We start from the raw sequence: 72,089 nt of genomic DNA on the forward strand, positions 1-72,089 counted from the left end.
GATAGGTCGGTGGTGTGTCCCACACCCGGCATCTATAAAGGGCCATACAAGTGCTTGCAGCATATAGGCGTGAGATCCACTTCATCCATTCATCAGGTCGGTCCAACCTTTTAGATTTTTTTCTAAAAATAAATCTAATCCACTCACTACATGAGCTCCAATATTGGAAACAGTTGGATTGGTTTGAAAACTTCAGCCAAATTTTCATAACTATACATTTGTTTTTATGCACTGTAGTCCATCTGGCCATTGGATCAATCTGATTCTTGAAATAATTCACCAAAATGGTGTTATCTTTCTAATGGATGGATGAGATCTTGGATCCATCATAAGATGCTGCAATATATATGGGGCGTGTACATAAGCCTTTTTGCACGCGAACCCGTCAAATGTATTTATTACTGACTTAAAAAAGTTGACCACATATATCTTCATGTTACTTGTAAATTAATTTTGAAGTTTCACTCGAAATATAATTGAAAAAATCTAGCAAAAAATAAAAAATAAAAATCATTACCATGTATTAATATATACTTTTAGAATTTAAATATATAAATATATAATTAATTATTTAAAATAAAATTTTAGAATTTTATACGAATTCTTGATAATTTAGCTAAAATTTTGTGAAAATTTTAAAACTGCCGATATTTTCAAAATCTCACATTACTATCGTGATAACACGGTTTTGCTTGTTTCTTGCGATATTATCGCCGATATTTTCTAGGCGATATTTACTGCGTTGATTAGGATTATATCCATTGATTTTGGAACAACAGCTGTTAGTATTACGGATCACCTAATAATAGTGGCTGCCAGAAAAATGGACCAGAATCCTCTGTACCACGGTTTGTATGAAGCGTGTGAAAACAGCTGAGATCTTTGGGGCCACCATGTTTTATGTGTTAAATCCACTCCGTTCATCTAGTGAGACTTCTAATCCTCACCGTACATCACAAAAATCAGCTGGATCTGAAGCTCAGGTAGGCCACCCCATGGAAAAACAATGTATAAACCTCTGAATTCAAGCTGTATGTCATGCCTGAGATTTTTTATTTGGTTGATTTCTGAAGAGGCTATAATTAATCCTAGAGATCGGCACCTGAAAAATGGTTTGCATGGAATATACATGCCATGGTGGTCCCTACAAACAGTCCTCTGGTTGGCATCCCCTCCCAATTGTTCCTTGGAGTATGGCTCATATGAGTTGTGGATCATGCTAATTTTTCGCCCCATGATCTAAATTTGATGGATTTGCCTGATGGATGGAGCAGATGCTAGACACACAACCCAGTAGTGGACCTAGGGTTTGTGTCCCTTCACAAATTTCTACATGGGAAGATCCTAAGCTTTCAATAACTATCCATAAGTTGATAATAAAGTAAAATAATTAAATGATTAAAGGTCAAATTATATCAATAAAAAATTAATCCCATTGTGGTTTCTTAGAATAAAGGGGAATTTACTATTATGAGACGCGTTTTGTACTTTAGCCTTTGGGCTTGGATCATTAAAAAATGATCCAAGCCGTTCACATGATAGGTCTCACCTTAGATTGAGTGACCCAAAAATGAAATTTTACCTCTCATTGAAATATTTCAACAAGTTGATCATTTGACTCTTTTTCTTTACGGATTTTCTCCTTTAACTTTTGAGTAATTAAATGGTTGAAATATTTCAATCTAGAAGTATTTTTGAACATCCTGTCTAAGGTGAATCACGTTGTCTAAATGATTTGGGTTATCATAACGGACCCTAGTCCTACAGCTAGAATACTAATGTATCCTATTGCAATCCGTCTTGATGTATTGTAGGAAAACTCTTATCTTTATCAATGGTCAAGTGCATCTCATACAATAGTACAGTATTTAGGGTGTGTTTTTGTAACCAGATGCACCCTTGAATATTGTTAGATGAACGCAATGTCTTTCATATTTTGAATAGGTTTTATCTTTGTAAAAGATAACAACTAGTATTCAATTACTTTGTCTACAGGGCTTGTGAAAACATATGATAACTCATGAAAGTGATACCATCACACTTTTCATATTCAATTCACCTGTCAAAAATTATTTAACGTCATTAGAGCACTCGGTGGAAGAAATTTTTGATCATGTGAGAGTTTTTCTTCTCTTTCTGCAGAATTTTTGCTACATTCCTTCGCTTTCATTCCTCATTAGATTTGTGGTCCCCCACACACATTTTTTCTCAAACCGGTGGGTTTCCCTTTCAGACTTGTGCATAAATCCAAATGAGAGAAATTTTCAATGTGGCACATCTCATTGTTGCTTGCTGGCTCTTCCATCACCCAATATCTTCTCCTTTTTTGGTCGAGTAGAGAAAAGTGTATTTGGGGTTGTGCCTTCAAAAATTAATGTTTATATTCTTTAAAAAATTCTGTTAAATTATATATTCATTCTTTAGTTTCATTAACGTATTTGGAACATTAACAAAATCATGTCATGTGAATGAGTTAAAGAGAGCATTTTTTTTTTTTTTTTTTTTCTAATTATCTTTGAGAACTTGAAATTGAACACAACAAACATTGGCTAAGGAAAGTTGTGGGCCATGGATCTTTGTATCTTGTTTGACTATGGCCACTTAGCAAGTTGTAAGCCAGACATGTGGTTATACTTATTTTTGTTATTTTATGTGAAGGGGAAAATGATGAGTCAGGATAGAATATCTCTGCCATTTGATATGAGGATGAATAAGTGTTTTTATTTTACTCTACATGAGAGTGTAAGTATTCAATATATATAGGCTCTTGGTATTATGTACATTTGTTGGATATTTACATTAGTGGGCCGCGCTTGAAGTCTTTAGACGAGGAGATCCATCATGCCTAGACTAGATTGACTTGTGAATATACTAGCTTTGACTCAAATTTTTATAGTTGAGGGTGTGTGAGGAGTTCAAGGTCTAAAAGATCCCACTGAATCGAATTTACTTCATGAATTTAAGAAATAGTTAGAATTCTTAATCTCTCTCAATTTGAAGATCCAAGATTTGAGTTGATGTTGTTTCATTGATTCCTCCTAAAGATTTCATTTCAATTGGAATTTGGTTATTCTTGATGTACAACAACATGCACTTTAGCTCGTTTTAAGAGATCATTATGATGGTTAGCATGCAGGTGTAGCTAGGCATACACATCAAAGTCTAGTTGAGGCTCATATAATTTAACAAGTAATTTATTTAGTTACTATGGACATTAGCATTGGAATGATTTTATGGATTGGACTATTGTTTTAAAGGCTAACAGTGTATTAAAGGTTTTTTTATTGGCTAATAAAAAAATTAACTGTTAACTTTTAGTTTTAACTGTTAATTTATTTTAATCGACCTTGATAAACATCTAATGGTTGTGATTTGATGATCCATACCTTAGACATATATCAGTTGTTGTCAAGGGATGGTGGCCATATAATAAGTGAAGAAATTTGATCAATTTAGGCGCATGGTTAAGGCATGATCATTTTAAATGAAGCAGAACATAAAAAGTTTGTTAAGTAATGGAGTACTATAATTGGTCTCCCCTTTAACTTTAACACTCTTTTAAATAGATCATTTGCTAGAGAAAAGAGCCTTAGACATCCCAAGCCCTCTTTGAGGTTACCTTGAGAGAGAGAGAGAGAGAGAGTTTCTTCTCTCCCATTCTGCTCTTCCATTCATACATTTCACGTGGAGTTCACCTTGAAATGGCTAGCGTGCATCTTCTTAGCCCTTGTCTGGGTCCTTCTTTACTTGAGATAAATTAGGAGAAGACTTTTGGCTTGAAGGTTTAATATGGACGTTTTCAGTTCGCAATAACATCAATCAAGATAATCCTTGCAGTAGGATTTATATTTTTGATTTTAAGAGCTTGTTGATTTCTAAATGAGAACCCTAAGGTTAATTAAGCTAAATTTGAATTTTTTTATAACTTCAACATTCAACTAGGTTTCAAAAAATAAATGACAATTTTTTTCCTCTCTCCTAACTTCCACATCAGGCCCCAACACATCACATTTCCTATACGGTTAGCCTTAATTTCATCCATCTTAAGTCCAAAAACTATCTTCTTGGGCGATGTCAATTTTTACCAATTCGTGTCAATCGTGTTACATTGATGGCTGTACTCTAATCTCGAATGTACCATAGTTTATTGATTGTAGTATTTAAATAATAATAAATAGTTTTTTTTTTAAGAAAAAAAAAAAAAAAGAGTGCAAACCATTCATGAATAACATTGCTTGGATGTAAATTGATCATTACTTCCTAGCTTAATCAACGTAACTCTCACAAAAGAGGTTCTTACTCACAATATTGTTCAACCAATCCCGTATCAAATCGGGAATCTCTCAATTTCCTTTTTTCTCAACATTAAATGCTAGATTCTTAAGATTAACTTCGTTCATCTCCAATTATTAAAAATTTATCTCAATTTTGAGTAATTTTTTCACAAAATTTGAAGTGACTATTGTGTCATGCATAAGATTCTTTCCCTTGCTATATAATAACATAGATATAATTAAACTTCATAGAATTTTATATTTAAATATTACTAGTAAAAATCATTATTAAATTATTATACCTTTTCTTTTCTCTTCTTTCTCTTTCTTTTTTCTCCCACATGGCTAAAATGTTACAGTGAAAATGATAAATAAGCGCCAATACTTGACTAAGATCAAATTAAATAGGGCCCACCGTGTGAACGGTTTAATTAAAATGACTTATGATGCAATTGTATGACTTCATTGTGCCTGTTTATCACCTTTCTCAGTGTCAAGACTGTCCGCGTACCACACGTGTGTATACGCAGTATACTGTGCAGTAAACCACGTCAGCTGTTCGTCGTGTATGAGTCCATGCTTACTCGCGCGAATACTTTTTAACCAATGATTTACGCAAATATCCTTATAAGAAATTGAATTTTGATGTAGCCGTCGCGTTATTTCGGTAATTTCCGTGATTTGGTGGGCTGCTAAGCTATGCGGGAGGCGCGTTCTACGAATCTCACATGCGTTGCACATTCAGATGCCTTGCTAGCTTTTAGCACCGTTGTGCTCTGTGACATATGCATGATGACGTATGCTAAAACCTTCCTCTACAGGGAAACGGATTGGCTACTCCCCCTGCCGCCAGCCAATGGCTGTTGGTCGGTGCTCCGTGGGCCCCACTATGATGTATGTGTTTCATACATGCTGTCCATATATTTTCTAGATCATTTTAATGTATGAGATCAAAACGAAGATATATACCAGTCTCATGTGGACCATATTACAGGAAACATTGTTGAATGAACGTTGATCATTAAAAACTTTTTGAGGCTGTAAAAGTTTTGGATCAAGCTGGTATTTTATTTTTCCTTTTATCTAGGTCTATATGAGATAATCAACAGAGTGAATGTCAAATAAACAGTACAGTGGGCCTTAGGAGGATTTTAATGGTGGATATCCAATTGCTATTGTTTTCCTATGGTATGGTCCACCTGATATATATATATATATATATATCCTTCAAATTTTTTGTATCAAGCTCTAAAATAATCTTTAAAAATGGATGAACAGCATGGATGAAACACATACATTATGGTGGGGCCCACAGAACACGGACCACCAGCCACAGAGTTAGTGGGAGGGGGAGTAGCCAATCTGTTTCCTTTATACATGGTATGGATTCCAGAGCGGTGGGTCCCAGTTTTCATTAGGTTGCCGCCCATCACCTAATTCATCAACGGTCGCAAGAAGCGGCAACTCGGACCGACTCATCTGGTGCTGAGTCAAATCTTAACTCGCCCAATTCAGCCGTGAATCAGCCTAACCAAGTCGTGAGTGAATCGAAGGTCACGTAATGTGTGAATGTCATCAAAACCGTCCATTAGATGCACCTCGAAATATGTTAGGCTTAAATTCCAGATCCACCATGACCCAAGTTTGGTGGGCCACACCAAAAGAAACAATAAGCAGTGCTCTGGAGGATGCACTTGACCGGGATGAAGGGAATCACAGAAAATCAGGCCATTCCAAAATTCGGAAACGGATTGGCTACTCCCCTTGCCACCAGCCTGTGGCTAGTGGTCGGTGCTCCGTGGGACCCACCATGATGTATGTGTTTCATCCATTCTGTTAATCCATTTTTACATATCATTTTATGGCTTGATCCTAAAAATCATGATGTATGTGTTTCACCCATTCTATTAATCCATTTTTACAGATCATTTTATGGCTTGATCCTAAAAATCAGGGTTATATAAATTTCATGTGGAACACACCCGGGGAAAACAATAGTGATTGGATATCCACCACTAAAATCCTCCTAATGCCCACTGTACTATTTATTTGACATCCAATATATTGATTAGGTTATAAAGACCCAGATGAAGGGAACGAACAAAGATCAGCTTGATCCAAAACTTTTATGGCCCCCAAAAGGTTTTTAATGGTCCAAGCTCATTTAACATTGTTTCCTATAATGTGATCTACTTGAGATTTGGATATACCTCATTTTTGGCCTCATACCATAAAATGATCTGAAAAAATAGATGGACGGAATGGATGAAACGCATACATCATGGTGGGCCCCCATAGCACCCACCACCGTCCACGGGGGTGGAGTAGCCAATCCGTTTCCCCAAAATTCAGGTGAGGCAGGACATGTGGATGATCTTTATCGTCCTTCATGAGTTTTCCACGAGGACGCAAACATGGGTCGGTGTCACAAAGCTCGAATGCATGGCCAGTCAAAACAAGTGAATGATCGTCGAAAGCGTATATCATATTTCTTGATTTTAAGGTAATACATTTATGTGGTGGGCCTAGCTGTGGACGGCCGATGCACCAATGTCCAGGGGCGCGAATTAAGTACTACCCCTGCCTGTTCCGAGCTCCGGACAGGTGGAGGCCCAACGGGCCACTGAGGGGCCACCATGATGTATGACTCCTATCCACACCGTCCATCCATTTTTCCATATCATTTTATAATTCTGTACCAAAAATAAAGCACATTCAAGTTTCAAATGGACCACATAGTGGAGATTAAATTCCTACCGTTGAAAAATTCTCGGGGCTACGGAAGTTATGGATCATGATGATATTTATTTTTTCACTTCATCCAGATGCATATAACCATATCAATAGGTTGGATGGAAAATAAATGACATAGTAGACCCTAAGAAGGTTTCAATGGTGGGTGTCCTTAGCACTGCTACTTCTTATGGTGTGGTCCACTTGAAACTTTTATCAGCCTTATTTTTTATCTGGTATTTTAAAATGATATGAAAAAATGAATGGACAGTGTGGATAGGAGTCATACATCATGGTGGCCCCTCAGTGGCCCGTGGGGCCTTCGCCTGTCCCGGGCTTGGAGCAGGTCGGGGTAGTACCTAATTCGCACCCAATGTCCAGCTGTGAAACACGTGAGGCTTTTAGTGGTTGAATGTGAGCCTCCGCTTTTTTCCATTAATTGTCCATATGTTGGTCCCCATTGGAATGTTATGAATCTTCTAGATAGGAGGAGATTTTTCATTTTCTTTCTTTTATTATTATTTTTTTATTTTATTTGAAATGGGTTATCTTTTATGGCTAAATAGACTTCGTCCTGCCCCTGCTTGGACTATATTATGTCTCTGTGGGGCCACCATGATGTATTAGTTTTGTCTGCACCATTCATCCATTTTTCCAAATCATTTTTAAGATATCAACCTAGAAATGAGGTAAATCTAAGGTTTGAGTGGACCACACAATGGGAGATTGAATGCTCACCATTGAAAACTTCTTGGGATCCAGAAGCTTTGGATCAAGCTGAAAACACCCTTCATCCAAGTCTATAAAGTTGAACCCCATAAGTGTTGGATCAAGTTGAAATTCATATTTTCCCTTTGTTTAGATTTATATAACCTTATGAATATGTTGGATGGTAAATAAACATCATAGTAGACCTTTGGAAGGTTTCAACAGTGGGTGTTGTTGATGCACAAATCTGGTTCACCTTCTCCGAGCTCCGAGCACTCGTGGCGAGCCCTGTAAGCCTGCACAGAAGACGGACAAAGGAGACCCTGATTAGAGCTGGAGATCCTTCGATGTCAAAGTCAGGCTAGGAATCTGGGTCTAAGTATTGTAGATGAGTTTCAGGTGAGAGATTTTGTGTACCTGTTCCTTTAGATGAACCTCATATTTATACCTTCTGATTGAATTGAACATGTCCATCATTCTCGGCATGATATTTGCCATTAACCGCAAACAGTGCTGATGTTGGCAGTTAGCATGAGATTGTGTGCCGGATGTTATTCCATACATGCGTTACTGGAGTTGATCTTTGAGCATGATTGTAGGTCACATCTTCATTCGAGCCGACCCTGTAGTTTGGGTCTTGTCTATGATAGTCCAAGCCTATTAGTGGGCCGAGCATGGTCGCTTATCGACGTGGGTCTGGTCAGAGCCAACGGATGAGGTGTGTAAGGGCTTCTTCTGGGTTTCAGGCTGATGTGAAAGCTCTACAAAAGAACTTGGTAGCTGGATACTAATCATTGGGCCTTAGTCAGAGTAGACGAGCTAATATTGTGCCACAGTCGACTTTTCTAGCTCTGTCGTTCGTCCTGCCTTGGCGAGGCCGCTCAACTAGCCAAGCCAAGCTTACCTCAATTGGGATCGGCTCAAATTTTTCCATAACGGGTGTCATTATTGTCATTGCTTCATGTGGTGTAGTCCACTTGAGCTTTCGATCTACTTCATTTTTTATTTGGAAAAATCGATGGATGGCGTGAATAAAACCCATACATCATGGTGGACCCATAGAGCCTATGGCTGGATGAATTATCATTTAGGTGTGTGCAGTCCACACTCCGCTTCCCTTTTAGGGAGCCCATGGTGCAAACTTCTCAAATCACAAAAACATGACTTGGCTCGGCTCGGCATGGCACAAAGGAAGTCACTAGCATAGATGAGTTTACCTTTCATATGGGGAGTTACATAGACCGAGCAGAGTAAGCAAGTGAAAAGTTAGGCATGTCCAGTGAATGGGTTGGCCACATGAAAATTGGGATGAATTGACCTAGCAATGTCATATTTAGTAAAATGACACATAGCATAAATGGTACAGGAAATCTTCCACTTTGATTTGTTCTTGATCATTAAAAATATGGTAAAATATTCAGTAAAAAAGAAACTTAAAAAATAAAAATAAAAATGAGAAGTTCGGATTTAATAGGTTAAAAAAGAAGGCACTTTAAGTGTGTGTGTTTGTGTGTGTGTGTGTAAGTGGAGTTAAAATAATAAATTTTAATTAAAATAACTATAATTTTTATATGTGTGAACAATAATATATATAAATAATTGAATGTTGTTCTTTGTTTCTTAGAAATTCTTCCTTTTCAAGGAAGTGAGCCGTGGGTTGGAACCCATGTGGTGTTTATGTGAGTGTGTGGGAAAAAAATCTCCATGTAAATCAAATTTCTTGTACTAAAAGCTTTAACGCACTCAATTTTATCAACGGGTGGTGACCATTAATTTATTTTTTATTTTTTTAAAAGAACTTATATATTTATATATATTCGATAAAATGTGTTTAATTTATATTAAGAAAGCAAGGGAAAGGCACGAAAGAATGTAAACAAAGGGAATAAGAAAATACTCGATAACTTATGGTCTAATTGAATATCTAGACCTTAAGATAGTGAAAAGGCATTGTCGGATTCATGTAGCTGACCTTAAATAATTAGAACAAGGCTTAGACTATGATGATTTCAGTTTGCCCGATAGAGGGTACTTTAGCCTATCTTCTAAATTATATTAAGTTTTAAATGTTTTACTGAATTATATGAGTTTCTTTTTTAAAAAAGAAACAGTTTTAAATGGAGTTTTGATAACTATTATCTTACTTGATTAGTGACTAACCTGATTCTTGGATTGAGCTGCATTTGTGGTGGGGCTTGAATGATGAAGATGCTAGATCCTACACATGCGTGATAGCTGACATTTGCATGTGTACTCATGTATCTGTTGGAAAGATGTAATGTAGTGGACAACAAAGGAGAAGAATTTGATGACAAAAATGTCATATCTTGTTAGCGGTTTTTTTTTTTTTAAAAATAAAAAAAATTTAACACAAGCACCCAACACACACACCCATGCACGCTGTGGTGGGATTTCACTACCTATGGGCATCAAACCCAAGACCTCGTGTTGAAACTCCTCAAAAGTCTAACATAGTGAAATCCCACTAGTCAATATTTCAAGAAAAAATTGTTGTCTTTTTTAAAGATCCTAGTAACTAGTCTATATATGAATGACAAATTGTCTTCAGGATACAACGAACTCACATATATATCCAAAATTTAACATGAAAATTTACACCTTTAAATATTTAACAGGTCTCTAATTTTAACACTAATGTCTCTAAAACGTTCTAAGAAAATAGGGCATATTTAAGAACTGTTGAGATGTGAAGTCACATCTAGGCAGCACCACTCGACCAGTCGAGTGGGCTGCTTGACTGGTCGAGGGGCCCACTCGACTGGTTGAGGGCTGGCTCGACTCAAAGTCCAGCGAGCTATGATTTTTTGGGTCCGCGGTGCTCAACCAGTTGAGCAATCTGCTCGATCAGTCGAGGTTACGCAAATTCGTTTTCGAATTTTACACGGACTGCCGATTTTTTAGACTGTTTCACAAGAGGTGCGAGAGGGAAGTTACCTAAACTATAAATAGGGGTCCCTAGGGCTTTTTTAAGGTTATGGGAAGTATTCTAAAGTGTGGGCAAAGGGCTTTCTCTATACATCTAAAGGGAAAAGTTAATATATTGCTTGTAATCTTCATTTTTCTTCATAGTGAAAGTTTTGCACCATACTTTTTTTACCCTTGTTGGGGTTTTTCCACGTGTATCTTATCTTGTGGTTTATTTGAAATGTTTTTATTCTTATTCTAGATTATATTTCTTTCTGTTTATCGTTTGTGGGTGAGACCGGAGATTGGATATCGATTCACTAGCATTGTTGGCATGCTGCGCAACAACTGGTATCAAAACTATTGGTTTAGTTCTATTGGGAGCGATAACAGAAGAAAAGAATACTAGAATTAAGAAGTTTGATAGTTCAAACTTTGCCTTTTGGAAGATGCAGATGGATGATTATTTATATCAGAAAGACCCCTATGTTCCTCTAGGAGGAAAAGAGAAGAAACTATAAAAGATGACACATGATGAATGGTCTTTATTGGATTGAAAGGTTTTAGAAACGATTCAACTCTCTTTGTCTAAGAGCGTCTCCTTCAATATATCCAAAGTAAAGACTACAAAAGAATTAATGGAAGCCCTAGCTACGATTTATGAAAAACCCTCAGCATCCAATAAGGTTCATCTTATGAAACAACTATTCAACATGAAGATGTCAGATGGTGGGAGCATGACTGAACATTTAAACGAGTTCAATACAGTCATGCGCCAGTTGAAATCCATTGACATTATTTTTGGGGACGAGGTTAGGGCGTTATTGATCTTGTCCAGTTTGCTAGACAGTTGGAATGGTTTGGTGATTGTTGTGAGCAATTCTTTAGGGTCGACAAAGCTGAAATTTAATGATGTGGCCAATCTAATTCTCAGCGAAGAATCTAAAAGAAAGACATCGGGAGTTTCAGGGGATTCAGGGAATGCTCTAAACATTGAAAGAAGAGGAAGATCGCTGAACAAATGAGGTAATAAACACGAACGTTCTAAGTTGAGGAAGAAGTACAAGGGACCAAAAGACAAAGTCGGGTGTTGGCATTGCGAGAAGAAGGCACTACGTGAAAAATGAAAAAAATGACGGATTTAGAGATGGTTCTGGACCGTCGCTAAAATTGCTTGGTTTAAAGACGCTTTAAAGACGACTGTAAACCGTCTCTAAACTTTTAGACGGCTCTTGACCGTCCTTAATATTGTTTTAAAAATTCGAACGTCCACAAATCATTTAAGATGGTAAAAAACCGTTGTTAACTGCAGAAAAGAGACGGCCATCGACCGTCTGGAAAAGATACGGTCTTTGACCGTCTTATATGCCGCCATTTGAGACGGTTAAAGACCATCCGTATTAGAGACGGTCATTGGCCGTATCTTATTGGTAATCTAAGACTGTCAAGGACCATCTCAATTAGAGACGGTCATTGGCCGTCTTTTACTGGTAATCTGAGACTGTCGATGACCGTCTCAATTAGAGACGGTCATTGGCCGTCTTAATTTGAGACTGTCAATGACCATCTTAATTAGAGACGGTCTTTAGCGGTCATATGAGATTGTCAAATACCGTCTACATTAGAGACGGTCCTAAACCGTCTCTAATGGTCAACACTTCACAACAAAAAAATATGAATTTCGAAAAAGTAATAATTGAGAAGCTTAGAAAAATAATTAATAACGTTTAAGAAAATTTTAGATTTTGAAAAAAAACTGTGATTTTATAATAATCTAGATTTTGAAAAAAAAAATTAAGAACTTTGAATAATGTTAATAATTTTGAAAAAAAAAGATTTCGATAAAAAAATAATATTTTGAAAAAGAAAATATAAAAAATTAAACAAAATTGTTAAAAAAATTAACAAATTATAAATATATATATATATTAAAAAAGAAAATTAGATTTTGTATTTTGACAAGAAAAATTAAAAAGTTATATAACAAGATTTCAATAAAAAAATGATATTTGAAAAAGAAAATTTTAAAAATTAAATAAAATTGTGAAAAAATTGACAAATTGTAAAAAAATATATATATATTTTTTGAAAAAGAAAACTAGATTTTGTATTTTGACAACAAAAATTGAAAAGTTATATAACAAAAGTGAGATTTTTAAAAAAATGATATTTTGAAAAAGAAAATTTAAGAAATTAAACAAAATTGTGAAAAAATTGATGAATTGTAAAAAAATATATTTTTAAAAAAAAAAGAAAACTAGAGATTTTGCATTTTGACAAGAAAATTGCAAAGTTAGATAACGAAAGTGAGATTTTGATAATGTGTTGTATATCGCTTGTCGCCCCTATGTTTCTCCAACCCATTTTTGGTCCGGGTATAAAAAATTGTGTAGATTTAAATCTTAAGTGGACCACACCACTGGAAAGAATGATAATATAGTACCTCGCCATTAAAAATTATAAAGAGCCCATATTAAGGTTTTAGTAATGTTTATTTGCAATCCAACTTGTTGATAATGTAAAGAAGATCTAGATGAAGGTAAACTACAAGAGGAAGAGAAAAGACGGAAGAGGAGAGCAGAGCAGAGCAGAGCGGAGTAAGAGAGCAAAAAGAAAAGGATTGGAAGAGAGACAGATACGATGGCGCCCGAACCAGAAGATTTAGATATTAACAATGAGAAAAACCCTCCTTTGGATGTAGACAACATAGCACTCCTCAAAACCTATGGTTTGGGACCTTACTCTTCTAGCATAAAGAAGGTGGAGAAGGAAATCAAGGAAATAGCCAAGAAGGTTAATGACTTATGTGGAATAAAAGAGTCAAACACTGGGTTAGCTGCATCCAGCTAATGGGATCTTGTTTCTGATAAACAAATGATGCAGGAGGAGCAGCCTCTTCAGGTTGCAAGATGCACAAAAATAATAAATCGAAACTCTGAGGATGCAAAGTATGTGATAAATGTTAAACAAATTGCCAAGTTTGTCGTTGGCTTGGGTGATAAAGTTTCACCAACAGATATAGAAGAAGGGATGCATGTCGGTGTTGATCGAAATAAATACCAAATTCAAATTCCCTTACCTCCGAAGATCAATTCGAGCGTTACCATGATGACGGTAGAAGAAAAACCAGATGTCACATACAATGATGTTGGTGGGTGTAAGGAGCAGATTGAAAAGATGCGAGAAGTTGTGGAACTCCCCATGCTCCATTCAGAGAAATTTGTGAAGCTTGGCATTGATCCTCCGAAGGGGGTGCTCTGCTACGATCCTCCAGGAACAGGCAAAACTTTACTAGCTAGAGTTGTAGCCAACAGAACTGATGCCTGCTTTATTCGTGTTATTGGAAGTGAGCTTGTTTAGAAATATGTTGGAGAGGGGGCTCGGATGGTTCGCAAGCTTTTCCAGATGGTGCGATCAAAAAAGGCTTGCATCATCTTCTTTGATGAGGTGGATGCGATCAACGTACAATGTTCAAAATTGTGAATCAGCTCGATAGTTTTGATGCTCGAGGAAACATCAAAGTTTTGATGGCAACAAACAGGCCCGACACACTAGATCCAACATTGTTGCATCCTAGACGGCTAGACCGTAAGGTTGAGTTTGGTCTGCCTGATCTGGAGAGCAGGACAGATATTCAAGATCCACACGCGGACAATGAATTGTGAGAGGGATATCCAATTTGAGCTTCTTGCTTGCCTCTGCCCCAACTCCACTCGGGCGGACATCAGGAGTGTATGCACTGAGGTGGGCATGTATGCAATCTGAGCGCGGAGAAAGACAATGACAGAGAAAGATTTCTTGGATGCAGTTAACAAGGTCATCAAAGGATATTAGAAATTTAGTGCAACTCCCAAGTACATGGTCTACAATTGACTGAGACTGCTTACTGCTTTACCCTGGCCTTTCATGACTTGATCCTATTTGCCCCGCAATGTGCTGGCTGCCAATTCATCTGTTGAAAATTGTGTGTAAAAGGGGCCTCGCCTGCCTTCTTTGTTTGGTTTGTTTTTTTGGATATCTGTAACTGTCTTTAGTTGGAGTTGTAAGAGCAGATGGTGTTCTCTAGTCTCCCTGGTACTGGCTGGCAACCCCAAATTTCTTAAGGTCATGAAAATAACTTAAATAGTTACACCAAAAGAGCGTTGTTGTTATTTAGGGTTTTTTTTTTTAAAAAAAAGGATGAAGGTAAACTACAAAGATCACATTGATCCAAAACTTTTGTGGCCTTCAAAAGGTTTTTAATAGTTATTCATCATTGTTTTGATTGGTATGACCCACATGAGATTATTGAGTTCTTATGATTTGAAATCACATCCTAAAATATGATGGAAAAATATATGGACGGTGTTGATATACATAAAAGATATCAAGGTGGGCCTTACACGGTTAGAGTAACACCTATGAAGCAGTTACCTAAATAGTGAAATGGTACTATAAGGCCACCTCATGGGAACTTCCCATGAGGTTAATCTATGTGCGCCCCTGATGTATGTAGAACATCAACACCATGCATTTGATGTGTCCCCTTTAAGTCCAAAAATCAGTTGTATACGAAACTCAAGTGGGCCATAGCATCTAAAACTATGTGAAGACATCCCTAAAACATATAAAAGCATTTAATTGGTGGGGCCCACATGAGTTTTGGATGTGTATGAAACTTGGGCTGACTCCTCATCCAAGTGGGACACACATAATGAATGGGCTGGATCTATGAACCACATCTTGGTGAGCCCAATAAATGATTATGAATGTTTTAATGGGAGGGTAACCCTCTCAACTATAGTATGTGGTGTGGCCCACCCAAGTCATGGATTGACTTTATTTTTAAGCTCGTGGCCCAAAGTCATGGTTTATCCACACCGTCAATCCATTTTTCTTGATCATTTTAGTGGTTCAGTCCACAATTAAAGCATATCCAAAGCGCAGTGGGAATAAATCATGGATGGATGGAGTGGATAAAATGAATAAATCATGGTGGGTCCCACAGGATTTACTCAGTATGCTTAGGGTATAAGGGGCCCCATAGGGCCTAAAAAAATGTCTTATCTAAACCGTCTATGTATTTTAAAATATTATTATAGGGCATGAAACCAAAAATCATCTAGATTGAAGGTTAAAGTAGACCATATGGTAGGAAACATGTGGATTAAATCACATGTATTTGCTATGGTGGGGAACAGATTGGCCACTCCCCCTGACACCAGCCATTGGTGCTCTGTGGGGCCCACCATGATGTATGTGTATCATCCATGCCATCCATCTATTTTTATATATCATTTTATGATATGATAAAAAAATGAATTATATCTCAATCTTAAGTGGACCACATTACAGGAAATAGTGTTGAATGAATTTTGACCATTAAAAACGTTTTGGGGACCATAAAAGTTTTGGATTAAGCTGATATTTATTTTTTCCCTTCATCTGGGTCTTTATGACCAAATCAACAAATTAGATGTCAAATAAACAGTACAGTGGGCCTTAGGAGGATTTTAATTGTGAATATCCATTCATTATTTTTGTCTTGTGGTGTGGCTCACCTAGGATTTATGTCCCTATTGTTTTTTGTATCAAGCACTAAAATGATCTGTAAAAATGGATGAACGGAATGGATGAAACATGTACATCATGGTGGGGCCCACAGAGCACCGACCACCTGCCACGGTCCCTCCCAAAATTGGGCGCATGCTCAAAACAGAGCGTGCCTAATGTTTCCCCCCATTTCTCAGCCCCTCCCTCTGCGTTCTCTCGTCGCACTCCCTCTGCTCTCTCTCTCTCTCTCTCTCTCTCTCTCTCTCTCTCTCTCACCGTCCCGGTCCCAGACACCCGCATGACTCTCAGCTTCTTCCTACCCCCGACTCTCTCTCTCTCTCTCTCTCTCTCTCTCTCTCTCTCTCTCTCTTCCTCACTTGCATCATCTCCAAATCTGGTGTGGCCAGCAACCCCTGCCCTTCATCTCTTCCCCGAGCAGGTACTCATTTCTCTATTTAGGTTTTTAATTTTTAGATATGTAAATCCACAGTGGGGGTTCGTTGGCCATGTCTGGTAAACAATGGGACCAATGATCTAGAAGGCCTGGGTTGCTATAGATGTATACCATGTATACAATGGATGCAGACATAAAATAGCCTTGCCATTCATCATTTGTTGTGAATGTTTAAGGTGTGCACAACATATGTTTGATGAAATGTCTCTGCTAGAGAAGGTGGATTGCATACTTTGTGACTCAGCATGCGAGTAAACTCTATGGGGCCACTGCGATGTGTGTGTCTTATCCATGCAGGCCATCTATTTTTCAACTCATTTTATGGCATGAGCCCAAATGGAAGCATATCTAATGCTCAAGTGGGCCCACCACAAGAAACAGTGGGAATCGAAGACCCACTATTGAAAACTTCTTACGGTAGCAGAAGTTTCGAATCAAGCTGATATTTGTGTTTTCCCTATGTCTATGTGAGCTTATGAACAAGTTGGGTGACAAATAAACATCGATGTGGGCCCTATGAAAGTATCAACGGTGGATGTCATAATCCCCACTCTTTCCTTTGTGTGGTCCAGTTGAGCTTTGGATAAAATGAGGATTGTTGGTCTGTAATGTCTACTCACACTCCTGTTGCTGCTTCCTAATTGTTTATCCTTACTAACATTTTGAAATAGACGCATCTGTTCCCACACCTGAATCTGTTGCTGCTTCCCTTCATGCTTCTTACAACCATTGAAACAAAGCCTGATTGTACCTTCTAAGTTTAATATTTTCATCTATGTTGCCTAGTAGTGCCACTGTAGGTTAAAATATGGAACACTGTCATTATGAGACATTTGAAGAGTGATCAAAATGCCTGCCTATTGATACACCTGGATTTGTATGAGAACAATATAGCCTTTTTTATTTATTTAATCTTTAACATCCTTTTTATTAATTATGGCTTGTTGTCATTTGTTTTTTTATTAACCAAGTCACTAAAGGATTTCAATTTCAAATGTAACTAAAGTATTGACAGAATGTTGTCTCTTGTTGCAGTACGAGATGTAACAAGAATATACATTGATTGTGTATTTGAATTTTTTTAAATGCACCAACCAAAAACAATTTGAGATGACGTTCAATGATACTTTGTTAAATATGAAATTTATGATCTTTAGTAACTTGGTTAATTAAAAAGAACTACGTAGTGGCTTGATCCCAATCTGACTTTTTGGGTACGTAGGCAGCCGTTCGTAATGTACTAGAATATCGGTGCAGCCACAAATCTTTTTTCTCCTTTGAATTGTAACAAATTGTATCGGTTGCATTTTTCTCTATCATACAGGTTATGGCTATCAAAGATATACTATCACCTCCTTATAAGGAAACATTTAATGATGTGTACAGGTAAATTCATTTTTTCTTATTCCTTATATTGTTTCTCAGTTTTATTTGTGTTGGTTTCAGAGTACAGGTAATGATAGAAATTGCTGGTCGATTGTGGCTTGTAGACAAATGGATGAGTAACCAACAATACAAATATGGAAGGCCTTCCCTAGGTATCCAAATGCTTTTAGATATATTTATGTTATTTTTAAATGTATTAGCTCAAAATTGATGGAGCATACCCGGATGCTCGTCGGAGCTATCCGGATGAGAGGGGGTCCCTGGAAGGTGGAAACCGCTGTTATGACCATGATGAAGCTGTTCATTTCTTGTGGACAACATTGGAGGGGCCTGGCCATTTGGACAAGTCGTGTTTATGTATTTGCTCGAAATTAATGGAGCAGACCCGGATGTGCGTCGGAGCTATTCGGATGAGTGGAGGTCCCTGGAAGGTAGGAACCACTGTTATGACCATGATGAAGCTGTCAATTTCCTATAGACGACATTGGAGGAGCCTAGCCATTTGCGATGGTGGCCGTGTTTATATCTATATTTGCAGGGACCACACCCTTAACCTAAACCACACCCTAAACCAAAACCTATAACCTAAACCTTAACTTATAACTTATAACCTATAACCTATAACCTATAACCTAAACTTATAACCTTAACCTAAACCCAAAACCTAAACCTAAACCTTGACCTATAACCTAAACCTATACTTATAACCTAAACCTAAACCTTAACCTAAACCTAAACCTACACTTAATCCTAACCTCAACTCCCTAACCTAAACCTAAACCTAAACTTGAAAACTCAAACCTAAACCCGATCCCGAACCCAAACCCGATTTCCTAAACCTAAACCTTAACCTATTCTCAATTCCCTAAACCTATAGCTTATAACCTAAACCTATAACCTTAACCTAAACCAAAACCTATGACCTAAAACCTAAATGTATTCTCAAATCTCTAAATCTAAACCTACACCTAATCCTAATCTCAACTCCCTAACGTAAACCTAAACCTAAATTTGAAAACCCAAACCTAAACCCGATCCCGAACCCGATTTCCTAAACCTAAACCTTAACCTATTCTCAAATTCCTAAACCTAAACCTATACCTAATCCTAATCTCAACTCCCTAACCTAAACCTAAACCTAACTTGAAAACCCAAACCTAAACCCGATCTTGAACCCGAACCCGATTTCCTAAACCTAAACCTAAACCTTAACCTATTCTCAATTCCCTAAACCTTAACCTATAACCTAACTTAAACCTAAACCTATAAGCTACACTTATAACCTAAACCTATGACCTAAAACCTAAATGTATTCTCAAATCCCTAAACCTAAACCTACACCTAATCCTAATCTCAACTCCCTAACCTAAACCTAAACCTAAACCTATAACCTACACTTATAACCTAAACCTAAACCTATAACCTAAACCTAAGCCTAAAACCTATACCTATGACTTAAAACCTAAATGTATTCTCAAATCCCTAAACTTAAACCTACACGTAATCCTAATCTCAACTCCCTAACCTAAACCTAAACCTAAACTTGAAAACCCAAACCTAAACCTGATCCCGAACCCAAACCAGATTTCCTAAACCTAAACCTTAACCTATTCTTAAATCCCTAAACCTAAACCTACACCTAATCTTAATCTCAACTCCCTTACCTAAACCTAAACCTAACTTGAAAACCCAAACCTAAACCTGATCCCGAACCCGAACCCGATTTCCTAAACCTAAACCATAACCTATTCTCGATTCCCTAAACCTTAACCTATAACCTAACTTAAACCTAAACCTATAACCTACACTTATAACCTAAACCTAAACCTATAACCTAAACCTAAGCCTAAAACCTAAACCTATGACCTAAAACCTAAATGTATTCTCAAATCCCTAAACCTAAACCTACACCTAATCCTAATCTCAACTCCCTAACCTAAACCTAAACCTAAACTTGAAAACCCAAACCTAAACCCGATCCCGAACCCGAACCCGATTTTCTAAACCTAAACCTTAACATATTCTCAATTCCATAAACCTTAACCTAAACCTAAACCTATAACCTACACTTATAACTTAAACCTAAACTTGAAAACCCAAACCTAAACCCGATCTTGAACCAGAACCTGATTTTCTAAACCTAAACCTTAACCTATTCTCAATTCCCTAAACCTATAGCTTATAACCTAAACCTAAACCTTAATCTAAACCTAAACCTAAACCTTAACCTAAACCTATAACCTTAACCTAAACCAAAACCTATGACCTAAAACCTAAATGTATTCTCAAATCTTTAAACCTAACCCTACACCTAATCCTAATCTCAACTCCCTAACCTAAACCCAAACCTAAACTTGAAAACCCAAACCTAAACCCGATCCCGAACCCGAACCCGATTTCCTAAACCTAAACCTTAACGTATTCTCAATTCCATAAACCTAGACCTATAACCTAACCTAAACCTATAAGCTACACTTATAACCTAAACCTAAACCTATAACCTAAATTTATTCTCAAATCCTTAAACCTAAACCTACTCCTATTCCTAATCTTAACTCCCTAACCTAAACTTAAACCTAAACTTGAAAACCCAAACGTAAATCCGATCCCGAACCCGAACCCAATTTCCTAAACTTAAACCTTAACCTATTCTCAATTCCCTAAAGCTATAACTTATATACTATAACCTATAATCTAAACCTAAACCTTAACTTAAACCTATAACCTAAACCTTTAACCTAAACCTAAACTAAAACCCTATAACCTAAACTTAAACCTATAACCTATAACCTAAACTTATAACCTATAACCTAACTTTAACCTAAACCTAAAACCTAAATGTATTCTCTAATCCTTAAACCTAGACCTACACCTAATCATAATCTCAACTCCCTAACCTAAACCTAAACCTAAACTTGAAAACCCAAACCTAAACCCGATCCCGAACCCGAACCCGAACCCGATTGCTGTAATAATGTAGCCCAATCAAATGGTAATAAACAAGAATGTATCCCTTTCAACACATGCTCCTTTTTACAATGCTTTAATTTTTGTTGTTGTTTTTATTAACTTGAATTGAAACACTTTTTTGCATTATTTGCTTGCATTAGTTTTATTTTAATGATCAGTTTTATTTTAAAAAAGTGTACACACTTTTTTCGAAGAAAAAAAAGCGAATGAAGTTTCTGCAATTCTTCATGATTCTGAATTATAATGTTTTGTTGGTTGAATATTTTTCTAAATATTAGGCGACGTGCAGCGACGTTGTGCTAAGCGGGCGGGGCTAGTGCCACGGCGGGAAAGGCATCGTTGAGGCGAATTAGATGAAAGACACAAAAAGAAAATTGTTGCTGATTTTTTTTCTTTATTTATTTATAATGTTAAACTTATATGTATTTATGCGTGGATGAATGTAATGTGGATAAGATTGTTTGTCTTTGAATGGATGTAGTTTATGTTTGGATGGATTTACGTAGTTTAGGTTTAGATGGATGTGAATGTGAATATGATGAAATATATTATATAACAGGTGTATATCAGGTGTATTTGAAAATTTCTGACGGCTCTAGGCCATTTATATTTTTTTCTAAATATTCAAATATGAGATGGTCGATGATCGTCCTTTTATGGGCATAAGAGACGGCTCATGACAGTCCTTTTTAAGAACTGTCCATGACCGTCCTTTTCAGGTTGATAAGAGACGGTGCACAGTAGTCATTTTTAAGGACGGTCAATGACCGTCCTTTATGGCTCATTGAGAGATGGTTCATAGCAGTCCTTGTTAAGGATGGTCTATGACCGTCCTTTTAATGGTAATAAGAGATGGTCTATGACCATCCTTTTAATGGTAATAAGAGATGGTCCATGACCGTCCTTTTTTAGGACGGTCCATGACTGTCCTTTTAATGTCAATAAGAATGACGGTCCATGACCGTCCTTTAAGTAGTACGATGCCCCAAAAAATGATGACCCTTGCGACGGTTCAGAACCGTCCTTTTTGGTCATTTGAGACAGTTTTCAACCGTCCTTTTTTCGTTCTTTTGACGTAATGAGGGGCACGTGAAACGTGATTGCAGGGTGCTTAAGAAACAAGAATGAAGTTCTCAGGCTGGAAGGATTTAGTGAATCTATCTGAGAAGAGTGACACAGAAGCGTTGATCTTATTTCTTGATGCGAGGAATGAGTCTTGGGTCATAGACTCGGGTGCTTTATTCCATGCCACTTCATGTAAGGAAGTTCTACATGATTATATGTCAGGTGACTTCAGGAGAGTCTACCTGGATGATGATGAGCCGTGCAGTATTGTTGGAAAGGGAGATGTTCATATAAATTAGAAAAACGAAACGGTTTTGAAATTGAAGGATGTCAGACATGTACCGAGTTTGAAACGAAATTTGATCTCAGTGGGGTAGTTGGCCGATACCGAATATGTGATGACATTCATTAATGATTCCTGGAAGATCACAAAAGGTGCCTTGGTGATATCTTGAGGCAAGGAGGGAACTTTTTACGTGACTTCAGGATCGTATAGTTCACTCGCAATTGCATCAACTGGAGTGAATAGGCAGTTATGACATCAGAGGTTGGGACATATGAGTGAGAAAGGGATAAAAGTGCTATTGTCAAAAGGGAAGCTACCAGGGCTGAAGTCTATTGACTTGGAATTCTGTGAGAACTATGTGTATGTCAAGCAGAAGAGGGTAAATTTCAAGAAAACAGGACGCACTTCAAAGACACATCTGTTAGAGCTTGTACACACTGATGTGTGGGGACCAGCACAGGTATTATCTCTTGGTGGCTCACGTTATTTTGTTTCTTTTATTGATGATGCTAGTAGAAAACTGTGGGTCTATTTCTTAAAGCATAAATCTGATGTATTTGATTTATTTAAGAAGTGAAAAGTAATGGTAGAAAACAAGACAGGTAAAATAGTAAAATGTCTCAGATCAGATAATGGGATAGAACACCGTGATAAGAGATTTGAGAAATAATGTGAAACAAATAGAATCAAACATCAGAAAATGATTCTAGGGACACCGCAGCAGAACGGTGTGATTGAGCATATTAAAAGGACCATCCTTGAGTGCGTCAGGAGCATGAGGTTACATGTAGGGTTGCCCAAGACGTTTTGAGCAGATGTTGTGAATACTGCTACATATCTCATCAATAGAAGTCCCTCAACACCATTAGATGGTGGGCTACTAGAAGAAACGTGGACTAGGAAAGAATTGAACCTTGCACATCTCAGAGTATTCGGTTGCACTTCATACGTTCACATTGATGCAGAGCACAAAAATAAGCTGGATGCGAAGTCCAGGGGTGTACATTTATAGGCTACGAGCAGCATGATTTTGGCTACAGATTTTGAGATACAGAAAACAGAAAAATCATCAGAAGCAAAGATGTAGTCTTCAATGAAAAAGTGATACATAATGATAGTGTGCAATAAAACAAGGCCGAGGAGAAAGACTTCGTAGAGTTGGAAGAGTTATCGTACACGGGTGTTACAACGTCACAAGATGATCATGCACAGGAGCATTATGAGGTAGAGCCACAGACACCGGTTGTGAGGTCTACTCGGGAGAGGAGACCTATGGTCCAATACTCACTCTCCTTACATTATCTACTACTGATAGATAGTGGTGAACCAGAGTATTTTGAAGAGGCCTAACAATCAGATACACGAGTTAAGTGAGAGCAGGCCATGAATGATGAGATGGACTCTCTTGAGTCAAATCGTACATGGGAGATAGTCACTCTACCTAAAGGTAAGAAAGCTCTTCATAACAAGTGGATTTATAGACTAAAGGAGGAGCAGATGGTTCGAAACAGTACAAGGCTAGATTGGTTATGAAAGAATTCTAACAAAAGGCAGGTATCGACCTCACCGAAATATCTTCACTAGTGGTGAAAATTGTTGAGACTCAAATATTGCATAATTTTTTCCATTTATATCTTGGTTTTATGAACATAAATCATCTTAATATTCTATTTTACTTATGTATGTGTTGCAAGGTGAATTTAAGAGCTTGGATTGAAAAAGGGTGTTAAAAAGTAAGAATTTGATGCTAAAAAATCACCAAGGCAAGGGATGGATCTTAGGAGATCAAGATTGAAGAATTCACATGCCAAAGATCTAAGAAAACCAAGCGAGGAATGAAGAGAATCGAAGATTTGAAGTGAAGAATCCTGAAATCGTCCTAAAAAAGTGTATTCTGAAGCTGTGAAGTTTATTTTGGAAAACTACGCAGCAGGAAGTCTGTTTTAAATGAACTATGCAGCGAGAAGTTTATTTTGGGAAAATACGTATATTTGAGGCATTTTCTAGGGTTTTCAACTTTGTACGAAAATTGGAGTTCCCTACTTATAAATAGGGCCTCCTAGGGCATTCTTAATTATCATTAAAAGTATTCAAGAGCAATATTTGGAGTTTTTTTTAAGAGTTTTTAGTTTTATTAAAGCTTTATAAGTTGTTTTTTTTTATATTTTAGATCCTTTCTATTTGTATTTTTTTCTTCTTTTTTTCTTGTTGCTTTTTATTTCTGCAATTTAATTATGTTTTTCTAAGTTCCTTCTAGCCCAAGCTAAAAGGGAAGCACATGGGTTTATTATTTCTTTAAGATTATGATGATTGATTGTTTTAATGATGAAAATAATAGTGTATGCATGTTATCTATTATTTAGGTTTTATTTTTATCCTCTTGTAAGATCCATATGTTTCCATCATATGAGATCCACATTGATGGATAGGCTTACCCTAGATTAATCAGATTTCCTAGATAGGAGATGTTCTCAACCTGTTATATTTCTTTGATATTCATTATTCTATAGATATTGAATACTTAAAATCACTAGCGCTTGAGAATATATGTCAATGGTGCAAATCCATTATTTTCTAATCTTTTATATCATTTATTAAAATATTTAAAGTGTTTTATTTTCCGATTAGGCTGACCATAGTGCTCAGATCCTAGTTGTGTTATCCAAGTCATCATGATTTTGGAACATTAACCTATGTGTGGAACTTTAAAGCTTGGGTGTTTTTTATTCAGTTGAATTACATCCATTCAAAAATCCCAAAATCAAATCATCAGATTAATTTTTATTACTTAGTTTGTTTTGCATTTGATTTTTTTTTTCTTCTCGCAATTCATCTCCCTCTGGGATCGACCCTGTATTCACAGGATATTACTTATGAACCTCTGTACTTGGAGGCAAGCAATCAAGTTTTTGGTGCCGTTGCCGGGGAGAGACTGAGATAGATCAGATCTGTGCAAGATAGCCAAGGTAAGTTTTCTTCTAAACCCTCCAGATTTTCTGTAGATTTTATTTTATTTTATTTTTTTCTTTCTTCTTTTCTTTTTCTTTGAAAATAAATTCAGTTGGGTCTTTCAAATACTAACTATGACATAAGGTTGCCCTGCTTGAGATTTTATCACCCAAGTGCTATGGTTATCCTATAGTTGCTGTTTGATCACAAAGATCATCCGCTGAATCTAATTTCCAGATTAGCATAATTTAATTTCTACATTACTTTTACTTTTATTTATTTATTTATTTATTATTATTTTATTATTATTATTATTTTTTTGTGGACTGAACCCTCATGGTCGGCTCTGCCACCTGGGTTGTTGATTTATTTTGCTTTGTGGACTGAACCCTCATGGTCGGCTCTGCCACCTGGGTTGTTGATTTATTTTGCTTCGTGGACTGAACCCTCATGGTCAGCTCTGCCACCTGGGTTGTTGATTTATTTTACTTCGTGGACTGAACCCTCATGGTCGGCCCTGCCACCTGGGTTGTTGATTTATTTTGCTTTGTAGACTGAACCCTCATGGTTGGCCCTGCCACCTGGGTTATTGATTTAAGTTTTTATTTTTATTTAAGTATCATACTTGCGATTTGAATTAGTGGTATGTGTTGTGTGGTGTGGATGGTTTATGTCCCGTTGGAGTAGGGATCAAAACAATCGACTCTCCTCTGAAGGGGGACTAGTTCCAGGCCTTGATCATTCACTTAGAAGAGGCACTCAACATCACTTGGATTCCATGGCAGACCCAGTTGATAATCCAAATCCAAATCTGCCAGATCCAACTATAAATTAAAATAATCCTCCTCTTGAGAATGAAAATGAAGTTCATAGGAATGTGTTAAACTAACCACAGACTTTCTGTGAACATTTACACCCTGAGAGATCAACTTTACCATCTTGTATAGTGTTCCCTGCTCACACAGGGACATTGATTTTAAACCAAGTGTAATTCAATTAATTCCTAAATTTCATGGCTTAGATTCTGAAAGCCCCTACTTGCACCTCAAGGACTTTGAGGAAGTAATTGCAACATTACAAGTAAACAATGACAATAGGGATGTACTTAAGCTTAGGTTATTCTCATTTTCTCTAAAGGATCGAGCCAAAGCATGACTCAACTCTCTAAGACCTAATACCATCACTTCATGGCAAGCCTTAAGTAAAGAGTTTTTGAAAAAATTCTTTCCCGAGCACAAAACAAACGCACTAAAACAAGAAATCATGTCATTCTCTCAAAAGGAGAATGAACTATTTTTTCAAGCTTGGGAGCGCTTCAAAGACATTCTAATTACTTGTCTACATCATGGTTATGAACCATGGCAAGTGATTGATGCTTTCCGAAAGGGGCACACCATGGATACCCGTCAGTTCATAGAGATGATGTGTGGTGGAACCTTTCTTGACAAAGATCATAATGAGGCTTGAGATTTTCTAGATATGTTAGCAGAGAATACTCAGACATGGGATGTCTCTGCTACATCAGACCAAACTAGACCCATTCCTAGAGAGAAAGCGGGAATGTATGTCCTAAGAGAGGAAGACGACCTTAATGCAAAATTCGCTGCATTGGCTAGAAAGGTCGAAGCTTTGGAAATTAGGAAGATTGATATGGTTAAAGCAAACATTTCCTTAGGTAATTTTTGTAGCATTTGTGGTGGTACAGACCATGACACAAAGGATTGTTCAATAATCTCAGTTATACAAAATATCACGCATGAGCATGATCAAGCAAATGCTATAAATAATTACCAAAGGTCAGTTATGCAACCATTAGGAAACACATACAATCCAAATTGGCGTAACCATCCTAATCTTAGTTGGAGGAATGGACCACAAATTAATGTGCCCAATGCACCTCAAATGCCTCCACAAAATAACTTCTTTGGGGCACCTAACAATGCACCATATGTGCCCCCGCCAAAGCGATCATTTGTGGAGGATGCATTGACCACATTCATGAACTCTCAAACTCAAATGAATCAGTCTCTAATCCAATCAAATCAGGAATTAAAGACAGCTATGGCTAGGATTGAGACTCAACTAAATGCTAGGGAAAAAGGCACCCTTCCTTTTCAACCTGTGCCAAACCCTAGAAACACACATTTCATTGGAGACTCAAATCCAAGTGAGCTACATCATGAACGAGTTAAGGCCATCATTACCTTGAGAAGTGGAAAAGAGATCGATAACAAGATAATGCAATCGGTAGAAATACCGGAGGATGAGCCACTGTCTCAAGAAAATGATGAACCGGCTATGGTTCAAGAGCCGCAACAGCAAAAGGATAAAGAGACTAAGTCATATGAGCCTCCAGTTCCGTTCCCATCTAGAGTTTGGAATCCAACTGTCCCCATGAAATATCAAGAGGTGTTGGATGTACTCCAAAAGGTTATTGTCAATATTCCTCTGCTTGATGCCATTAAACAAATTCCATCATATGCTAAATATCTCAAGGACTTGTGCACTTTAAAGAGAAAATTAAATGTGCACAAAAAGGCCTTCCTTACTGAGAAAGTGAGCGCTATCATTCAACAAAGGGTTGTACCCAAATACAAAGACCCGGGAAGTCCCACTATTCCTTGTATTATTGGGAATTTTCAAATTGAGCATGCTTTGCTAGATTTGGGTGCAAGTGTCAACTTAGTACCTTATTCGGTTTACAAATAAATGGGGTTAGGCGAGCTTAAACCAACCACGATTATACTCCAACTCGCTGATCGCTCTATTAAGGTACCAAGGGGAATTTTAGAGGACGTGCTAGTCCAAGTGGAGAAATTCTACTTCCCCATGGATTTTATTGTACTAGACACTGAACCATGTGTAAATGCTAGCGCTCAAGTTCCCATCATTTTAGGCCGCCCATTCTTATTAGCTTCAAATGCAATCATAAATTGCAGGAATGGAATGATGAACTTGTCTTTTGGTAACATGACTCTAGAGCTAAATATTTTCAATCTATGTAAGCAGCCCATTGATAATAATGAGATCCATGAGTTGAATTTCATGGACTGCTTGATAGAAGAAGAGGAATTAAAACCTAGTCTGACTGAGGAATTGATTCAAGTCATTGGAGACTTGAAAAAAATCTGATTTAGAAAAAGTGCTTGTTAAAATTTCTGATGATAATGAAAGCACTACCACCCAGGACATTGGTATGTACCAATGGAGACCGCGCACTCAAATCCTATCTATCAAGGACTTGCGACCTCTGTCATCACCAACCAATGATCTAAAGCTTGATTTAAAATCACTACCAAATGAGCTTAAGTATGTATACTTAGGTGAAAATAAAACTTATCCTGTGGTGATCTCTTCATTTTTAGAGAAGAATCAAGAGATTAAATTGTTAAAAGTTCTAAGGGACCACAAAGGAGCCTTGGGCTGGACCATTTCTGATATCAAGGATATAAGCCCTTCCATATGCACCCATCGGATCCACCTCGATGATGACGCCAAACCAATTAGATAACCTCAAAGGCATCTCAATCCAAACATGATGGAAGTTGTAAAAAATGAGGTGATCAAATTATTGGATGTGGGAATCATCTACCCAATATCCGATAGTGTTTGGGTGAGTCCAACTCAAGTAGTCCCAAAGAAATCTGGAATAACTATTGTCCAGAATTCTAATAATAAACTCATACCAACATGTGTCACCACTGGTTGGCGTGTTTGCATTGACTATAGAAAATTGAACCAAGTCACAAAGAAGGACCATTTCCCTCTACCATTCATTGATCAAGTTTTAGAGAGGGTAGCAGGTCACTCCTTCTATAGTTTTCTTGATGAATATTCTGGATATAACCAAATAGAGATAGCCCTGGAAGACCAAGAGAAAACCACATTCACTTGTCCATTTGGCAACGTTTTCTTTCAAACGGATGCCATTTGGATTGTGTAACGCCCCATCAACTTTTCAACGGTGTATGTTAAGTATTTTTTCAAATATGGTTGGGAAGTTTCTTGAGGTTTTCATGGACGACTTCTCTGTATTTGGGAGTAGTTTTGAGGTATGCCTCAACAATTTATCTCTTGTCTTGTCTAGGTGTGAAGAGAAACACCTTGTCTTAAATTGGGAGAAATGTCATTTCATGATTCAAAAGGGAATTGTTTTGGGCCATATTATATCCAAAAATGGAATCGAGGTAGATCGCTCAAAACTTGACATTATAGCTAATCTACCTATCCCCCGAACTGTTAGAGATATTAGATCACTTATAGGGCATGCTGATTTTTATAGAAGATTCATCAAGGACTTTAGTGCCATTACTAGACTCTTGACTAATCTTCTTCAAAAGGATGTTCCATTTAAGTGGACAGATGAGTGGGCAAGTGCTTTTAATAAAATTAAATCATCCCTTACCACTGCACCTATCATGCGTCCACCAGATTGGACACTTCCTTTTGAACTAATGTGCGATGCAAGTGATTATGTCATAGGGGCTGTTTTGGGCCAAAGGAAAGATAAACAGCCCTACGTTATTCACTATGCGAGTAAAACTCTAAACTCGGCCCAAGTGAACTACTCAACAACTGAAAAAGAGTTACTTGCAGTAGTTTTTGCTTTGGATAAGTTTAGGTCCTACTTACTGGGATCCAAAGTGGTCATTTTCACGGACCACTCGGCTTTAAAATATTTGTTATCTAAGAAGGATGCAAAGCCAAGACTTTTGAGATGGATCCTCCTACTCTAAGAATTTGAATTAGAGATAAAAGATAAGAAAGGAGTAGAAAACGTAGTGGCCGATCACCTTTCTAGATTGGTGTTAGATGATTCCACTGAGGAGATGCATATCCAGGACACTTTCCCTGATGAACAATTATTTGCGATCTCCAAATTGCCTTGGTATGTGGATATAGTAAACTAACTTGTAACGGGAAAAATGTCATATCATTGGAAGTCACAAGATAGAAAGTGTTTTGAAACCGAGGTTAAGAACTTCCTCTGGGATGACCCGTATTTATATATATATGGGACTGATCAAATTTTTAGATGTTGTGTCCTAGAAGATGAAGTTCGAAGTGTTATTTCTTTTTGTCACATGGAAGCATGTGGTGGCCATTTTTCTGCTAAGAAAACCACTGCAAAAATCCTGCAATGTAGTTTTTACTGGCCCACCATGTTTAAAAATACCCATGCTTTCTGTGTTGTTTGTGATAGATGTCAAAGGTTGGGAAGAGTGTCTCGGCACAACATGATGCCTTTATCCCCAATTTTACCATTGGAGATTTTTTATTGTTGGGGTATTGATTTTATGGGTCCATTTCCATCTTCTTTTTGATTTTTCTATATATTGGTTGGTGTGGACTATGTTTCAAAGTGGATTGAGGTAGTTCCAAGTAGGACCAATGACAATAAAGTGGTCATACGATTCCTCAAGGAAAATATTTTTGCTAGATTTGGAACTCCAAAGCCCATCATTAGTGATGGCGGGTCTCACTTTTGCAATAGAACATTTAAGGCCTTGATGAAGAAATATGGCATCAAGCATAAAGTGAGCACCCCATACCACCCACAAACGAGTGGGCAAGCTGAGATTTCTAATCGGGAAATCAAACATATTTTAGAGAAAACTATAAGGCCAGATAGGAAGGATTGGTCCCTCAGACTATTCGACGCTTTATGGGCTTATAGGACTACTTATAAGACCCCGATTGGAATGTCTCCATACAGATAGGTGTACGGGAAGGCTTGCCACTTGCCTGTGGAATTGGAACATAGAGCCTACTGGGCAATAAAGAAATTAAACTTTGATATGAATCAAGCAAGTGGACAGAGGAAATTAGAGTTAAATGAATTAGAGGAGTTGAGGAGAGACTCCTATGAAAATTCTAAAATCTACAAAGAGGGGACCAAAGCTTTTCATGATAAAAATATCCTGAGGAAGAATTTTGAACCTCAGCAAAAGGTCCTATTATACAATTCTCGTCTCCAGTTCTTTCCGGAAAAGATAAGATCAAGATGGACATGCCCCTTCATTGTGAAGAATGTTTATACTCATGGGGCTATTGAAATTGAGAATCCACGTAATGGCAAGTGTACAAGGTTAATGGTCAGAGATTGAAGCCTTATGTGGAAAACTTTCATTTGGGAGAGGAGTCCGTCCCTCTTCATGAGTCAGAATATTCAGAATGATGCTCCTGGTCTAACGGAGCATTTGCGTAGGATTTGTATCATATTCAATTTTTTTTAGTGTCACATAACAGGTGAGTTTTTCATGGTAAGTACTATCCACTCTTTCTTTTATTTTTATTGTTCTCTGCATTACATTATCATTACATTGGGGACAATGTAGATTTCAGGTTGGGGGGTGTGGATAGTCATCTATGTGAAAGTTTTTTTTTGGGGGGTTTCAGTTTATTTTATTATTATTTTTATTATTTTTAGGTTTTAGTTAGGTTTAAGTTTATTTTTTTTTTAGGTTTATGAAAAATAAAAATAAAAATAAATTTCAACATTTTCAAAATAATATTTTTTATATACAAGAATGTGAACATGATATTTTGCGAATTCCAAAGGCAAATTTAATACCTAGTCTAGGTTAATAGTAGTCAGAAATCTGACAACTGAAAATTATAAACTTGAGTTCAATTATCTAATCACTAGTTTAAAGTGAGTTGTAATTTGATGTACTGAATTCACAATACACCCTAGCTAACTAAGTGAGGAATATGATATGTGACCTAAAATAACAACTTTTGATTCAAATAAGGTTGAATGAACTAGTACCATTGATATATGTTTAAAAGAGAGAATATTAAAGGGAAAAAAAGAGTGATGGAAAAAAGAAATTTTTATCATAGAGCATGAATGCAATGACCATAACAATCGTGTCAGTAATCCAGAGTAAGAATACCTAAGTATCCATTACTGTTACCGTTACAAGTACGATACTTTAGGTTATGAAGCAAACCCAATGGGAATCTTCATCTAAGGGTGGTATACAATAATGAGGATATGATGATAAAAGAAGAAATGTCATAAAAAAATGAGATAACTAGAGATTTCATATTCTTGGGATGATTGAAAGGAGTTAGGATAGGGAACATGCATATTTCTCAAAGTTAGACTAGTGTCACGAAGCACCTAAGGATATTGGGTTATAACTATTCTAAATTTTGATTAGGTCTTTGAACTCAAGGATGTAATGGATTAGAAAATTGAGATTCCAACTAACTTCAGACTTAGGTTAAGTATTGTTTTGTTTTAAAATTCATATGATGAATGGAGGCATAATTGTATAAATTTTATAGTATTAAAATATTTTTCTTATTTTCAATGTTTGTGGGTAACATTTTTAGAAACCCTCACGAGACTATAACTCGTCCACTAGGGGAAACCTAGGGGTTTAATTAAAGGCTTGTTGCATATGCTAAATGCAATCGAGATTACTTGCGAAAGTGTTGTAGTTAGAATTTTTTTTTCATTTTAATTTTGTTTCTAGAATTATTTTTTCTTATTTTTATTTTTCTTCGCTTATTTTGCTTGGGACTAGCAAAATGCTGGTTGGGGGGTGTGTTGAGACTCAAATATTGCATAATTTTTTCCATTTATATCTTGGTTTTATGAACAAAAATCATCTTAATATTCTATTTTACTCATGTATGTGTTGCAAGGTGAATTTAAGAGCTTGGATTGAAAAAGGGTGTTAAAAAGTAAGAATTTGATGCTTAAAAATCACCAAGGCAAGGGATGGATCTTAGGAAATTAAGATTGAAGAATTCACATGCCAAAGATCCAAGAAAACCAAGCGAGGAATGAAGAGAATCGAAGATTTAAAGTGAAGAATCCTGAAATCGTCCTAAAAAAGTGTATTTTGAAGCTGTGAAGTTTATTTTGAAAAACTGCGCAGCAGGAAGTTTGTTTTAAACGAACTATGCAGTGAGAAGTCAATTTTGAAAAAATATGTATATTTGAGGCGTTTTCTAGGGTTTTCAACTTTGTACGAAAATTGAAGTTCCCTACTTATAAATAGGGCCTCCCAGGGCATTCTTAATTATCATTAAAAGCATTCAAGAGCAATATTTGGAGTTTTTTTTAAAGAGTTTTTAGTTTTATTAAAGCTTTATAAGTTGTTTTTTTTTTATTTTAGATCCTTTCTATTTGTATTTTTTTCTTCTTTTTTTCTTGTTGCTTTTTATTTCTGCAATTTAATTATGTTTTTCTAAGTTCCTTCTAGCCCAAGCTAGAAGGGAAGCACATGGGTTTATTATTTCTTTAAGATTATGATGATTGATTGTTTTAATGATGAAAATAATGGTGTATGCATGTTATTTATTATTTAGGTTTTGTTTTTTATCCTCTTGTAAGATCCATATGTTTCCATCATATGAGATCCACATTGATGGATAGGCTTACCCTAGATTAATCAGATTTCCTAGATAAGAGATGTTTTCAACTTGTTATATTTCTTTGATATTCATTATCCTATAGATATTGAATACTTAAAATCACTGGCGCTTGAGAATATATGTCAATGGTGCAAATCCATTATTTTCTAATCTTTTATATCATTTATTAAAATATTTAAAGTGTTTTATTTTCCGATTAGGCTGACCATAGTGCTCAGATCCTAGTTGTGTTATCCAAGTCATCATGATTTTGGAACATTAACCTATGTGTGGAACTTTGAAGCTTGGGTGTTTTTTATTCAGTTGAATTACATCCATTCAAAAATCTCAAAATCAAATCATCAGATTAATTTTTATTACTTAGTTTGTTTTGCATTTGATTTTTTTTTTCTTCTCGCAATTCATCTCCCTGTGGGATCGACCTTGTATTCACAGGATATTACTTATGAACCTCTGCACTTGGAGGCAAGCAATCAAAAATGTCTACGATTCGTATGATCTTAAGTATAGTGGCAATAGAGGACTTACATCTAGAGCAGGTAGATGTTAAGACAGCCTTTCTTCATAGGGTCCTTGAAGAAGAGATATATATGCATCAACCGACAGGATACGTGACACCAAGAAAGGAGAATAAGTTTTGTAGATTGAAGAAGAGTCTATATGGCCTGAAGCAGGCCCTGAGGCAGTGATACAAGAAGTTCGATGGTTTCATGTCGGAAAACGGTTTTAGGAGATGTCATACAAACCACTGTTGCTATTTGAAGAAGTTTGATACTTCGTATATTATCCTTCTTCTGTATGTTGATGATATGCTTGTGGTCGGTTCAAGTATGAAGGACATCTCATATCTCAAAATATAACTGTTTAGAGAATTTATCATGAAGGATTTAGGAGTTGCAAAACAAATCCTAGGCATGAGGATAAAACATGACAAGGAAAACAAGAAACTGGCTTTGTCACAGGCAGAGTACATAGCCAAGGTACTTGATTGATTCAATATGGGAGGTGCTAAGCTGATTAGCACTCTATTATCCAACTACTTCAAGCTTTTTAAGGAGAAAGGTACAAAGACGCAGGAAGAACGGGACTACATGGCTAAAGTCCCATACGCGTCAGCTATTGGGAGTCTCATGTATGTTATGGTGAGTACGAGGCTAGACATTGCTCAAGCAGTGGGAGTTGTTAGCAGGTTCATGAACAACCCCGGGAAGGAACATTGGGAAGTTATGAAGTGGATCCTCAGATACCTGGTAGGTACCATGGAAATAGAGTTGTGCTATGGTGGATCGGAAATCAAGCTACAAGGATACGTAGATTCAGATTTGGTAGGAGATATTAACAGCAAAAGAAGCACTACAGGTTATGTCTTTACTCTGGGTAGTGTTACAGTCAGTTGGGTCTGTCAGTTACAGAAGATATTATCTATCAATATGACAGAAGCAGAATATGTTGCAGTTATAGAAGCGTGCAAGAAGATTGTGTGGATGTAAGGTTTCATAGAAGCGTTGGGTAAGAAGTAAGCAAATTGCAAGTTGTACAGTGACAATCAAAGTGCAATATACTTGGCTAAGAATTTAGCTTTTTATTCAAGGACTAATCATATTGACATCAAATATCACTTCATACGTTCGTTACTAGAAGATGGATCGATTGCTCTAGAGAAGATTCATACAAGTGAGAATCCTACGGATATGCTGACCAAGGCAGTCACACGGGAGAAGACGAAACTCTATTCAGCTTCGATTGGTCTTCAGGATTGAAGACGGGGATTTGGTGCACTCTGGATGTAGAAGACGAAGGTTTATGGCGATGTGTCTCTAAGTGGGAGATTGTTGAGATGTGAAGTCACATCTGGGCAGCGCCATCGACCAGTCGAGTGGGTTGCTCGATGTTGAGACTCAAATATTGCATAATTTTTCTCATTTATATCTTAGTTTTATGAACATGAATCAGCTTAATGTTTTATTTTACTCATGTATGTGTTACAAGGTGAATTTAAAAGCTTTGATTAAAAAAGGGTGCTAAAAAACATGTATTTGATAATCAAGAATCACTAAGGCAAGGGATGGATCTTAGGATACCAAGATTGAAGAATTCACATGCTAAAGATCTAAGAAAACTAAGTGAGGAATGAAAAAAATCGAAGATTTGAAGGGAAGAATCCTGAAATTGTCCTAAAAAAGTGTATTCTAAAGCTCTAAAGTTTATTTTGGAAAAGTGCGTAACAAAAAATCTATTTTAAACAAACTGTGCAGCGAGAAGTCTATTTTGAAAAACTGTTTAAATTTGAGGCAGTTTCTAGAGTTTTCCAACTTTGTATGAAAATTGGAGTTTCTCACTTATAAATACTGCTTCTTAGGCATTCCTAAGCATCATTAAAAGCATTCAAGAGCAATATCTAGTGTTTTTAAAGGGTTTTCAGTTTTATAAGTTATTTTTTTTAGATATTTGATATTTGCATTTATTTCTTTTTTGTTGCTTTCTTTCTCTATTCTAATTATGTTTTTCTAAGTTCCTTCTAGCCCAAGCTAGAAGGGAAGCACATGGGTTTAATAATTCTTTAAGTTATAATGATTGATTGTTTTAATGATGAGAAAAATAGTATATACATGTTATCTATTATTTAGGTTTTGTTTTTTATCCTTTTATAAGATCCATATGTTTCCATCATATGAGATCCACATTGATGGATAAGCTTACCCTAGATCAATCAGATTTCCTAGATAGGAGAGGATCTCAACCTGTTACATTTCTTTGATTTTCATTATCTCATTAATATTGAATTCTTAAAATCACTAACGCTTGAGAATATATATCAATGGTGCAAATCCATGATTTTCTAATCTTTTATATCGTTTATTAAAATATTTAAACTGTTTTATTTTTCGATTAGGCTGACCATAGTGTTTAAATCCTAATTGTGTTATAGATCATAGTTGTGTTATCTAAGTCATCATGATTTTTGAACATTAACTTATGTGTGGAACTTTGAAGCTTGGGTGTTGTTTCAATTCAATTGAATTACATCCATTTAAAAATTTCAAAATCAAATCATCAGTTTAGTTTTTATTACTTAGCTGGTTTTGCATTTGATTTTCTCCTTCTCGCAATTCATCTTTCTGTGGGATCGACCTTGTATTCACGAGATGTTACTTACAAACATTTGCACTTGGAGGCAAGTAATCACTCAACCGATCGAGGGGCCCACTCAACCGGTCGAGGGTTAGCTTGACTCAAAGTCCAGCGAGCTATGATTTTTGGATCCGCGGTGCTCGACTGGTCGAGGCCCTTGCTCGACCAGTTGTGGGTCCGCTCGACCAGTCGACGTTACACAAATTCATTTCCGGATTTTACACTTACTGCGAATTTTCGAGATGGCTTTGCAAGAGGTGCGAAAAAGAAGTTACCTAAACTATAAATAGGGGTCCCTGAGGCTTTTCTAGGGTTATGGGAAGTATTCTAAAGCATGGGCAAAGGGTTTTCTCTATACATCTAAAGAGAAAAGGTTAATATATTGTTTATAATCTTCGTTTTTCTTCATAGTGGAAGTTTTGCACCGTGTTTTTTTATTCTTGTTGGGGGTTTTCTACGTATATCTTGCCTCATGGTTTGTTTGGAATGCTTTTATTCTTCTTCTAAATTATATTTCTTCCTGTTTATCATTTGTGGGTGAGATCGGAGATTGGATCTCGGTTCACTAACATTGTCGGCGTGCTACACAACAAGAACACTGGACAATAGATTGCTTAGTCTAAAAAATGAAGTATGTCCTTTGGACTATAATGTCAAGGTATATATATATATATATATCTATATATATATATATATATATATATATATATATATATGTATATATATATAAAAAGGATAATGCTTTTCTGGAGTGAAATAAATAATTATGTAATGATATAAAATTACTGCCACATGTAAATAAGGTCCTAATCATCATAAATGTTGCCAAATGTGTGACCTATGGTATGTACAGGTGTCACTTGTACAATTGTGTCACAATCACTCTCAATCAATACTAAACTTAAAACCTTAGGCACTGGTGGACTAAACTTTAGACTCGACTCTAATTCATTTTCATTTGCACCGTAGCTCAGGAGGGTTTGAACCGCACATCCTTTGAATTGACCCTAGTTCACTCCCAATTGCGCGAACAGCACGAACCTTGAGGAGATTTGAGCCCTAACTCTCATTTGCGCAAATAGTATGAACCTTCAGCAAACTTGAGTCCTAGTTCCAATTGCAAAAAACCTTCCGCTTATCACTAATCTAATTAATATTTAAAATTAAAAAAAAAAAAAAACTTTTTCATAGATATTAAATATATTTACTTTTTAAAAATATTATTTTTTAAAATTTTTTTGAAATTTTATATATATATATATATATATATATATAACAATATCTAATGCTACTCATGTGGGTAATCTTTGTATAGAGAATTGTTCACATGGGCACATTCCTAAGGGGACGATCATGTCCAATCAATAAATCTTGGCAAATCAACGGATGGATGATCTATTTCTTCTGTTCGGTTTTGAAAGAATGCCGAGCCCTGCATCACTGCTACTATTCATGGCTGTAATACGTTGTGCTCCCTTAAATAGGTACTATGACATATACAAAAGCTTCGCATTTTATATGTTTGGATTTTTGGATTTCTTTTCAATTTTTCCCATGCAGTTGTGATACACTGACACAACCCTAAGAACCAAGCTTCGCACGTTGCTGAGATTTGGGTGGAAGTCTTTCAAAATCCTAATCTATTAAAATGTCTGTACGTCTTATTTCAACCCGTAGGTAACTTTAACAAGTTTTGACATAATCTCTATTAAAAAACTATATATGTTCCCAACGTGTGTACAACTATATATAAAAAAAGCACATAACAAACAAGAAAGGAGATTTATTAAATAAAACCGCCTTTCAGAAATTCAACTTATACATCCAAAGTCCGTCACTACTTACTCTTCCCAGCCTTACATCCAAGGTTCAGGCCCTTACGATGTATAATTCCATATTAGAAATGTCTCAAAATAAAATTTTCCTTCATATGACCTGAACTTTAATATTAGTCCATTCCCTTTCAATAAAATTTATAGCGTTCCAAGCCATTGTCCATATATAATCATTATAATTTTAATGGAATTCAATACCGTTCAAAGGTCAATTGTTTGAAATATCTTATTCCATCTAAAAGTAGGGCTGCCAACGCGCAGGCCTTGGGTTGGCTCGGGCTCGGGCTCTGAACTAGTGAGGTGGGGTTAATTAAAATATGGATTTTTATGAAAGAAAAAGCTATAGTTCATTTATAGTGCTCTTTGTAGAATCAGTACATTTGAGTATAGTTTAATCTATCAATTTAAATTATTTGTTAAGTTTAGAACACATTTCATGGACAACTATACAAAATTTTTATTGATAAAATGAACTAATCAATCCTTGATTTGGCCCTATTTTTTATAGCGATCATTTTTCCCAGATATGGATTGAATAACTATAATCACCTGACAAACGTGATTCTTCATAATAATAAGTAATCCATCATCATCCCTAAGAAATAGATAGATCATATTGTTGATTAATATTTTGAGTTGGGTATTCCATCTATCTCTTATTATTTTTGCTTTCATAGTGATGTATGTCGTTTTGTGCTGTGATTTTTTGTCCATAAGAATTTTTCCATGTTAAATTCGGAGTTTTTGTGATTGTGCAATTGAAATACTTTGCTTGATTCAATTCTATGTACTTCCGTGGTCCTCCGACATAGATTGTTGATTAGACCTTCTTTTTTTTTGAAACAATCTTAACCTTCCATACTAACGACCGTTGGTTAATGGTTAATATTGATTAGATTGGCGCATTGTTTGCATGGTGGCCCATGAAACATGGGTTAGACCTAATGAATAATTTGGTTTGATGAATTCGATTGAGTTGGACAGTCCAAGTGGACTGATACAACAGCGAGCACTATAAGTTATATTGCTTTGGAAGAAATGGATCATTTCTGTTTATGAAATCCGCCCTTGTTTTGGCCTAACAACACAAACCATCAAATTATAAAACTTGAAAAGTTCTGCCCAAGTTTTTAGATATGACTTTATTTTACTATCTTTTATCCAGTCAAGCTGTCTATTACGTACCTTTTTAAAATGACAAAATTACTCATTATTGATTGTAATGTCTGAGTTTTCCTGACAACATCTGGCCCACCTTACTGGTGGACAGGAGACGAGATGTGAAGGATCTTATCATTTTCAAGGGTGGATCACCCTATTAATGGTTCAGATGTGTAAAAAGCAGATTTCCATCTGATTTTATTTTACCAATCAGCACACTATATCAGAAGAATGGATTGTTCCATCTACCTGTTTTTTGGACCGTGATTTTGTGACACTAGTTTTCTTTGGTCAGCTGGTTACACTTGAGTTGGCCACATTTGATTCCACATGATGCAAATGCATGCGTATCAAGTGTCATGTGGTGCCAGAGTATCCTTGCCACATATAATTAGGTATTTTTGCCCCTGCAACTAGTCTTGATGGCTGCAATTAGTCTTGATAGCATTGGTGTTTTTTTTTTTTTTTTGGAAAAGGTGGGCACACACCACCAAATTTATTAAATCAAAGAGCCAGATGTAATTAAACTTCCTAGCCCCCAGTCTTGATAGCATTGGTTAAGGGCAATTTTGTCATAAAAATATAGTCAATTGGTAAGGAATGGTTGAAATTTTACTGCAAAAATAGACTACTTGGATTAAATTAGCTTCCTTCACTTCTTTTAATATGGGTGGCCCATGTTGACTTCTTCTCTTCTCCACATGTAGCTTGAAAGAAGAGAGACTGTGTGATGCTCTATCCGGTCCACCATATTATACATGTAAAACCCATGCCGTCCATCAGTGAGAGGAGCATTAATATTTGAACCTTAAATACAAAGAATGAAAATAAAAAATCAACCCATTTAAAAACTCAAGAGGACCATGCTAATCGAACAATACATTCCTCTCAAAACCTATAAGAGTACACGGTGTGGCTAACCGGAATGTTTTCAACAGTCTGATTTTTGTTCTTCTCTTCACTGTGGTGAATCAGAACTGATTAACGAGTTTGATGAAAGATACACCACATGGTGGCCCAAACACAAATGTATGGCTGGCATCCCTGACCATTCCATGTAGCGTGGCCCATATGAGTTCGTGTATGTAACTGATTTCTTTTAGCTAAAGATTTAAAATCAAGTATAAAACCTGATGAGTAGGGGCTCACACACTTGGTTGTTTTAATTAAGTAGTGCACAGATATACCTGCATCAAGTATATGTATCTATTCCTATCATCCATTAATCTGTTTCATGATTTAGGTCATGTCATCTAGCCTATATGGGCAGGTTGAATTGGATATAGGTTGAACCCAAGCTCGTCTCATTTAGTACTTAAACAGCTATATTTTCTAACACAAGCCTGACTAGTTACTTATTTAACTTGCCCAAAACCAAACTGAAAGCAGGTCGGGCGCCGGTTAACCTGCCGGTCCAACCGAGCCATTGGCCCCACCTGGTTGGTGTTCTGTAAGTATATATTCAAGGAAAGACAAAAAAGGCTCACATGGATCACTAAACCATGGGCTACAAGGCAAACTAAGAACCCAATGTCCATGATGAGTAGCATGGATATCATGCACGTGTGCCACAAAAGCGTGTGTAGGGAGCTTTGTGTGCGTAGGGTGTTAAAAAGTCTATGTAGAGTGAGTTATAGAGGACAATCCTAACCTTTCAATTCACAAACATGAAATGGACCATTGACAAGAGAGATACAACAACAATCCACTTCTAACCTGAAAAAAAGCTCAAGAGTAGGAACTATTCTCTCAATTTATCATTTCCATGGGCCACACCTATCTTAAGGGCTCAAGAGGTATCGATGGACTGGATCACTAAACCATGGCCCCACCTATACAAACTTAAAATTTGAGAATTTATTGTGCATAACCGTGGAAGTGGATTCGGTCAGGCCTTTTAACACAAGTTTCATATCGGGTTATGACATGGCGCCATTTCATTGGTGGATCAGATGACTGTGAAAGAGAGCTCCCACTAACTTTTAAAAGGTCGTTGGGTCCGGTCTCGACTAGGTCTGGCCAGCAAATGAAAAGATATCAGGTTAGCCTGACTTATGATCTACTCATATGACCTTGGGAAGCTGTAAGACGACATCATGACGACACAAGTTTCACATCATGACGACTTTCTGTGACGGAATGATCCACCCAAGACATGGAATATGGACAAACTTTAGAAAAGGCCAAAAAAAAAAAAAAAAAAAAAACCTGGATTGCGTGGGAGAGTGTGAGGAGTAACACATAAGCACCCATAAATCAACTAGAAATTGCATGTGGCATACATATTTCATGTTAAGCTTTCTAAATTATGTGTCTCATTTTAGATATACTATTTACAAAAACTTAATTGCATTTAATTATTTAACTATTGGATTGGTGGACATTTATTGGACGGTTAAAAGTAAAAATATCAGAATTTCCTATTTTAATATGGTTTAAAAAATAAAAAATAAAAAAAATCAATTTACCATTATGAGTTGGCAACAGTGTTTTCCACAATTTAGTCTATTCAATTTGAGTTAATGCATGCCATATACAATTTCTCTGTACCAAGAATCATATGCTACCAGAGCATAAGTCCTCTTTTCAAGAAAGAGGTCTGATCCAGTGTAAGCGTTTGGACATAAAAAATAAAAGATATAACCCTACAAAGCCCTTACTTTCCAGCAGATTGAAATCCGCCGGCTGCTTCAGTCATTTAAAATTGTGGATGCGAGTAGAAGGCAATCGTTCAGTTGCGTGTAGTCATGACTTTTCGGACGTCTATGTATTAGGTCGTTAGGAAGTCTGTGACGGAAAATATCGGCAGCGCCCCAAGTGATGTGTGTGTGTGAAATCCACACCGTCCATCATTTTCACCAGATCAACCTATGATTTCATGCTTAAAAATAGGCTGATTGGAAGATAAAATGGCCACACCACATGAAAAAGCGAGAATTGGATGCATACAGCTGATATTTTGTTTTTCTCTTCATTTTGGCAGGACTCACCTAATGAACGTGTTGGATGGCATATAAACCTAATGGTTGGCCATGAAGGATTCAATGGTGGGCGTTACCAAACCCACTATCTTGTGCTGTGGACCACTAAAGCTTAGAACTGCTTGCTTCCTGGAATGAAGCGCTAGTGATGTTACATCAGAATCAGGATCATGGTCGGGCCCACCGAGCATTCGGCTTATGTTTACTTAATTTGTAAGTATTTTCTTAGCGACAGGGGTTTGATTCAATACATTCCCACATAGTGCATTATTAATATATGATCCGGATATCCTTTGTTGGATTAAATTATTTTTTTTATCAATCATCCAATCCGTTGATATGATAGTACTTCCGTTGCATGGAGGATTCCCTAAAGATTTATCAGATTTAATATTTCAATTCTTTGATTACAAAAAGATTACACTGGTCATCCATTTTGAAATGTTTGGAATAATTAAATTTAAGAGACTTTATTTGTTATCTGTACCTTATAGGTAGAGATTTATTGGCTCAATTCAATCAAGTTGGGATACATATGTAAGCGAGAGCCTGGATTGGGTTTTTGTGTGCGATTATTGAAAGGTAGGAGGTTAATCCTTTCGAATAAGTTCTTTTTGCCTTGTAACAACGAACATGAGTTTAGGGTCTTAAGGACTTTTTCTTTTAGTGTGATTCACTATCGAAGCTCAATTGTAAAAAATAATGGAAAAAGGAAATATAAGTCAAAAGTATTTTCTATTAATTATTTTTACAATAATAACACTCGTGATCGGCTTGGAGGATGACAATCCGTTTGTTGCCCAATCAAGATTAGGTTTCATAGTGTGATATTCATGATGTGCGGGATGGACGTATGTTCGTTGCTCGATCGAAACCGGGCATCGTGACGAAATAACCGATGGAGGGCAAATCTTTGATAATTTATTCGTTACTCAATTGGAACCAGGCTTCGTGACGAAATAGACGATGAGGTGATAACTTATTCATGGTCTTGATTGGAGTCAAGCACATGGCGAGACAGTCATGGATTAACTATCTACTTGTCATCTAGTGTGGACCAAACTTAGTGGCAAGACGGATGATGGAATCATGCTGTGAGCAAAGATGGGGCTAAACTAAACTAAAACGATAAATCTCCATGGTAGATAGGAAAGTAAAGATAGGTTTTGTTTTAATGACGTGAGGTTTTGAGCTCTTCTTCGACTATTGCTTTTATAAGCTTCTAATAGGCGCTGTCATTTCATAGTCTTTAGTAGTGTGAAAGATCTAAACATTCAGAAGTGCAAATCTCATTGATTCTTCCACATTAGAATAACCTATTGTGTATGGCCATGTGTACAAGAGAGACTCTCGCTTTGATTTATGCGTTGACCGGAATCCTTGCATCTCTGGACTCTCATAGTAGAAAGTTGTTAGAATCCTTATGTCACTTGGCTTTGCAATCTGTATAGAGTTGCTTTTTGACAAGGCTCTAACATTTATGCTACATAAAGATCTTCTTTGAAGGGGGGGTGGACGAAGAGTACTTTTGATAAAAATCTACCATCTAATCTCTATCATATGCACATATCTTACCTCTTTTTGAAGTTATCTACACCACATGTGGCATCTCTTAGACTGTTTGATCTGGTTGCGCCCCATCATGTGCAAAAATTTCTCTCGGTTCACTAGTAGTGTCATGCCCTAAACCCGGAAATCGGGCTCACAAAATTTCCGACTGCCGAATCTGGTGCCGACAGCCTCCGTACTACCCCATTCTCGGCTCCCAACACTCATATGCCAGATTTTAATCCTAGGATCCTACAAGGAGGATTTTCTAACGTACATTTATCTCATAAGAAGCATAACCACAAGTTTACCCAAATCACAAAGGCAACATCATTATTACATTTCGACTAATATAAACATTTGAATACAATGCTAAAAAGGAAATACATATATCGAAATCAAAGCTCCAGAAGACCGCCGTGTGCTCTAAGCTCAACGCTGCTGCAACCTAACGCCACTTGCACACATCTATCGTGCATAAGCTTATAGAAAGCTTAGAGGGTAGTGAAGGTGTGTGCAGAAGATAAGTGCCAAGCACACAAATACAACGCCATAATCATAAAATATCAAAAATACTAGTAAAATCATGAATCATAAGATATCAGAGTAAGCGAAAACATACTGGCAAGTCCACGAGTCATATAATATCAGAGTACGGAATGTAAATCATAATGAGCCAAATATCATATGCCGAGGACGTAATACAATATGCAAATCCTGACGAGCCACGAATACCATCAACCTCATCTAAGCCATATAAATACAGAAACATAGTAACCCAAAAATGTTAAATGTTGCGAATACAATGCAATATGCAGTGCGAATGAAATGACTAAGTTGGAGTGAAGTTGAGATCATAGTACGTAATATTGCAGGCTATGGGATCTATCACAAGGGACTTCTATCCAAACCAGTCTCATACCTAAATTTGGATAGCCAGACTCAATGTGGTAAATCCCTGATCTCAGGTTAGTCATGTGCCCCAACCGAAATCCTTGTCATTATGAAGGTACACAACGGTTAGTTGTGCACCACCAGCCCGAGTGGATAGTGAATGAATGAGTATGCAACTATTGCTCAATAAGTCCACAAATTAGTATCATACATCTCTGCGATCATCACCGGGGTCTAGTACACTCCAAACCAGATTGCCGCCCCATCGCGCGCAACCAGGTGAGTGGAAGAGACCTCATTATCCGTCTGGCCAATAGTCAACCAATACCTACCCGGTACATCGATAGCAGACTCATTTATGAGCTGGTCAAACTCAGCCTAGTTTTGTCCACTATGAATTGGACAGATAAGGCCACAACCCCTCACAACCGACTACGACACAGTGGGAGACACGGCCTACTGGTATTCGGCACTCGGGCGCTCATGTATCCACTCAGTCTAGACGTTAGGGCGTCCTCTAGTACCAAGAAAGTTTAGAAAATTTCACCCAGGGCCATCTATGGTGGCCCGATGCTAGTAACATATTTTTGGTGTCTCATCTGGCCATCCACGACATTACTGTGGAGGCTTCGGTCCTGATGTCGCTAGGGCGTACAATAATCATAACACACAATGCAAGATGTATGAATTATACAATTCAATCATGGATCAAACCTGCACATACTGTGCACTCATGTAAGACAATCTCAGCCTATTAGGGCGTCTCATAACAACCTGCCCAATGACATATGCAATGGTCAACCACATCTCATAACGAACATGTAGATGATGCGTATAGGCATGTATCATGATACTATGCTATCACAAACTCATAATTGGTATCGAATGATATACTCGTAAGTGGTATTGATAATCGGCCTCGACAATCGGCCTCAATAATCAGCCACGATAATCGGAATCGGCTTCAACAATCGGCCTCGACAATCAGAATCGGCCTTGACAATCAGAATCGGTCTCGATAATCGGCATTAGCCTCGACAATCGGAATCGGCATCGATAATCTGCCTCAATAATCGAAATCGACTTCGACAATCGGAATCGGCCTCGATAATCAAAATCGACTTCGACAATCGGAATTGGCCTCGATAATCAGCCTCAACAATCAGAATTAGCCTCGACAATTGGAATCGGCCTCAATAATCAGAATCGGCCTCGACAATCGGAATTGGCCTCGATAATCGGCCTCAATAATCAGAATTGGCCTCGACAATCGGCCTAACAAAGGGCCTAAGGGAAGGTCACAACGTCGACATTTAACTATCATTGCCCATCAATGTGGACATTTAACGAATATTGCTTGCAAGGAATGGCCTTCATAGGGTCAAACATATAGTGGGCTCATGGCCTCACACAAGAGTCTAATATACATCGCAATGGGCTGCTTACACGGGCCACATACATCAAGTCGGGCCTCATCATATGGGCTGGAAATATATCACAATAGGCCACATCCCATGGGCCTCAAATACATCACAATGGGTCGCACAACCTGGGCTTCGAATACGTCACAATGGGCCATAACCCATGAGCCTTAATACATCACGATAGGCCACAACCTATGGGCCTCAAATATATCACGTCAGACCTAACCACATGGGCTTTAAATACACAATAGGTGGGCCTACGCAAGTCAGATGGACCTCACTAGACGGAAGGCACAGATACAATACATACAATGATCACCCACAATTAGGTCCCTCTAAATGGGTTGCAAATACATCATATTAAGGTAGGCCCTGCACATTCCAAATGGGCCTCAAATACATTAACGGGCCACATCAACGGGCCGTACCAATGGGCCTCACATACATCTACTGGTCCGCATCAACGGGCTACACCAATGGACCTCATAAACATCAAGTGGGTCGCATCAACTGGCCGTAACAATGGGCCTCATATACATCAAGTGGGCCACATTAACGGGCTGTACCAATGAGCCTTATACACATCAAGTGGGCCGCAACAATGGGCCTCATGAGGCAGCCCATGGTTCAACCAAGATAGGTGGGCAGCCATGCACAACATACACATTAAGGTGGGCCTACACAATCCATATAGGCCCCACTAGATGGACAGCTAGGATATACAATGCATATATCATGGTGGGCTCCACGCTGATGGCCAACAAGGATAAAACACATACATCATACGGCCCCGTGGCCTAGTGTAGATATACAACACATACCTCAAGATGGACCTCACATGCACCATCCACATGGACGGTGCATAGAATAAATACATACATTAAAGGGGGACCCGCACCACAGGATGAAACACATACATCTGAAGTGGATCCCACCGTCCTATGGTGTGGATGTTGTAGATAAAGCTCATATATCACGGTGGGTTCCACCATCCACAAATGGATGGTGGATAAAAAATACATATATCAAGGTGGGATTCCCACCATCCAGATGATGGACGGCGCGGATGCAATACATACATTAAGATGGATCCCACCGTCCAGCAGCTCGATGGTCGAGATACCAACCATATCTCAAAAGGGTGGGGTCCACATGTTTGGACAGCATGGATAAAACACATATCAATGTGGGCCACACCTAGGGACGGTTTGGATATAACACATACCTCATGTTCAAACCCACTGAACTTGTTGGTGTTAACACAGCAGCCATATAGCTACTGTATGGTACTCCAGCCAATCCCCTTCACAGAGGTGGGTCCCACCTGGGGCCCACCATAACGTTTATTCTCCATCCAATCCGATCATAAGGTCACAAAGACCTGAATTAAGGAAAAAAGTAAATTTCATATCGATCCAAAACTTCTGTGGCCCAAAAAGGGTTTCAATGGTAGACGTTCAACCCCCTGCTACTTGAAATGTAGACCGTCTGAGTTCCGTGTATGGCTGATTTTTAGGGTATCCCCATTTCTAAAAGAGAACCATCAAATGCACGGTATAGATGTTGGACATACATCATGGTGGGACCGGTAGTGGGGCTCACGGTCCATGCGTCTGACCAAGCAGCGGACGCTAGCAGCAATAGCATTAGCTATTATATATATATATATATTTTTTTTTGTTTTATTATGGTTTTTCATAGGTGGGGCCCACATTAGGACAATTCAGTCTGTCGGTTGGATTCCCGGGCTCGGGACAGTTCAAATGAGTCCAATATTGGACATGTTCTGATGCACAGAAATATCACAACGACTCCTAACAATTTATATTACTCAAACTACTACTTTCTACAATAAGGCCCGCCAAAGATTCAGATTGGCTTTATTTTTTTGGCTCAATGCCTAAAATGAGCAGGGAAATGGGATGGACGGTGTGGATCAGATATATACATTAAGGGAGGGGGGCTGTTGTGGTCCCACAGCCCCTCTCTACTATAATAAGCTAGACGCTGCTTGCTATAGCATTCTCTAGACGCTGGCAGCAACGTCCACTACACTCACGCTGTAGTGGGATTTCACCACCTATGTGGGCCCACTTGATGGACAGCATGGATGGTCCATTAGATGGACAACATGGGTAAAATACACACCATAAGGTGTGCCATCATTCAAGGAAAAAGAGAGGGAGAGAGAGAGAGAGAGGAAAAAAAGAAAGAAAGAAGAGAATAGTGTGATAGAGGGACCCCACCACTATGGGCCCCTCTAGGCGATACAAACCATACATCAAATGGGTTCCACCATATGTGGGCCCTCAAATCATCAAAATTAAAAATTTTAATGCTATAAACACCCACCTTAGATCTCTTCTTGGATCAATGGCAAGCTAAGCTCCTTGACTTCGACTTTGATGGAGGTAGATGAAGATTGCATGGTGGAGATTGGGGTAGGGAAGTAGGCCACACCTAGCTCTCCTCTTAGAAAGCTTGGACATCCACCCTTGGGAGTTGCTTGGAAATGGAGTGTGAAATGAGAGAGAGAGAGAGAGAGAGAGAGAGAGAGAGAGAGAGAGAAGTCATGTGTATGACATGGGAGGTATGGTGCTTGTTGACTTGTTAAGAAAGGAATGGGATGAGTAAGGGTGTTGTTGACTTTGAATGAGAGAGGGATGGGTAAGGTATGGGTTGTACTTGATTTGATTGTTTGATGAATTGATGTGATAAGTTGTAGAGATTCTCTCGGAATCCGTAACCCACGGCATTTCATCAGAAAAACGTGGGCTCACAACTCCTGGCCCGGATATCAAATTGGCACGTGAGACGCGGTGTTAGAACTGCATCAACGGCGCGGTCGCAAGGATATAAGTCTCAGGCTGAGCCGACTCTAGAATACAGGATACCACTTAGAGTTGCGCGTAAATGCCAATTACAGGTCGCGGGTTGCCGAAATTCGACCGGGAGGACCGCGGAAGCCTACGGAATGGTACGGTCTAGGATACGGGTCTTACAAGTAAGATTTTACCCATCATTTAGCTCATAGTGTCGATACGTGACAGTATCTCATTAGCCCACATAGGTGTGCCAAAAATGTGTATAAACAATGCCCATCCATGTCTCTTTGCATTTGGAGAATGTGAAGAGACGTTAAATAATAGTTCAACCATTTTCTCATTTTCTTTTCTATTATTCCTAACCATTTTACTATTCACCAATCACTATTTATCGATGGTCCTGATAGAGAAAAGAGAGGATTGCAACCTTGGGAGCAACAATGTAAATGGGAGCTGTTAGAGGTGGGCATAACTCCATGTAAGGATTTTATATACATTTTGTCCATTTGCTAAACCAAAAAATGTTGCAAAATCTGAGGAAAAAATGAATCATATTAAATATTTCGGCAGACTACACCACAGAAAAGCATAGTTGTTTAACACCTAGCTACATAATCAAATGAGGTAGATGGTGGCCATTTGTAGTTGACGACAATGATACATGTATGGAAATGTATATGCTGAGTAAGATCCATACATGTAAACAAAAAAAAAAAAAAAAACAAATCCCCTGTGAAGAGTATGAATACGATGTACATGACAGGCATCCATGGCAAGATAGACAAGTTAGGCATTGTGTATTGTTCAAATACACGTATGTCACAGATGGTATTTCAAGGATCATATCCATATCCATTTGTACAAATAATAGATGAGTGTCGTCTAAGGCTGAAAGTTGGGCGAGTTCAACCCGACCGACCCGTGACTGACCCAACATTGAGTTGGGCTCAGGCAAGATGTATCGGGTTCAGTCTTGGACTTGGGCTACACAAACACACCCTACAAAACTTGGGTCGAGCTCGGGTTAAGGTCTGAGGTTGCCCGACCCCAATCGATATATAAGTTATAAATTATAATTGAGTGCAGATCGTTTATGATGAAGGCACATGAAATTTTAGTGTTGTTGGGTCTTGGTTCATGTCATATTCGATGACTCAAGTTAACAAGATACACTGGATTTCTCTCTCCCGAATAGATTGTGTGCTATACAACATAACTTTTAAAGGAGTAGTTGTCATAAACTTTAGCTTGTTTGTTTAAAAAAATGAAGTTCTTTATACATATATAATTAATAAAATCATAGGTACAAAAAATAAGACATGTATTGAAATATAATAAACTAATGTAATAATGAAAATATTAATATGTATCCACCCAACCAACCCGACTGAGCTTGCTTGGGTTGGGCTTGGGTTGAGAATTCCCAACCCGAGTTTGGGTTGGATTGGGTTAGTGTTGAGGTATAGGAACCTTGGGTTGGGTTAGGGTTGAGCACCAACCCGACCCAACCCGTTCGACTTTCAGCCCTTGTGTCATCTCGATAGGGTGTGAGCAAACACAATTATGCATGAAGAGGAAGGAATGCTCTCATGATAGTGGTCGAGCTGATAAGTCAGTGCATGAGAATCATACCTAGTGTGATCAATTGTGATTAATAACAATGGCAAAGAGGGTTTCATCCATCGGCTTGTCCTCCTCCAATCATAGAGGTCGTTTCATCCCCATTCGAAACAAATGAATGGGCAAGTAGCTAGATACTATATTAGGTATCAAAATTAAAAAGGATAGTGGGGGTTATGCACTGTGGCAATCTCATTATATTGAGAAAATTTTGAACAAGTTTAATCACTTGAAAATCAAAGTTGCAAAAATTCTATTTAATTCAAGTATCAAGTTGAAAGAAAACAATAGAAGAGCAGTTGCACAACTAGAGTATGCTAGTGTTATAGATAGTCTTATGTATGCTATGATGCACAAGACTGGATATAGCATACGCTGTGAGTAAACTAAGTAGATTTACTAGTAATCTAAGTGTTGAACACTAGAAAGCTCTTAGTATAGTTCTAAGTTATCTAAAAGAAACCCAAAAATTAAAGTTATTTTACTTAGAATTTTCAGCAGTGCTGGAAGGATATATCGATGCAAGTTGGATATCGAGTGCAGGGGACAACAAGTCCATAATAGGGTAGATATTTACCTTAGGAGGTGCAACTGTATCTTAGGGATCTAAGAACAAACTTGCATAATGCACTCAACAATGGAATCTAGGTTCATAGCATTGGCTGTAATAGGCAAAGAGGCTGAGTGGTTGAGGGATCTTCTATTAGAAATCTCATTCTATGCAAAGCTTATACTGGTTGTTTCACTTCATTGCGACAGTGAAGTCATTCTAGCGAAAGCCTACAGTGGTACGTATAATGGGAAGTCTAGATACATAAGTTCGAGACATGATTCTATAAGGCAATTGATTCAGAATAAAATCATTGCGATCTCATTTGTGAAGTCGAGTAATAACTTGACTAATCCCTTTACTAAATCTTTAACGAGAGAAGTGGTAAGGACAACATCTAAAGGGATAAGATTGAAACTCTTTAATCAAAGTTCTATAGTAATAAAAACTCAACTTAAAGTTAAAAAATCTTTAAATATTGGGTTCAATGAATAACAACAAATCACTGATATGTTGAAAGTTTTAGCACAAAAACTAAAAATAACCTTATTCAAGATGGAAAGTGCTGGTCGTTATAATAAGAGGGTTGAGTCTCAAAACTCTTAATGAAATCCAGTCAAATATAAGAAGTGTTTTGAATAACCGAAAATACCGGAAGGATTTCACATATGTGAACGCAGAAATGGTGCCACTTATCATGAGAGTTAGAGTTCTCTCGGGATCATTCATGAAATAAGATATGCACAAGCCATTAAAAGTGTTAAGCGAGTAATATAAAGGAACTCATATAACACAGAAGCTATTATGTGTGTAGTATTTTCGATTATGTCATTTAAGAATAACTAGTTCAATGCTGTGGCAACCAAAAATTTTGATAAAACTTTAAGATACTTACATTAAGGAAAATTTCAAATTGCAAGATATCTTTCTCTACGCATAATAACTATTCTTTATTTATGACAGAATTTTTTATTGTTTAAAAAAAAAACTAGTGGGGGATTGTTGAAATTTGGTTTTCGAAAATAAAAAATATTTTAAAAATTTTAAAATTTTCGTTTTGCCGCCAAAACTCTTTTTGAAAAAATTCAAATGAAAAATGCAATGTGTGCTTTTGTCCCACATTAGAAATGAGAAAAGAAATTGTGTGGTTTATATGTGAAGGTATGTGTAATATTCTTACTTAGAGTTTGGGATATTGAGGCACTCAGGTTACGTGTTCCAATGCTACGCACTGGAATGCATGCGCGTGCGCTCGGGCATGGGCACGGGCGTGCATGAGGGCAGTGTAGTTGTAATGGCGCTAGTTGGCACACTTTACACTTCGCACGTGCGTTGTCGTGAGACGATGTGATCATGGTGCAAGTGGTCTGATATGAGCCTAGGTGCGAGGGGTCTGAAATGAGCCAGAGTTATTTTTTAGAATAGCTAGTAGCCTTAGAAGGCACAATGGTCCAAAATCAGACAGGATATTATGATCCAACTGTCAAATCTTTCGATCCAATGACCGAAAACGGCTCAAATTAATGATCAACGATCAGAAATGTTTTTCGAATATTCTGAAATGGTCCACTCCCCAGTGCATATATAAACTGGATCATTCCGGTCCAAATTCCAATCAACTTCAACAGATCTCTCCTCATACATCAGATCCTTCAGATAATATATCCATCATAAAATACTTCAAACACGTTCATTGTTTATGTATGTCAGAAGATCTGTTGCGTTGAATTGTTCCTAGGTGGACCCTTCGTGATTGATGCACACAGGATCCAGATAAGCTTGTTTTATCCTGGAAGTAATTTACCAGTAACCCATTAGCAATTGATAAGGGGACAAATCACGCTTTAAGGACAACATAAATTTTACGTGATTGAGCTAGTAAAACAAAAAAAAAAAATAACTTTATTTTATTTTTATTTTCGATATTTCCAACACATTTTTTCCAACAGGAATGATAAAGGATCGGCAGAGTGGATGTATCTAGCATAGTCTTATGGACCACACCTGCGGCCACTGTACAATACTCTGTTGGCATGGTCAGTTATGTACACCTGTGTTTAAATATAGGGTGTGAGAATGTTACAAAGATTGGCTACCCAAATAGGACATGAATATGAGTAACTAGGGCAAAAAAGTTTCCATATAGCCTTCCTGAGCAATCATCTGCTTTCCAATGTAGCACACCTCTACTCTAGGCGTGGACACATGCAAAAGCTTCATGCTTGCATGAGTTCATTTATGCAAACCACGTACATAGGGTATGGTTAGACAAATCCACATCGATTCAATGAGAATCCCTTAATTGTAGCAATAATGAATTTTATACTATTCCATCCCACCTAATCCTATTTAAATCGGGCACGTTTGGATCTTAAGGGGGTGTTTGGTGGATGGGATTGTATGGGTTTAAGTGGGATGGAATTAGGAAAACGCAATAATTACTTGGTGTTAGGGATTGTCACTTAATCCCGTGGCTTAGTGTATGGGATGAAAATGGATTGGTAAATCACCCTACCACTATTGGTTGGTGATCTGTGGGCCCCACCATGATGTATGTGTATCATCTATTCCATCCACCCATTCTGACTACGCCAAAACTGCGAAAAAAAGACGGTCCAAAATCGTCTCAAACGACCAAAAAGGATGGTCATGGACCGTCGCAAGGGCCGTCAAATTTTGACGTGTCGTATTACGTAAAGGACGGTCGAAAACCGTCATTTTTATTGACGAAAAAAAGGACGGTCATGGACCGTCCTAAAAAAGGACGGTCGTGAACCATCCTAAAAAAGGACGGTCTCGGACAGTCTTATGAGCCTTTAAAGGACGGCCATCGACCGTCCTTTAAAAGGGCGGTCATGGACCGTCCTTAAAAAAGACTGTCGTAAACCGCCTCTGATGAGCCTTTAAAGGACGGCCATAGACCGTCCTTTTTAAGGACGGTCCATGACCGTCCTTAAAAAGGACTGTCATGGTCCGTCTCTTATGGGCCTTCAAAGGATGGCCACAGACCGTCCTTTAAATGGACGGTCATGAACCGTCCTTATAAAGGACTGTCATGAACCGTCCCTTATAAGAGGGTCATTATACACCTGTTACATCATCATATTCTTCCTGATATACACCTGTTATATAATATATTTCATCATATTGACATTCACATCCATCTAAACCTAAACTACGTAAATCCAACATAACCTACATTCATCCAAACATAAACTACATCCATCCAAACACAAGCAATCTTATCCACATTACATTCATCCACACATAAATACATATAAGTTTAACATCATAAATAAAAAAAATAAAAAAAATCAGCAACAATTTTCTTTTTGTGTCTTTCACCTGAAAAAAAAATATTAAACCAACAAAACATTATAATTCAGAATCATGAAGAATTGCATAAATTCTTCCAAAAAAGTGAGCACTTTTTAAAAATAAAACCGATCATTAAAATAGGTTTAGGTTTAGGTTTTAGGTTTTAGGTGTTAGGTTTTAGGTTTAGGTTTAGGATTAGGTTTTAGGTTATAGGTTATAAGTTTAGGTTATAGGTATAGGTTATAGGTTAAGGTTTAGGTTATAGGTTTTGGTTTTGGTTTAGGTTAAGGTTTAGGCTTAGGTTATAGGTTTAGGTTAAGGTTTAGGTTTTAGTTATAGGTTATAGTATATAGGTTATAGCTTTAGGGAATTGAGAATAGGTTAAGGTTAAGGTTTAGGTTTAGGAAATCGGGTCCGAGTTCGGGATCGGGTTTAGGTTTGGGTTATCAAGTTTAGGTTAGGGAGTTGAGATTAGGATTAGGTGTAGGTTTAGGTTCAAGGATTTGAAAATACATTTCGATTTTAGGTTTAGGTTTAGGTTATAAGTGCAGGTAATAGGTTTAGGTTTATGTTAGGTTATAGGTTAACGTTTAGGTTTAAGAAATCGGGTTCGGGTTCGGGATCGGGTTTAGGTTTGGAATGGGGAGTTGAGATTAGGATTAAGTGTAGGTTTAGGTTTAGGGATTTGAGAATACATTTAGGTTTAGGTTTAGGTTTAGCTTATAAGCAATAGGTTTTAGGTTTAGGTTTAAGTTATAGGTTACAGGTTTAGCTATAGCTTTAGGCTTATGTTTAGATTACAAGATAAAGGTTTAGGGAATTGAGAATAGGTTAAGGTTTAGGTTTAGAAAATCGGGTTCGGGTTCGAGATCGGGTTTAGGTTTGAGTTTTCAAGTTTAGGTTTAGGTTTAGGTTAGGGAGTTGAGATTAGGATTAGGAGTAGGTTTAGGTTTAGGGATTTGAGAATAGGTTAAGGTTTAGGTTTAGGAAATCGGGTTCGGGTTCGGGATCGGGATCGGGTTTAGGTTTGAGTTTTCAAGTTTAGGTTTAGGTTTAGGTTAGGGAGTTGAGATTAGGATTAGGTGTAGGTTTAGGTTTAGGGATTTGAGAATACATTTAGGTTTTAGGTTTATGTTTAGGTTATAGGTTTAGGTTAAGGTATAGGTTTAGGTTATAAGCAATAGGTTTAAGGAATTGAGAATAGGTTAAGGTTTAGGTTTAGGAAATCGGGTTCGGGTTCGGGTTCGGGATCGGGTTTAGGTTTTGGTTTTCAAGTTTAGGTTTAGATTTAGGTTAGCGAGTTGAGATTAGGATTAGGTGTAGGTTTAGGTTTAGGTTTAGGGATTTGAGAATACATTTAGGTTTTAGGTTTAGGTTTAGGTTTAGGTTATAGGTTATAGGTTATAGGTTTAAGTTTAAGTTAAGGTATAGGTTTAGGTTTCGGTTTAGGTTATAAGCTATAGGTTTAGGGAATTAAGAATAGGTTAAGGTTTAGGTTTAGGAAATTGGGTTCGGGTTCGGGATCGGGTTTAGGTTTGAGTTTTCAAGTTTAGGTTTAGATTTAGGCTAGGGAGTTGAGATTAGGATTAGGTGTAGGTTTAAGTTTAGGTTTAGGGATTTGAGAATACATTTAGGTTTTAGGTTTAGGTTAAGGTTATAGGTTATAGGTTATAAGTTTAGGTTTAGGTTAAGGTATAGGTTTAGGTTTTAGTTTAGGTTATAAGCAATAAGTTTAGGGAATTGAGAATAGGTTAAGGTTTAAGTTTAGGAAATTGGGTTCGGGTTCGGGATCGGGTTTAGGTTTGAATTTTGAAGTTCAGGTTTAGGTTTAGGTTAGGGAGTTGAGATTAGGATTAGGTGTAGGTTTAGGTTTAGGGATTTGAGAATACATTAATGTTTAGGTTTAGGAAATCGGGTTTAGGTTCGGGATCGGGTTTAGGTTTGAGTTTTCAAGTTTAGGTTTAGGTTTAGGTTAGGGAGTTGAGATTAGGATTAGGTGTAGGTTTGGGTTTAAGGATTTGAGAATACATTTAGGTTTTAGGTTTATGTTTAGGTTATAGGTTATAGGTTTAGGTTTAGGTATAGGTATAGGTTTAGGTTTCGGTTTAGGTTATAAGCAATAGGTTTAAGGAATTGAGAATAGGTTACGGTTTAGGTTTAGGAAATCGGGTTTGGGTTCGGGATCGAGTTTAGGTTTGGGTTATCAAGTTTAGGTTTAGGTTTAGGTTAGAAAGTTTAGATTAGGATTAGGTGTAGGTTTAGGTTTAGGGATTTGAGAATACATTTAGATTTTAGGTTTATGTTTAGGTTATAGGTTATAGGTTTAGGTTTAGGTTTAGGTATAGGTTTAGGTTTCGGTTTAGGTTATAAGCAATAGGTTTAGGGAATTGAGAATAGGTTAAGGTTTAGGTTTAGGAAATCGGGTTCGGGTTCGGGATCGGATTTAGGTTTGGATTTTCAAGTTTAGGTTAGGGAGTTGATATTAGGATTAGGTATAGGTTTATGTTTAGGAATTTGAGAATACATTTAGGTTTTAGGCTTAGGTTTAGGTTATAGGTTACATGTTTAGGTTAAGGCTATAGGTTATAGGTTTAGGTTAAGGTTTAGGTTTAGGTTTAAGGATTTGAGAATACATTTAGGTTTTAGGTTTAGGTTTAGGTTTAGGTTTAGGTTTAGGTTTATACTATAGGCTATAGGTTTAGGTTAAGGTTTAAGTTTAGGTTATAAGCTATAGGTTTAGGGAATTGAGAATAGGTTAAGGTTTAGGTTTAGGAAATCGGGTTCGGGTTCGGGATCGGGTTTAGGTTTTGGTTTTCAAGTTTAGGTTTAGGTTTAGGTTAAGGAGTTGAGATTAGGATTAGGTGTAGGTTTAGGTTTAGGGATTTGAGAATACATATAGGTTTTAGGTTTATATTTAGGTTATAGGTTACAGGTTTAGGTTAAGGCTATAGGTTATACGTTTAGGTTAAGGTTTAGGTTAAGGTTTAGATTTAGGTTTAAGGATTTGAGAATATATTTAGGTTTTGGGTTTAGGTTTAGGTTATAGGTTACGGGTTTAGGTTTAGGTTTAGGTTTATGTTATAGGTTAAAGGTTTAGGTTAAGGTTTAGGTTAAGGTTTAGGTTATAAGCTATAGGTTTAGGGAATTAAGAATAGGTTAAGGTTTAGGTTTAGGAAATCGGGTTCGGGTTCGGGTTTGGGTTTAGGTTTGAGTTTTCAAGTTTAGGTTTAGGTTTAGGTTAGGGAGTTGAGATTAGGATTAGGTGTGGGTTTAGGTTTCGGGATTTGAAAAAACATTTAGGTTATAGGTTTATGTTTAGGTTATAGGTTATAGGTTTAGGTTAAGGTATAGGTTTAGGTTTAGGTTTCGGTTTAGGTTATAAGCAATAGGTTTAGGGAATTGAGAATAGGTTAAGGTTTAGGTTGAGGAAATCGGGTTCGGGTTCGGGATCGAGTTTAGGTTCGAGTTTTCAAGTTTAGGTTTAGGTTTAGGTTAGGGAGTTGAGATTTGGATTAGGTGTAGGTTTAGGTTTAGGGATTTGAGAATACATTTAGGTTTTAGGTTTATGTTTAGGTTATAGGTTATAGGTTTAGGTTAAGGTATAGGTTTAGGTTATAAGCAATAGGTTTAAGGAATTGAGAATAGGTTAAGGTTTAGGTTTAGGAAATCGGGTTCGGGTTCGGGATCGGTTTTAGGTTTTGGTTTTCAAGTTTAGGTTAGGGAGTTGAGATTAGGATTAGGTGTAGGTTTAGGTTTAGGTTTAGGGATTTGAGAATACATTTAGGTTTTAGGTTTATGTTTAGGTTATAGGTTATAGGTTTAGGTTTAGGTTAAGGTATAGGTTTAGGTTTCGGTTTAGGTTATAAGCAATAGGTTTAGGGAATTGACAATAGGTTAAGGTTTAGGTTTAGGAAATCAGGTTCGGGTTCGGGATCGGGTTTAGATTTGGGTTATCAAGTTTAGGTTTAGGTTTAGGTTAGAAAGTTTAGATTAGGATTAGGTGTAGGTTTAGGTTTAGGGATTTGAGAATACATTTAGGTTTTAGGTTTATGTTTAGGTTATAGGTTATAGGTGTAGGTTTAGGTATAGGTTTAGGTTTCGGTTTAGGTTATAAGTAATAGGTTTAGGGAAATGAGAATAGGTTAAGGTTTAGGTTTAGGAAATCGGGTTCGGGTTTGAGATCGGGTTTAGGTTTGGATTTTCAAGTTTAGGTTTAGGTTTAGGTTAGGGAGTTGATATTAGGATTAGGTATAGGTTTAGGTTTAGAGATTTGAGAATACATTTAGGTTTTAGGCTTAGGTTTAGGTTATAGGTTACATGTTTAGGTTAAGGCTATAGGTTATAGGTTTAGGTTAAGGTTTAGGTTTAGGTTTAAGCATTTGAGAATACATTTAGGTTTTAGGTTTAGGTTTAGGTTACAGGTTACAGGTTTAGGTTTAGGTTTAGGTTTAGGTTTATGCTATAGGCTATAGGTTTAGGTTAAGGTTTAGGTTAAGGTTTAAGTTTAGGTTATAAGCTATAGGTTTAGGGAATTGAGAATAGGTTAGGTTTAGGAAATCGGGTTCGGGTTCGGGATCGGGTTTAGGTTTTGGTTTTCAAGTTTAGGTTTAGGTTTAGGTTAGGGAGTTGAGATTAGGATTAGGTGTAGGTTTAGGTTTAGGGATTTGAGAATACATTTAGGTTTTTTAGGGTATTGGTTTCGTGTTCAGGTTCAGAATCGGGTTTAGGTTTGGGTTATCAAGTTTAGGTTTAGGTTTAGGTTAGGGAGTTTAGATTAGGATTAGGTGTAGGTTTAGGTTTAGGGATTTGAGAATACATTAGGTTTTAGGTTTAGGTTAAGGTTTAGGGAAAGGTAATAGGTTTTGATTTAGGTTATAAGTTATAGGTTTAGGTTTTAGGTTAGGTTTAGGTTTTGATTTATGTTATAGGTTATAGGTTTAGGTTAAGGTTTATGTTTAGTTTATAGGTTTTGGAATTTGAGAATGGGTTTGGGTTTAGGTTATAGGTTTTGGGATTTGAGAATGGGTTCGGGTTTAGGTTATAAGTTTAGGTTTTGGTTTAGGTTTAGGTTATAGGTTTTTGGATTTGAGAATGGGTTATGGTTTAGGTTTAGGAAATCGGGTTCAGGTTCGGGATTGGGTTTAAGTTTGAGTTTTCAAGTTTATATTTAGGTTTAGGTTAGGGAGTTGAGATTAGGATTAGGTGTAGGTTTAGCTTTAGGGAATTGAGTTTAGCTTATAGGTTTAGGGAAAGCTTAGGTTTAGGTTATAGGTGTTGGGATTTGGGAATAGTTTTAGGTTATAAGTATAGGTTTAGGTTAGGTTATAGGTTAAGGTTTAGGGATATGAGTTTAGGCTATAGGTATAGGTTTAGGTCTAGGTTTAGGTTTAGGGAATTGAGTTTAGGTTATAGGTTTAGGGAAAGGTTAGGTTTAGGTTATAGGTTTTGGGATTTGAGAATAGTTTTAGGTTATAAGTATAGGTTTAGATTAGGTTATAAGTTAAGGTTTAGGGATTTGAGTTTAGGTTATAGGATTAGGTATAGGTTTAGGTTTAGGGATTTGAGTTTAGGTTATAGGTTTAGGTTTAGATTTTAGGTTTAGGTTTAGGTTTGGGTTTGGGTTTTGGGATTTGGTTTTGATTATATGTTTTGATTTAGGTTATAGATTATAGGTTTAGGTTTTAGGTTTACGTTTTGGTTTTAGGTTTAGGTTTGGTTTGGTTTAGGTTATAGCTTTTGATTTAGGTTATAAGTTAACGGTTTAGGTTATAGGTTTTTGGATTTGAGAATGGGTTCGGGTTTAGGCTATAGGTTTTGGCTTTAGTTTAGGTTATAGGTTTTGGTTTAGGTTATAGGTTATAGGTTTAGGTTTAGGTTTAGGTTTAAATTATGGGTTATAGGATTTGAGAATGCGTTCGGGTTTAGGATATAGGTTTTAGTTTTAGTTATATGTTTTGATTTAGGTTTAGGTTATAGGTTTAGGTTTTAGGTTAAGGTTATAGGTTTAGGTTAAGGTTTAGGTTTAGGTTAAAGTGATAGGTATAGGTTAAGGTTTAGGTTTAGGTTATAAGATATAGGTTTAGGGAATTGAGAATAGGTTAAGGTTAAGGTTTAGGTTCGGGTTCGGGATTGGGTTTATGTTTGGGTTTTCAAGTTTAGGTATAGGTTTAGGTTAGGGAATTAAGATTAGGATTAAGTGTAGGTTTAGGTTTAAGGATTTGAGAATACATTTAGGTTTTAGGTTTAGGTTTAGGTTTTAGGTTTTAGGTTTAGGTTTAGGTTAAGGTTGAGGTTTAGGTTATAGGTTAAGGTTTTAGGTCATAGGTTTTGGTTTAGGTTAAGGGTATGGTCCCTGCAAATACAAATATAAACACGGCCATCCGGGCCCTTCCAATGCTGTCCATAAAAAATGGACAGCTTCATCATGGTCATAATAGCGGTTCCCTCTTTCCAGGGAACCCCGCTCTTCCGAATAGCTCCGACGCACATCCGGGTCTGCTCCATTAATTTCGATCAAATACATAAACACGGCATGTATTTGATCGAAAAGCCCCTCCAATGCTGTCCATAGGAAATGGAAAGCTTCATCATGGTCATAACAGCGGTTCCCACCTTCCAGGGACCCCCACTCAACATCTGGATAGCTCCGACGCACATCTGGGTCATGATTGAATGGAATTAGTAAAGAAACTGAAAATATAAAATAAATTACACCATTTATCTTCATTAGCCATAAAAGCAAGCGTCTAGCCATACCATAGCTTTTGTCAATTCGAGCACATTCTTTTCAGCTTCTTGGAGCACATCAGTCCATACACTTGGCTCCTTGAGAAGATATTGCAGGTTCGAATAAAATAAGTCAGCTACTTGGCTAGAAAAACTTTATACAAATCTTTCAGTCTATACTACAGAAAATAAGATGAAGATGTAATGTGATGCACTTGTTTATGATACAAAATGTATAACTGGTAACTTTGATGAGTAATGACAAGTCATAAAGTACTGACTTATTTCTATTTGAAATGTCGAGTTCTACAATGTGAGCTATTGCAATGGTAGTAAAATGCTCAAATATGCATGGTTAGAAGCATTCATCTGATGTCCAATCGGGTGCAATGGAAGAAGAAATTAACAATGTCTATAACAAGCTGAGTACTAAAATGATATAAAAAATATAAAGAGGATGCCAACATACATAGGTGTTCCACGGTGTTTGCTAAAAGCGATTTGGTTATGGTGTACTTGCGTGAAAAATGATTTTCAACCGGCACTTGTAATAAGTTGAACCCAAAGAAAGTTGGCCTTTGTTGGGTGTTGAAAAAAGTCGATGATAATGTGTATCGTATTGAGTTATAGAAAGGCTTAGATATCTCACATACTTTTAGTGTTCAAGAGAAACTGATCAGCCATCCAACAGCTGATATGGGATGGTAAAGATTATCCAATTAAGAAATAGAAAAAACAGTTCAAGAGAAACTAATCAACCATCCAGAATGGCGGAATTTGGAAAACATACCCAAATGGCGGAATTTGGAAAACAGCAAAGGAGATGATGATTAAAGCTTAAAAGAACCCTCACCTTTGCCAGCTTTTTCTGTGTCTCGACCGACTCGAATGGAAGCACCACGGTTAGCAACTCCCTGCACAAATCACAATAAGCAAAATGAAAAATGAATATGCGTTTTCCAGACATTGGTATTTAGAACATGTCTTAGATTGAATGAAGTGGAAGGAATACCCATAAGAAAGTATTGGAATCAAAATACAAAGAGAACCACAAGATGTTGTAAAACAATGAAAAAAAAGAAGGAAGAAGATAGGTGGCATCCAAAAATAAATTTACCTGGATAGGCTTCGGGTCAAATGAAAGAACAATGCCAACAATCTCTATAATCCTCTGTTTACATAGCAAAGAGAACGATCTTACGACTAGTTTTACGAAATGTAGAATCATACATATAATTAGATTCTTTTAAAATAAGCAAGACATTCCATGTAATTCCCCTTTTCAATATATATATATATATATATATCAAAATTAAGGTCTCCACAACAGCCATGGACTGTAATTCTCTGTTTACATTAGTAAAGAGAACATATGAATCATACATATACTATGATTCTTTTAAAAATTTCACACAAGCAACATTCCATCTTATAGGAATCATACATACAATAGGAATCCCATAACAGGTTGTAGGAATCATGTCTGGTACGATTCCTTTTGAGACTAATTGTAGAAAATGGAGACAGGAAACATACATATAGTAGGAATGCCTGTCTGTTTTTTTAGAATGACACCATATCTACATTCAAATGAATAATAAAGACAAGCAAACCAGAGGGTCACACCATGATCGTTAAAAAGAAAAGCTTAAGATAGTAGATCTGCTTATTTCAACTTAATGAAATGTCTGCAGCCAAGAGAATCCTTAGAAATAAATTCAAGTTACGCAACTCGAATCCTTTTAATGAATGCAAATCTGTCAAGATCAAGCTCAAGGGACAAGAACATTTTCAGCCATCCATCAACAAAGGCTGTCACCAGGTACCATTTGTCAAGAACTTCAAACACTAACGATCAATTTATATCTACATAAATGATCATATATCTAGACAAATGATTATCATGAAAACGACAAAATCAGAAAATAAAAGGAACCATTTTCAACTCTATCAATAACAAGCACAATTATAAAAACACTCCACCAACAAGATGTCCTACTATACAATCAAAGATTATTAAGTTATAGATATTAGAAATATGACAAAAGACAACAACAACTAAAACAGCAAGAATTCTTCAGGATAAGGACGCTTCCATCCTTTCCACAAAGAAATATACATGTGAACTGGAGAGCAACACCAGAAACAGAACGTCCTCCCAAATTGGAGGAGATGAGTTAAATATTCCTAAAAGTCGAACACGAAGAGAAAGAAACCTACTCCAGAAACAGAACTTTTTCAAGACTGCAAATAAAACAATTTAGAAGTCAATGGTCAACACCTAAGACCATAACTACAACTTCATCTTTGCACAGATATCCATTCCCAGATGCATATTGGGAACATTTCGACAAAAAATTGAATGGTTCCATGCAACTAAAATTAAACAAAAAAAGATTTTAAATACAAAATATGTTTTTATTGGGAGGGCTACAGAGGCACAATTACTTCAAAACCATTGAAATGCATATATCAATGATGACTTCAGGGAATGCTATCAGGTGGGGCTTCCAAAGGAGGAGCCCCATGATACTGAACACTTTCCAACAGCACCACCATAGCAGGGAGAGAGAGAGAGAGAGAGAGAGAGAGAGAGCGTGCCAAACAGACCAGATATAACAATCCCATAGACCTTGCACCAGTCCACTGACGCAGCTAGCATTACCTTGAAATCCATGCAATCCACTATAATACCATCCAATCCCATCCATTCTGCCCGGCCAAACAGGCCCTTATTGTACTGAGTAAACTCAGTAGGGCCCACCTTAAACCCTAAATCCCTAAATCCCCAAATCCCCAAATTCCTAAATCCCTAAATCCACAAATCCCTAAATCCCCAAATCCCTAAATCGATATTGAGATTGAGAGAGATTGAGAGAGAGAGAGAGATACCTCACTGTCGTGAATGACCTTCAACCGAGCTTCAGAGAGAGAGAGAGGGCATGCGTGGGTAGGGCATTCGACAACAGATCGCAAGAGACAGAGAGGGAGGGACGAATTGGGGAACAGAGAAAGAGAGAGAGAGAGAGAGAGAGAGAGAGAGAGAGAGAGAGAGAGAGATTGGGGAACGAATAGAGAGAGGGAGGAAGATGAGCGAGTTCGAGCCAGATCGGGAGAGAGGGTTAGGAAACGGCGAGAGAGAGAGAGAGAGAGAGAGAGAGAGAGAGAGAGAGAGAGAAATGGAGTCATTTTTGGGCGCAGCTCTGTTTTGAGCGCGCGCCCAAATTTGGGCAACGTACGGTGTGCTCTGTGGGACCCAACATGATGTATGTGTTGTATCCATGCCGTCCATCTCTTTTTACAGATCATTTTATGGTATGAGACCAAAAATGGGGTATATCCCAATCTCAAGTGTACCACATTACAGGAAACAGTGTTGAATGAGTGTCGACCACTAAAATTATTTTAGGGGCCATAAAAGTTTTGGATCAAGCTGATTTTTGTTTTTTCCCATCATCTGGGCCTGTATGACCTAATCAACATGTTGGATGTCAAATAAACAGTACAGTGGGCCTTAGGAGGATTTTAATGGTGGATATCCAATCACTATTGTTTTCATATGGTGTGGTCCACCTTAGATTTATATCCCTCTCATTTTTAGGATCAAGTGATAAAATGATCTTTGAAAATGGATGAACAGAATGGATGAAACACATACATCATGGTGGGGCCTACAAAGCACCAACCAGTGGTTGGGAGAGTAGCCAATCGATGGATGGGGTAAGATGAACATGGATTTCTTGTTTAGAGTTTTGTGGGACTCACCATGATGTATTTTGTTGATCCATTCCATCCATTAATTTTAATAAATAATTTTAGTACATGATACCAAACATAAAGTAGATTGAAGGCCCAAGAGGACCACACCATAGGAAGCACATGTGATTTAATCTCCATGTTTCCTACCGTGTGGTCCACTTTAGCCTTTAATATACCTGATTTTTAGTTTCATGACCTATAATAATATTTCAAAATAGATGAATGGCTTAGATATAAAACATATATTTTTGTAAGCCCTATAGAGCCCTATAATAACATTTCAAAATAGATGGACGGCTTCGATATAAAACATATATTTTTGTAGGCCCTGTAGAGTCCTATAACCTAATCTTTTTTCTCAAATCATTATAAGGTATCATGCAAAACATTAGGCAGGAACAAGGCTTGAGTGGACTATAAATTGGGCATTGCACTTCCACCATTAAAAATTAACTTCTTGGGAGCTGGAGAAGTTTCAAATCAAGCTCATTATGTGTGTCCCACTGAGGGGTTTAGCTGCATTCAAAACTCATGTGGGCCCCACCAAGTGCTTTTATATATTTTTTTAAATGTCTTTACATAGTTTTAGATATGGTATAGCCCACTGAGTTTCGTATACGGATGATTTTTGAGATATCTCATATGCTAAAGGGGACACATCAAAACTGTGTATGTCCCACCTTATTCCATGTCTGTATTAACTTATAAACAGGTTGGATCTCAAATAAACATCGCGGCGGGCCCTAAGAAGGTTTCAATAGTGGGTGTCACTGTCCCACTCTTTTCTATGGTGGGTCCACTTGAACTTTGGCTTTGCCCCGTCAGTCAGATGCACCATTCTACAGTGGGCCACGACCTTAAAAATATCATTTTTATTATAAAATATTTCAAAAAAAATTAAAATACAAATTTTGAATTTTTATTTTCAAAATCTCAAAAAATTTCTCATATTTTAATTTTTTCTCAAAAATTTCAAATTTTCGATTTTTTTCTTTAAAAGCATCATTTTGTTCTACAAATTTTTCACAAACATAGTTAAAATTTCTAAACTTTTCAATATTCTTTTTCATATAATATTTTAAATCATTTAAATATTACCTTTTACTTATATATATGTATATGTGTGTGTATATATATATATATTTTGATATTTTAAATCATTTAAATATTACCTTTTTAATGCTAATTTTAGGGATTGATCCCAAAATTGAAGTAGATCCAAAGCTTAATTGGACCATTACATAGGAAATAGTGTGGAATAGTGATTTCCACTATTGAAACCTTCTTAGGGTCTAAAGTAATTGTTATTTGTCATCCAACCTGTTAATATGATCACAAAGACATGGATGAAGAGAAAGCACAAACATCAACTTGATCCAAAACTTCTTTGGCCTCTAAAAAAATTTCAATGATAGATGTTTAATCAAACTGTTTCCTGTGCTGTGGTCCACTTGAGATTTTAATTTTCTTCATTTTTCAGATCACACCCTAAAATTATCCATTAACATAGATTAACGGAGTGGATAAAATAAATTAAATAACAGGTTCTCACGAGGTCAATAAGTTGGGTCACAATTTTGACCAGAATATTTGGTCCATTTTACATGTCTGGTCCATTCACTCTATTTTATTGATCATTACCCTCAAATTGACTAGTTACTCGCCCCGATCATGCTACATATGAGAGAGATATTGGGTAAACAAGATTGATCAACAATTTGAGTGAATTTTGATTTAAACATCTGAAGTTATTTACTCTTCAATTTGAACTGATTAGATTGTCCAAAACGGTTAAAGGTTGTTCATAATATCAAAAATATATGAATGAATAGAAAACACAAACATCAACTTGATCCAAAACTTCTATGGCCTCTAAGAAATTTTAAATGGTAGAGGTTTAATCACACTAGCTATTTCCTGTGTTGTAGTCCACTTGAGCTTTGGATATGCTTCCTTTTTGTTCTTTTGACCTCAAATTACCTGTTAACATGGATGAATGGAGTGGATAAAATAAATAAATAATAGTGGACCCCACAGAGTTTACTTTGGTAAAAGTAACAAGTAACTACCTAAATGTAGTAAAGAAGGGTTTCCATAAAACATTCATAATCATATATTGGGCCTGCCTGAATGTGATTCACATATCCAACCCACTCATTATGTGTGTCCCACTTGGATGAGGGATATCATACCAAGTTTCAACCGCATCCATGTCTGTATTAACTTATAAACAGATTGGAGCTCTAATAAACATCGCGGCGGGCCCTAAGAAGGTTTCAATAGTGGTTGTCACTATCCCACTCTTTTCTATGGTGAGTCCACTTGAACTTTGGATCTACCTCGTCAATCAGATGCACCATTCCATGGTGGGCCACGAGCTTAAAAATAAAGTCAATCCATGACTTGGGTGGGCCACACCACATACTATAGTTGAAAGGGTTACCCTCCCATTAAAACATTCATAATCATTTATTGGGCCTACCTAGATGTGGTTCATAGATCCAACCCATTCATTATGTGTGTCTCACTTGGATGAGGAGTCAAACCAAGTTTCATACACATCCAAAACTCATGTGGGCCCCACCAAATGCTTTTATATGTTTTAGGGATGTCTTCACATAGTTTTAGATGTTATGGCCCACCTGAGTTTCGTATATGACTGATTTTTGGACTTAAAGGGGACACATTAAATACATGGTGTTGATGTTCTACATACTTCATGGTGGGGCGCACACAGATTAACCTCATGGGAAGTTCCCATGAGGTGACCTTATAGTACCATTTCACTATTTTAGGTCTTTCATGGGTGTTATTCTAACCGTGTAGGGCCCACCTTGATATATTTTATGTATATCGACGCCATTCATATATTTTTCCATCATATTTTAGGATGTAATTTTAAATCATAAGAACTAAATAATCTTAGGTGGGCCATACCAATCAAAATAATATGATGAATAACCATTAAAAACCTTTTGAAGGCCATAAAAGTTTTGGATCAATTTGATCTTTGTAGTTTACCTTCATCTAGATCTTCTTTACATTATCAACAAGTTGGATTGCAAATAAACATTACTAAAACCATACGATGGGCTCTTTATAATTTTTAATGGTGAGGTACTATATTATCATTCTTTCCAGCGGTGTGGTCCACTTGAGATTTAAATCTACACAATTTTTTATACCTGGCCAAAAAATGGGTTGGAGAAACGTATGGGCGGCAAGGATATACAACACATCATCAAAATCTCATTTTTGTTATATAACTTTTCAATTTTTCTTGTCAAAATATGAAATCTAGTGTTCTTTTTTAAAAAATATATTTTTTTACAATTTGACAATTTTTTCACAATTTTGTTTATTTTTTAAAATTTTATTTTCAAAATATCATTTTTTTAATCGAAATCTCACTTTTGTTATCCAACTTTTCAATTTTTCTTGTCAAAATACAAAATTTAGTTTTCTTTTTTAAAAAATATATATTTTTTTTTTATAATTTGTCAATTTTTTGACAATTTTATTTAATTTCTTAAATTTTCTTTTTTAAAATATCATTTTTTTAATCTCACTTTTGTTATATATAACTTTTCAATTTTTCCTGTCAAAATACAAAATCTAGTTTTCTTTTTTTAAAAATATATTTTTTTTCAATTTGTCAAAATTTTCACAATTTTGTTTAATTTTTAAAATTTTCTTTTTCAAAATATCATTTTTTATCGAAATCATTTTTTTTTTCAAAATTATCAGTAGTTTTTTTTTTTTTTTTTAAAAATTAAAATTTTTATTAAGCATTGTTAATTATTTTTCTACGTTTCTTAACTATTTTTTTCGAAATTCATAATTTTTTCGAATAGCTTAATTGAGCATTAGAGACAGTCTTTGATAGGGCTATAAGACGGTTTAGGACCGTCTCTAATAAAGACAGTCCTTGACAGTCTCTAATAGAGACGGTCCTTCACAGTCTCTAATACAGATGGTTTAGGGCCGTCTCTAATAGAGACGGTCTTTGACAGTCCTTAATAGAGATGGTTTTTGATAGGGTTGTGAGACGGCTAAGGACCGTCTCTAATAGAGACGGTCTTTAACAGTCTCATATTGCAAGTAAAAGACGGCCAATGACCGTCTCTAATGTAGACAGCCAATGACCGTCACAAATGCCCGCATATAAGGCGGTCAAGGACCGTCTCTAACGCGGACGGTTAATGGTCGTCTCAGATGAACCATATAAGACGGTCAACGACCGTCTTAAATGATTTATGGACGTTGAAATTTTTAAGACAATATTAAAGACGGTTAGGGGCCGTCTAAAATTTTAGAGACGGTTTACGACCGTCTCTAAAGCGTCTTTAAACCAAGCATTTTTAGAGACGGTCCAAAACCGTCTCTAAATTCGTCCTTTTTTTTCCATTTTTCACGTAGTGTCTTCTAGATCATTTTATGGTAAGAGCCCAAAAATGAATTTGATCAAAATCTCAAGCAGACCACATAGTGTTGATTGAACGGTCACCATTAAAAACTTTTTTTGGGCCACAAGTTTTTGATGAAGCTGATATATATTTTTTTCCCTTCATCCAAGTCTTTATGACTTAATCAACCGGTTAGATGTCAAATAACCATTACAGTTGGCCTAAGAGGTTTTTAATGGTGGAATTCAATCACTACTGTTTTCTCATGGTGTGGTCCAACTGAGATTTATGTCTACCTCATTCTTGGGATCAAGCCCTAAAGTTATATTTCAAAATGGATTTGACGACATGGATAAAACACATACATCATGGTGGGGTCTACATAACACCGACCAAATTAGGAATGCAAAAATCACCTGCCTAGTCGTGGATTTCAAGAAGAGGCTTCACAAACCAGTACTAAACACGACGTTGGGATGATCCATGGGATATTAAAACCCACTCCAACCTAATCTCCTTAAAACCCATGCCCCAAACACCCCCTAAGTGACTTAAGACAAGTTACTTATGCTACAAGTAACGTATTTTAGTTTTTACTTATTGCAAAGATAAGTATGTTTGGTAAACTTCAGCCTCTTCTGTCTTTAGTCTCTCTTATACCTCTCCTCAACAACTCATGAAAAGTAGAAAAGCTAAAAAAAAAATTGCTGAAATGATTTAAGTAATTTTAAATAAAAATTACTTATAATTAATCATAAAACAAACTTACTTATATGAAATAAGTTACTTATCTATGGCTGTAAGTAGAAAAAATAACTTATTTGGTGGTATCCAAATGGGCCCTAAGTAACCATTTTAAATTTATGGTTATGGGATATACTGGGTAACTCAATACTCTATATCATGATGTAGGTGTCTTTTAATAGTCATTCATCACTGTTTCCTATGTTGTGGTCTACGTTACATTTGTATATGTTTCATTTTTCGGCTCATGTCATAAAATAAGTTTGAAAAAACGGATGGACTGATTAGATGTACAATGCATGCGTCTAAATGGGCTCCACGGCCAAGTTACCACCCACATGGCTGATTCCAGTCACAGCTTAGTTGCGTCACAATGGAAGCAGATTGGTATGGAGAAATTGAGTTCTCACTGTTGAAACTTGAGAATTAATGCTCGCTGTTCAAAACTTATTGTAGGCTACGAAAGTTCCAGATCAAACTGATAAATGTGCGTGTGCGTGTGTTTCTTGCATTTATGTTTGTATGACCGTTGTGATGAAGTTGGATGAGAAGTAAATATCAAATGTCACAAGTTGGATGAGAAATAAATATAAGCCTAGGTCCTAGGAAGGTTTCAACTGGGGACATAATCATCCCCACGGTTTCATGTAGTGTGGTCCACTTGGGCTTTGGATATGCTTCAATTTTGGGATTGTGCAATAAAATGATCTGAAAAAACAGATGGATGATGTAGATAAGGAACATATATCCATGATGTGCCCCCATAGAAAGTGGGGCTTAGCAGCCACCTTGAGCCAACGTGTGATTGTACCCTGACCGTGGGCCATTCATCAGTCATTCCAACTCATTTTTCATTTTATGGCATAAGCTGAAAAATAAAGCATATAAAAATCTAAGGTAGACCACATCAAAGGAAATAGTGATAAATGATGGTTAAGAACTTTTTTTTGAGCCACACTGGCTTGGATGAAGAAAAAACACAAATATAAGTTTGATTTATAACTTTTGTAGCCTTAAATAAATAAATTTTTTTAAAAAGATAAAAAAATAAAAAAAAGTCATCCACCAATATTTTATGACATTTATATCTTGGTCATTTTTGAGCTAATGCAATGAAATGAGTTGAAAAAACAGATGGACAGCGTACATATACAACGGATACTTATGGGTACCATTACATTTGCTCGTTCCACGGCGCAACTGAGTCGCGTACGGCGCTTTAGCACCGAAAACAAATGCATAAGGATCCGTACGGGGTCTGACACACGTGAAAAAAGCAAAATTAAATTAAATATAAATATAAATAATTAAAAAATAAATAAACCTAGAACAAACAGCGAAGAGTGCAAATCACATGGGTGGTGATAATACATGCCATGATTAACACGCTCTCAGATGACGTACGAAAATGAAGAGAAGGCAATCAGAACATGTGGTCCTGATTCCACGAAGATTCTGACACCCAACCCACTGATGGCACACGTCAATAT

At 36.9% G+C, this 72,089-nt stretch overlaps 1 non-coding gene and 1 pseudogene across 1 annotated transcript; one reads left to right on the forward strand and one right to left on the reverse strand.

Moving 5' to 3' along the window:
* The first annotated feature begins 13,265 nt into the window (after window positions 1-13,265).
* On the forward strand, window positions 13,266-14,800 carry LOC131237662 (26S proteasome regulatory subunit 7A-like; annotated as a pseudogene).
* An 11,727-nt stretch (window positions 14,801-26,527) lies between these two features.
* LOC131238351 (small nucleolar RNA R71) lies at window positions 26,528-26,634 on the reverse strand. The gene has a single exon (XR_009167751.1). It is a non-coding gene; the product is annotated as a small nucleolar RNA R71 (small nucleolar RNA).
* Window positions 26,635-72,089: the final 45,455 nt, after the last annotated feature.

Source organism: Magnolia sinica, chromosome 2 (assembly GCF_029962835.1).
Source record: "Magnolia sinica isolate HGM2019 chromosome 2, MsV1, whole genome shotgun sequence".
Taxonomy (NCBI): Eukaryota; Viridiplantae; Streptophyta; class Magnoliopsida; order Magnoliales; family Magnoliaceae; genus Magnolia; species Magnolia sinica.